At 47.5% G+C, this 70,029-nt stretch overlaps 5 protein-coding genes and 2 long non-coding RNA genes across 7 annotated transcripts; 1 reads left to right on the top strand and 6 right to left on the bottom strand.

Annotated features, from left to right (window-relative positions):
* Positions 1-6,607: 6,607 nt before the first annotated feature.
* Positions 6,608-20,250, bottom strand: LOC132251859 (olfactory receptor 11A1-like). Its single transcript, XM_059731777.1, has 2 exons — positions 19,439-20,250; positions 6,608-7,605 (listed from the first exon to the last, which is right to left on the bottom strand). Exons 1-2 carry the CDS (start codon positions 20,046-20,048, stop codon positions 6,608-6,610), a joined length of 1,608 nt encoding a protein of 535 aa, XP_059587760.1. The 5' UTR covers positions 20,049-20,250.
* A 4,684-nt stretch (positions 20,251-24,934) lies between these two features.
* Positions 24,935-28,403, bottom strand: LOC132251858 (uncharacterized). The gene is made up of 7 exons (XM_059731776.1): positions 28,311-28,403; positions 27,172-27,330; positions 26,795-26,950; positions 26,229-26,603; positions 25,895-25,997; positions 25,375-25,440; positions 24,935-25,169 (listed from the first exon to the last, which is right to left on the bottom strand). The coding sequence occupies exons 1-7, from the start codon at positions 28,401-28,403 to the stop codon at positions 24,988-24,990; spliced, it is 1,134 nt and encodes a 377-aa protein (XP_059587759.1). The 3' UTR covers positions 24,935-24,987.
* A 1,151-nt stretch (positions 28,404-29,554) lies between these two features.
* LOC132251857 (maestro heat-like repeat-containing protein family member 2B) lies at positions 29,555-31,465 on the bottom strand. Its single transcript, XM_059731775.1, has 5 exons — positions 31,369-31,465; positions 30,593-30,745; positions 30,177-30,331; positions 29,744-29,882; positions 29,555-29,608 (listed from the first exon to the last, which is right to left on the bottom strand). The coding sequence occupies exons 1-5, from the start codon at positions 31,462-31,464 to the stop codon at positions 29,555-29,557; spliced, it is 597 nt and encodes a 198-aa protein (XP_059587758.1). The 5' UTR covers position 31,465.
* Positions 31,466-33,401: 1,936 nt separating this feature from the next.
* LOC132251856 (maestro heat-like repeat-containing protein family member 2B) lies at positions 33,402-36,478 on the bottom strand. Its single transcript, XM_059731774.1, has 8 exons — positions 36,474-36,478; positions 36,116-36,212; positions 35,641-35,760; positions 35,297-35,419; positions 34,295-34,447; positions 33,926-33,952; positions 33,552-33,674; positions 33,402-33,455 (listed from the first exon to the last, which is right to left on the bottom strand). The coding sequence occupies exons 1-8, from the start codon at positions 36,476-36,478 to the stop codon at positions 33,402-33,404; spliced, it is 702 nt and encodes a 233-aa protein (XP_059587757.1).
* Positions 36,479-39,397: 2,919 nt separating this feature from the next.
* On the bottom strand, positions 39,398-41,037 carry LOC132251695 (uncharacterized). The gene is made up of 3 exons (XR_009463642.1): positions 40,902-41,037; positions 39,890-40,778; positions 39,398-39,469 (listed from the first exon to the last, which is right to left on the bottom strand). It is a non-coding gene; the product is annotated as an uncharacterized LOC132251695 (long non-coding RNA).
* A 7,024-nt stretch (positions 41,038-48,061) lies between these two features.
* On the top strand, positions 48,062-50,831 carry LOC132251694 (uncharacterized). The gene is made up of 2 exons (XR_009463641.1): positions 48,062-48,093; positions 49,853-50,831. It is a non-coding gene; the product is annotated as an uncharacterized LOC132251694 (long non-coding RNA).
* Positions 50,832-63,791: 12,960 nt separating this feature from the next.
* LOC132251693 (olfactory receptor 14A16-like) lies at positions 63,792-64,694 on the bottom strand (the record flags this gene model as incomplete). Its single annotated transcript, XM_059731640.1, has 1 exon — positions 63,792-64,694. A coding segment is annotated over exon 1 (903 nt), but the record flags the coding sequence as incomplete, so codon positions are not given.
* Positions 64,695-70,029: the final 5,335 nt, after the last annotated feature.

Genomic DNA, 70,029 nt, shown 5'->3' with positions numbered 1-70,029 from the left:
CCATTCCTATCATAGCTAATCATATGAACATATGTCTCCTAGTGTCCTGGAATCTTTCTTAATAAAAAAAAATGTGCACCATGAAGACGAATGAATAGATTCTGAGTCAGAATAAAACCCCACTCCTTGTCCATAGTTAGCTGGATGGCATGTTTTCTTCTGTTCTGAATGTCAGGATGCTCTGTTATTACACTAGAAAATACTGTCAATAACAAGTGTTGGGGAAACTTTTGTAAGGCTTTAAAAATCATGACTTCTACTGAATTAAAAGGGCATATTCTGTCACTAAGGAAATAACTTATTTTCTTCTCCAGAAACACACATTATTAAAAAAAAATGCAAGTGACTGAAATGCAAAATATGTACACGTGTTTCACTACTGACACTCACCCCAGATACTTAGGAACAGTGCTGAGGACAGAGTGTAGAGGATTCATTACATTGGTTCTGCACACTAGGGTAAAAACAGAGATCCAACTGGAAGCCTGAGCATCCTGAATTGCAAAATTACACAAAGCAGTACCAGCGGCTGCTGCTTCAGTGATGGATTGAGTGAGAATGGGGTCCACAGCTCAGGAGAGAGGTAATTGCCTGAAAAGAACAAAAACACAGGATACACTGATGGCATTGATCTGTAGGATGTTACCAAGTCCCCAAAAAAGTATATAAAGATTACTGGGCTACCAGAAAACACAGCTATTTGTTTGAACCAGCAAGTTTGCATTGCAAGCCACGACAGCCTTTTAGCATGCATGGATAATGATCTGGCCTGGGCAACTCCCAGAGCAATGGGAAGAGAATTGCGGTCATGGCTACACAGCCCGGCACTGTAGAGCACCTAGAGCTGAAAGAAAGAAAGAAGGGTAGTTGAATTAGATTTGTGGCCAAGGTGGAAGACAATCTTATAGGTCATTTTTGATTCTTTTTAAGTCAGGTTCCTAGATAATCCTGGAAATCTGAAGCTGAAATGCTTTTTCATGAGACAGATACTCTGTGCCCGTGGGAAAGAGAACAGGCTGACTTGGTGAGTGACCACTTATATCAAGAGGCAACACATATTTGCTAACGGTTGATTCTTTCTCCTCCTGGGTCAAAGTCTTTCCCACAAAACAGCTCTGAGTAACTAACTAACATGTGTCCTCAGTAGATGGGGTTTACTGAATGTTACAGCCTGAGGCATGGGTGGTAATAGCACTGGTGAAAGGGACCCGTGCACTAGGAATTGATCAGCAGTTTCTGTTATGGTAAAGACACCTAATCTAGAAATATTACCAGCTGTACCATAGTGTGTCACAAAAGTGCGTTAGTGGAGTTAATGCTACAGAAACCACCTGGGATGAGAATATTTCTTCAGGTATCCTGTGCATCTCTGCAAGGGAGAGCCTTTTAAATTTTGCCCCATATAAGAATGTGCCTGGTTTCCCCAGCATCCTTTTAGGAATCAGTAAGACACTCTATCTGGCTACCTGGCCTCTGTTTCCCTGCCAGAACAATGCCTACAACGTGTGAAATCCTGATCCTGTCCTGTGAAGTGTCTGTTGCCCAACCCTGCTTGGTGTCATCTGCAGATGTATTTAGTGCATATGGCTCAAGTAACCTGGAAAACTCTTAGCGAGTTCCTTGAAGTGGGATTCAAGAGAGACTAAGAATTTTACACGTATTAAAGCTCTAATCAAAGCTTATTGAAATGATCAGCAAAATCTCTATTGGCTCCAATATACGTTATATCAAGACCTGTGTCTTTGGTGTGAGAGTAAATACAAACGTGTGTGAGATAGAGGGAGGGAGGACATGTAGGCGTAGCATTCCTGCATTTTGCAGGAAGTTGGATCAAACAACTTTTGAGGTCCCTCCCAATCCTGTGAGCATATCACATGCCCATCTTGATTAAGTGGAAATTTTATGAAGGCCATTTTCTGTTAGAAACTGATGAAATGGAGAAGCTTTCATCCAGCTCTTTTCAAAGTTCAGCCTCTAAAAATCATTTGTACTATTATTGTCAATCCTGTACGTCTGACAGATCTCAGACTAAAGGGACTGAAGGTGCACTAAGGAGACATAATTCAATATTGGAAGCCACACCATGTCCAACAAGAGATCATTAGGATTATTCTAACGTTATCATGAGAGCTTGGTTGTTTTTTTTCTTAACTCACATTTTACTCTAACGTGAAATATTTATTCCTTGAAACACTTAAAATGCTATCATATAATTATATTTCTTTTTCTATCTGGGATTACATGTTTGACACACCTATATTCTTAAAAACTGTCATACCTTTGTAAGAGTTATTTATCCTGTATCACATTTTACATGATTAAAATGTTCTGAGTCTAAGAAACTGGTTTAAGAAAACAGAAATTGAAGGATGAATATTTTCATGCAGATAGAATACATCTGTGGGTTTTTTATGTGCTTGTCTATATAGATATTAAAATAATGTATTTCATTTAGTCATCTTCTCTGAATCCTGGGGTATGGGTTAAATTTGAAAAAAAAAATATTTGAGAAGATAAAGACGTTATATAATATGTCCAAATGTCCAAATGCCTATGATAAATTTTAATATTGATTATATTTTGGTATAAAAAAAGATAATCTAAAGATGCTGTAGCACAAAGAGCTATTCAGAATATTGTTTTTATGGAACAGGTTTGATTATAGGATTTCCATTCATGGGGGGTCAAATTAGTTGTATTTCTCTAGCTGTCTATCTGTTTACATACCTATCCAGTGACCCATCCTGAATCTGGTATTATATTATTTGAAGAAAAGAAGAGAAAAATGGTTCTTTACCTTACAGAAGTGAAGGAAAGCCTGGATTATCTGATGTGATCCCTTCCCTTTTCATTCTGGGAACCAAAGAATTGCTTCTATAGTCAATCTACTCTCCTGATGCATTTCAGATGCATTATTTCTCCCAGCTGAGAGACCTACATATTCTCAGAAAGAAGCTGTGGTTCTTCACCCATGCTGTTGTCCATCTGTATGTTAGAGGCATTACACCATGTCAGGCTCTCCCTGGAATCACTATTTATCCTGCCCTTGACAAAGTGATAATACTCCAGACACTTCTGCAGGTGGGAACGTCAAATAATTATTGTACAGGCTAAGCCACAATTCTTACGAAGTACACACCCTCAAAAAATAAGAAGAGAGGGAGGGTTGGCAGCTTGAAATAGCAGGGTGAAATGAATAACAAATAAAAGGAAAAAACCTCAAACAAACAAACCTCTATTCTCATTAAGACCAGCATAGTGTCACTGATTATGAAGTAATCATCACCTTCACAAGAGGTTTCCAGACCCAGTCGAACATCCCTTAAGGGAAGAAATCTCCCATGGGCTATTTTTACAGTTTCAGACGGACAGTGGGAGAACTAACAAAGGCAAGGAATGAATACATTTTAACATACAAACACACTTCATTTAATTAAATCTGAGACTAATTCACTGTTTTGGAAGGAACATCCCAAATGATCAAAGAATAATGCTGGGTATGGACAACTGTACACGTGAATCAATTAAATCCTCCTTTAAAATGAAGTGCTTTTGTACCATACAGTCTCATCCCAACTGAAGAGCTTTGTCTTGTGCTGGAGGTAATGCTACTGAGGTGTGCCACAGATAAGGGTCCAGAAAGTAGGTATCCAAGGCCTCTTGACCATTATCCTCCAGAGGCTCACAGGGACCACTGAGTGGCAACATCATAGCAGGGGTGTAGGTTGTAGCCGTGTTGGTCTAAGGACATAGGCAGACAAGGTTCCTTGGGTGAATCTGATATCTTTTATATCAGATTCACCCAAGGAACCTTGTCTGCGAACATTATAGCAGACGCTTAGAACAGGTTTTGGTCTGCTTGATTGTATTGAAGTCAGCAGATCCTAATGAGCTCCATCTCTGGGTGCTGAAAAGTCGGAGAGGAAGGATTTGAGAGTCCTTGGCAATCATATCTCCAAAGTCGTGGGAGGCAGACAAGGTTCCAGAGGTCTAGAAAAGGGCTGACATAGTGCCCTCTTTAGAAAAGGCAACAAGCCAGGCAAAGACTTCAAGGGCTCTCTACACACACAGGTTATTGCTAGTATGGATAACACAAGTGTAATGTCATGATGTAGGCCAGACGGCTAATTAATGGCCTGGATAAATGTCTGGCCTGTGCATATCATTTCCAGCATGAATGAGAGAGCGTTCCTGAGGTCTGCATGTTCCTACCTGCTACCCCCTGTACTGGCCCTACATTTTGTGCAATGTTTCTCAGGCTATAAATAAAAATGGTGGACCAATGGAGTCAGCACTGTGTAGGAAAGAAAAAATGGTTTGTTTAGGGCTATAAGGGTGTTGGTTCTTGTGAGAATATACAAAATTGCTAGGATCCCAAAGAAAATTGTTAACACAACAATATAAGAGGAACAGGTGGAAAAGGCCTTTTGTTTCCCAGTAGTGAAAGGGATTCTCAGTCTGGTGGTTATAATGCAGATATAGGACATGAGAATCAAAAGGAATGGGGGCAAAAGGAATATGCTGCCAAGACTGAAAACTGCAAGTTCAACTTCATAGGTGGCACGGCAGGAGAGTTTAATCACTGGAACAGAGTCACAAAAGAAACACTTGATATGATTGAGTCCACAGAAGGTTATTCATAACAAGAAGAGAGATGCAATAAAGCTAACTATAAATCCAGTGACTCATGAGCCAGCTCTTGGGTTGAAACAGAATCTGTCACTCATAAGGGGTACATAACGTATGGCTAAGTACCAATTATAAGCCATCAAAGATAAGAGACAACATGCTATAATTAACAACTTACCAAAGAAAAATAATTGGATGAAGCAGCTGGAGAAGAAATGGCTCTGTCTCCAGTGAGGAAGCTGGACACCATGGTGGGCTGGATGGTGCAGGTATAGCAGGTCTGCAAGCAGGACGATGCTCCTGCTCTGGGGCCTCAGTCTGTGTGTTTCTTCTCCCAGGAGCACTGGATGCAACTACTGCATCCAGTGATCCTTACTCCATCTCTATCTCTCTGTCAAATAGTTTGCTTGTTTTTTGTAAATATGAATTTCACTTACTGCACAGATGAAAATGTGTGAGTTTACTCTGTGCCTGGTGAATGAATTAACACTATTGCAATATAATGGCTGCCTGCTTGCCTTCCACCCCCCTTCTGGCTTCTGGACCTTCCCCCGGAGAAACCTTGGTGCTTTCTCTGAAAAGACTTTCTTTTTTGAACTTTACCCTTCTTCCTGCCCCCACAAGGGCTGCTTGGGCATTCACCTGGGGACTCTTTGCTGCACTCAAATCCCTCTTTTTGTATTCTTTCTTTCCTAGGATGACACTTCATCTCTGGGCATCATTGATTGGTTTGATTGTGGCCATTATACTGTCCACCTTCTGTCCTATCAGCATATTCCTTTTTCCACAAATCCATCACATGCATTTATCTTAATTTGGTTATATACAGAGACTCCTAACTGGTCTGTTCACAAAAACTGGAAATCCCAAGGGCTGTGCAGTTGCGCACTGTCCTGGTGCCAATGCTACAGAGTGCCTGATCTCTGTTATGGAACAGTGTTCATGTCTTCAGTTTCCCAGCCTGCTGGCTTCAGACACAGTTGGCCTCGAAGGAAACTTTGTCACAAGCAAGCTTTTAGAAATCAGCTAACCCTTACCATTTCCCTGGACCAGTTTGTAATGCAAAGTCTACTTTTCCTACAAGCCAATTTCCAAAAGCAAACCTCTAAATATCATATTCTAGCTATCATTCCCCCTTCTTCAGCATGTTGAAAAATTGCAGCCACGACATGTTCCCATCCTTATCAGGTCCCCTCCCCTGCTGCCATGTTCCAAAGTTCCACGAGGACAGATTGGGGCTGGGTCATACTCCCTCCATTATACCAGTTTTATTTATGAGACTCTCACCACAATAGATAAATGAGCTTCATAATTTCCCTGATTTGTTCAGCGGTATAATCCCCATGTTCACGCAGGGAAAACAAGGTACAGTCAGACAAAAAAATATATAAGACTAGTGTGTTATTCCTGGAAAGTGGTTACATGAGTTGTAATGTCCTAGCTGTCACTGTTTATTCCCAAGGCCTCCATTATGGTAGTTCTGTCTTTCGTTCACAAGGGCACAGTGCAAACTGGCACAGGTTCAGATCTGAATGATGTGAAACATATTTACAAATGAACTATTTGTCAGTGAGACAGAGATAGATCAAGGTTCTTGTCGACTATGTTCAAGTGAGTTTTGGACATTTTTCTGACAAACTAAACTATTTGAGGGTTAGGATACAATAATGTGAAGAATGGTTCAGAGGTCAGGTTTTTACTGTATCAGCCACTCCTTGATACCTGCCCGTGCACACGAGCACTGTGTGCAACTTAATGGGAGATTTACATCTCCGCCTAAGTGTAGGAAGCCTCCAGTTGAATTGATTTCATACGGCAAAATCCATTCCATATTCTTTTTGGGAACAATTTTAAAATGCATACCTTGGTGTCAGGACAGTACATTCATTTACACAGGGTATGAAATGTATTGAATCTCTCTAAAGTTTCTCTTTTTTCTCAAATTCCCTAAAATCCTTGTGCTAGAATCCAGACATTTTCAACAGCTTGGATTCCTGTTGTGTCCAATTTTGTTTAACCTGCTAATAGAGTTCAGGAATGGTTGCATTCTTTTCCAGTTCAGAAACATGCAGACAACTTTCCTTACAGCCTCCTTTACTTCCTTGTTTCTCAGGCTGTAAATGAGAGGGTTTACCAATGGCGTCAGCACAGTGTAGGAAAGAGAGAATATTTTGTTCAGTGCTGTTAGGGTGTTGGATGTTGGGGACATATAGACTATAGTTATGGACCCATAAAATATGGTCACCACAATAATATGAGAGGAACAGGTGGAGAAGGCCTTTTGTCTCCCAGTAGTGGAAGGGATTCTCATTATGGTCCTGATAATCCAAACATAGGACATGAGAGTCAAAAGGAATGGAGGTAAGAGGAATATACAGTCAAAACTGAAAGCTACAAGTTCAATCTCATAGGTGTCACTGCAGGAGAGTTTAATCACTTCAAGAAAATCACAAAAAAAATGTTCAATTTGATTGGGTCCACAGAAGGTTAATTGCAAGAGGAAGAGATACCCAATGGTGACAACTATAAATCCACTGATCCATGAGCCAGCTGCAAGGGTGAAACAAAATCGGTCAGTCATAAGGGCTGCATAATGCAATGGTTTACATATGGCTAAGTACCGATCATATGCCATCACGGATAACAGACACCATTCTGTAACTATCAAGATACCAAAGAAAAATAATTGGATGAAGCAGCCAGAGAATGAAATAGCTCTGTCTCCAGTGAGGAAGCTGGCCAGCATCCTGGGCAGGAGGGTGCAGGTATAGCAGGTCTCCAAGCAGGACAAGTTCCCCAGGAAGATGTACATGGGGGTGTGCAGATGCTGAACAGCTATGATGAGCACAATGATGAGGACATTCCCAGCCACAGTTGCAATGTAGAATATAAGAACAAGGATGAAGAGCAGTATTTGAAACTCTGGAAGAATTTCAAATCCCAGGAGGATAAATTCGGTGACAGAAGTTCGATTTCCTACCTCTGCACCTGCCATGGCATCAGGGAAATTCAGCTCTGCAAAATAATCTGAAACAAACAGACACTTTTGAATGCCATGAAATCAGTCCATCTCTTAAGTTTTCAAATGACTAATTTTGCTGGAAAATGACTTATTTAGGTAGGTGGTCCAATGTTCCAACTAAGAGGTGAATAGCACTGTCTATTCATTTTTAGGCCCCCTTCATCTAAGTTATTGCTTTACCTATGCCATTACAAGAAAAGAAAGGGCAAAGTTCTTTGATATTGTCACGTGATATAGGGGTTGAATCCTTTCTTACCTGTTGAGTTACTCCCTTGTGACATCAGAGTGAGACCCCAAATGGAATCACCAGCCCATTTTGTCAGTTGTTCTTGTTCTCCTGCCACGTCTTGTGGTTTTTACTGGGACAGAGTCCATGCTGTTTTTTTATGGGATCTTTTCCCTCTGATTTTTTCATGGGGCTTCAACCTCCTTTATACCCCACCCTCACCAGATCCCTGGCCCGAATGGGTATCATTGTTAGGAAGCCCTTTACGGATGATCTCTTCTTATCCATGCCTCTCACTGACATAGGAGAGTTGCTCCCATTTCAGTGGCTCTTCTTAAGCCACCTGAGATCTCGGCCCCACGTCCTCATGACTGTGCTCATCACAGTGTAGCCTTAACAACGTTCATTAAACGTTAACTGAAAAACTCAACAGAAAGTTCTACCATCTAACCTTCCCTGAGATGAGCTTCAAGTTAATGTATTCTTATCCCGTGCTGTGGTCTAGGGTTTTGCCTCTTAGGCGGAATCATTCCACTTAGCCGGTCTGCCTCCCCTCCGTGGTCAGCCACTGGACTGTTTCCAGGTCTCATGCCGTCCATCCTTGTGTTGCCTCCCAGCTCCTCAGTCCTGAGAGGTAACTCCAAGTTCTAATGTTGCCAATTCTGGTCTGGCTTTGAACTCTTCCACTGTTCTCCACTGGAAAGCTCTGTTATCTTTTGTGGTTCAATCTTTACTGAGGCGCACAGCGGGTTCAGCTTCTAGAACAAGTCACGCATGTCTTCCCAGCCCCACCTCTGCCCCTGCTCCTCTCTAGGGGGTCTGTTCACTGCCAGCTGTAGCTCTTCCCAGCTGTGTGCTGGCCCTGTCCTCTCACCCCTTTCTCCTGGGGGGTGTCTCCATCTCTACCCTCCTGTGAGCCACTCCGCTCCGCTTCCCAGCTTCCCAACTTCTCTCAAGGCTTCTCACTGCTTCTCCCTCTCTCCTCCTCCCCTGCGCTTCCTGTTGATTGTTCCCTGGCCCTGCCCCTCTTTCCCCCTGACCCAGAGGGTCCAGCAGCTACAGAACTGCTGTGCCGGGGCCTGTCATGCTGGTGCCTTTCCACCTGCCGGGGGAGGAGACAGAAGGGAAAACCTCCATTTGTTGTCTCTTCCCCTCTTACACATCCCCCACCTTAAGACACCATTAGGCACTCTTGGCTGATTGCCTGAGTCCATGGGGGCAGATGAGGGTGTGGTCAGGGAATACGCCAAACCAAGTGTGGGAATGTCCCTTGAATGGCAACAAGATAGTTAGTCACTATGTTAACCTTTCCTAGTCTGTATTCTATATGAAATTGAAAAGGTTGTAATGCCAAGGCCCAGTGGGTGAGGAGGGCATTATCTGTTTGGGAGGATTTGAGCCATTTTAAAGGGGAATGGTTGGTGATGACCATGAAAGCTTGACCTAGCAAATAGCCGTGGAAATACTGGATGCTAGGGCTGTGCGAAATGGAAGCATTTTGTTTCAACCAGCGTTTAGACATTTGAACAGAACAGTGTTTCATTTCAACTTTTGTTTCAAGTCAGAACAGCTGTTCTGTTTTTTTCCGTCGAAATGTTTTGCCGTTTCAACCGTGTTTTGAAGTTTTGCCCGTAAGATATAATAGGGAAGGTCAAAACAGGCTATACCTTTGTTATTTCCAGCCAGATTTGGATGAAACTTGCAGGACTGGTAGCCACTTCTGAGGGCATGACGTGTACTGTAACATAAATAATGAAGTCTCTATTTTAGTTAAGACAGCTGACAACACTGAAACACAAGGAAGCCTATGAATGTGATTAAATTGAGTTGTGCTCTAAAAGTTGGTTCTAAGAATGGCAGTCAAAGTTTTATATGGTTTTCAGTTTACAGTGTAAGGATCCAAATATTTATCTGGAGTTTCTGACATATAAAATGAAAATGTATCCATTTCTATCATTGCTGATCATTTGAACTTATTCTGGTCTCCTAGTGTCCAGGAATCTTTCTGATCCAAGAATCGGTACATCGTGAAGAGTATTGAATACATTCTGAGTCAGAATATAATCCCACTCTCTTCCCATAGGCAGATGGACAGCACTATTTTCTTCTGTTCTGAGTATTTGGATGCTCTGCTACTGCATTAGAAAAAAACATCCCATCACAGGTGATGGGCAAACATTTGTCAGGCTCCAAAAATCATGACTTTGGTGGAATTGAAAGGGCCTTTTCTGTAACAAAAGAAATAACCCTTTCCTCTCTATAAACATGTTATTTCAAAGAAATGTAAGTGGCTGAGATGCAAAATATGTACATGCACTTCTTTTCTGAAGTTCACTCCAGATATTTTGAATAATGCTGAGAATTGAATGTAAAACATTCATTACATTGATGCTTAACACTGGTGTGAAAGACAGAGATGCTACGGGACCCTTGAGTGTCCTGACTGGCAGAGGCACATGGGACAGCATCCGTGGCTTCTGCATTAATTGGGGGGGTGGGGGGGGGGGTTGACTGACGATGGGGTCATCTGTGACAGTACACCTCCTGGCTCCATCCCACAGGACAGAAGTAATTGTGCCAAAAGTACAAAGTCACATGATACACTGATGGCATTGACCTGTAGGGTCTTACCAAGTACGAAGCTAAAGTTTAAAAAAAAAAAAAAAAAAAGGGTTTCTGGGATATTTTGAAACACAACAATTTGGTTGGGCCACAAAGTTTTCAGTGCAACCCACAACAGCCCTCTTGCATGCATGGATAACAATCTGGCCAGGGTAATTCCAGGGCAATGAGAAAATAATTCTTGCCATGGGTATACAGCCCACCACTGTAGAGCACCCAAAGCTTAAGGAAAGAAAAAAGGGTTGGCAGATGACATTTGTAGCCAAAGGAGAAGGGCTGTTGTAATGATAATTTTGATTCTTTTTAAGTTGGGGCTTAATATAACAATAGAAATCTGAAGCAGAAATGGCCTTTCATGAGGCAGACCCTTTGGGTCCATGGCCAAAAAACAGGCAGACTCCACTGGTGAGCTGCATGTTACATCAAGAGGCTACAAAAATTTGCTAGTGATAATTTCTCTGCCTGGATTGAAGCCTTTCCCACAAAACAGCTCTGAAAACAACTCAGTAACTAACATGTGTGCTCAGTAGGTGGGGCTGACTGATGTGTACAGACTCAGACAATTTAATTGGAAATGCAATGAAAGAGGTCAGAGTCCTAGGAATTCATCACCAATTTATTTCACATAAAGACACCTAAGCTAGAAATATTACAGATAGAACCATAGTCTGTCAGAGAAGCTCATTAGTGGAGTTTATGCTCAAGGAACGACCTGTGATGTGAGGGTCCCTTTAGTTCTCCTGTGCAAGGAAGAGATGCTTCACAATTCTTGCCCCGTATAAAATGGTACCTGATTGCCCAGCATCCTCTTGAGAATCAGTAACAAACTTTTTACTTGGTCACCTGACCCTAGTTGCCCTGCCTGAACAATGCCTGCAACATGTGAAATCCTGATCCTTCCCTGCGAAGTGTCTGCTCCTCAGCCCTTTAGGATTATCCATTTAGGATTATCCTAATGCTTCCATGAGAGCCTGAGTTGCTCTGAGTTGCTGTTTTCCTAACTCAGATTATAACTTAATGTGTCAAATGTATTCCTTTATACACTAAAAATGTTATCATGTAATTATATTTCTTTTACTGCTTGGCATTACATATTTTTCTTTACATTCCATTATGCTTAATAAATGCTGCAGCTTTATAAGAAGTATTTAACCTTATATTTGATCTAATCAATATAAGACATTAAGATATAGGATTGAAGAAAATAGAATTTGAAGGATGAATACTTTCATATAATGTTTTTTATAAAATACCTTTGTTTTTCTGAATGTACTATATATATTAATATAAAAATATTCTGGGTCTGATTTAAAATATGCAGCATGAAGAGCTATTCAGAATATTTCTATATGGAACAGGCTTCAGCATAGCATTTCCATTCATGAATGGATAAATTAGTTCTATTTCTCTATCTACACTTCTATATACCTACCTCCTCACCAATCCATCCTAAATCTGATAGCATATTATTTGCGGACATACAGAGAGAAATGTTGCTTTACCTTACAAAGGTTGGGAAAAGCTTGAATCTGTTGTGGTCCCTTCCATTTTCATTCTGGAAACCAAAAAATTGCTTCTGCAGTCAATCTCCTATCCCAATGTATTTCAGATACATGTCTCCCAGTTGAGAGACCTACCTATTCTCAGAAAGATGTTGCCATTCTACACCCATTCAATTGTCCATTTGTACCTGATAAGCATTACAAATATCTGGCCCTCCTAGGAATTATTATTTATCCTGTCTTTGAGAAGGTGGTAATACTCCAGACTTTTGTGCTGATGGGCACGTCATATCGTTACTGTGCAGGTAAAGCCATAATAATCACAGAACAAAGTAAACAACTGCAAAAAAAAAGGGCGGGGGGAGGGGGAGAGAGAGATGGTAGTTTGAAATATTGGGATGAAATGAATGACAAAGAAAAGGAATGAGAAAAACCACGTACTCTCATTAGGGCTTCTATATTGTCACTGATTGTGATGCAATTATCAGCTCAACAATTACCAAAATTCCAGACCCAGTCTAACATCTCCTGAGGGCTGAAATCCCCCATGGGGTATGTTTACAGTCTCCAACTTGCTCACGAAGCAGAGAGGAAGAACTAAGACATGGAAGAATTGAATACCTTTTAACATTCATTTAGTTAAATCACAGACAAATGCACTGCTCTGGCAAAGAACATTCCAAATAATCAAACAATCAAGTTGGGTATGGACAACCGTTCATGTCAATTGTTGTACATCGAGCACTAATTTTAAGTGTTTTATTATGCCACAGGCCCTTCCCAATTGAAGCACTTTGTTTTGTTCTGGAGGGGATGCTACTTAGGTGTGCCACGGATAGGGAACTAGAGTGGAGGTAGCCCAGCATCAGTGCCTTCAGGGTATGTGACCCCACCTGGCTTCTCCTTAGTGATGCCTGCCCTGAAATGGCAGGACCACAGTTTTAAGCTAAGGAATAGCACATGCTGGCAGTAGGTCTTGGAGGCCTGAGGTGATGGGCAGTGGTACCAGAATTCAGTTACAATGGGGACACCTACATGGAGATCTGTCCCGAGCTAGTCCCGTCACTTTAGAACCATGCCCCCAACATAAGTTTGCTGATAACTTCCCAATAGACTTTCATCTGTCACCAAAGTATTAGGAAGTCCATAGCCAGATCAGCTGTGTGGGAGGTGAGCTGTGCCATGCAGAAGGTACTGGCACTGCATTTCCTCCAAAGGATCATACCTGGGATTGTTCAGATGAATTTACTGATCTGAAATGGAGCCACAACTGGCACCCACCCTCCCATCCTGTGCCCAGATAATTGTAGCTCAGAGTACATCAGTTTCAAGCATTCATTCTCCATCCTGCTTCAGGGCTTAGCAGATGCCTGGTGACAGTGTAATGAACCTGGCCTGAACACAGTGTAGTTTTCTGGGTGAATTAAGTTCTCTCATGAAGTTGGTGCTCTTGCTCATGTGGAAAGTGTTTGCCTCTCCTGGTACCAGCACAGAACTGGAAGTAGTGAATGTTTCCTCACATGCAACACATGCTTCTTGAATACCCAAAATATTCAAAATATTTGCTTCTTGAATACCCAAAATATCCTACTGTGGCTCATGAGGTTCTATTGTAGACACCTGGAGTAATTCACTTATAATCTCAATGCCACTCTGTGAGCAGAAATTGCATGTTGGGCATCGCAAGGTATAGTGGGGAGCACTGAAGGATACTCCTGGATGATCATGAGCACTTAAAACATATGTGAGACAAGGACAAAGAACTTCCTAGAAGATTGGGCTGTTAAGGCTCCCCACAGCCAGCCCAACCTAGACATCAAGGCTCTGGAGTATTGTGTTCTTGTGAGGAACAACAGGTATAGGCAGAAATGACAATTTTTGCCTGATCTGGCCACAGAAAGCTGTCCTATAGCTGTGACCAAACACAAGTGCATGGTTAAAAACAGCTTTAAAATGGCCAATCAGGTGAAAATCTGACTCCTCATTGCATGAGGTATCAGATAAAGACATTTCAAAATATCTCATGTTGCACCCCTCGCCATTATGTGCAGTGCTGGGCCTATGTGGAGCCGCATGCTGCTGGGCATCTGTGCCTGCACCAAGCATGCATGGCCTGAGCACTCTCACCTGCTCCTGAAGCACCATGGGGGGAGTGTAGTAGGGGTCTCCACCCACCCAATGACCCTCACACCCCACAAACACCACACACCCGCACACTGCCCCCACAACTACCCATATAGATTCATAGATGCTAGGGTCAGAAGAAAAATCAACAGAACATTGAGTCTGACCCCCTGCCCTCGGCAGGAAAGAGTGCTGGGGTCAGATGACCCCAGCCAGATGCCTGTCCAGCCTTCTCTTGAAGACCGCTGAGGCAGGAGAGAGTACCATCTCTCTTGGAAGCCCATTCCAAATGTTGGCCACCCTTACAGTGAAGAAGTTTTTACTGATGTCTAGCCTAAATCTGCTCTCTGTCAGTTTCTGACCATTGCTTCTTGTTATGCCAGGAGGCGCCCTGGTGAACAGAGAATCTTCAGTTCCTTGTTGTATCCCCATAATGAATTTGTAGGCAGCTACAAGATCACCTCTCAGCCTTCTCTTGTGGAGGCTGAAGCGGTCCAGGTCCCTTAGTCTCTCCTCATAGGGCTTGATTTGTAAACTCTTAACCATATGAGTGGCCCTGCTCTGGACCCTCCCAAGGGTATCCACATCCTTCTTAAAATATGGCACCCAGAACTGGAGGTAGTACTCCAACTATGGTTGGACCAATGCCGCATACAGGGGAAGTATCACCTCTTTGACTATTTGTCATGTATCTGCTGGTGCTTGATGAAGTGTGGTTAGCTTTGCTGATGATTTCATCACACTGATGACTCATGTTCATCTTGGAGTCCACTATGACTCTGAGATCACTCTTTTCTTCTGTGCTGCTGCGAGGGTCATTCCCCAGCCAGTAGGTGCGCTAGATATTTTTGCACCCTAGGTGCAGCACTCTGCATTTGTCCTCGTTGTACTTCATCCTATTGTGTACCGCCCACTTTTCTATCCTGTCCAGGTCTGCCTGCAATCATTCCCTATCCTTCGGAGTGTGCACTTCACCCCACAATTTAGTATCATCCACAGACTTGGACAGAGTACACTTCACGCCCACATCTAAGTCACTGATGAAGACATTGAAGAGTACAGGTCCAAGGACCAAGTTCTGTGGGACCCCACTGCCCACATCCTTCCTGGTCGATACTGACCCATCTACTACCACTCTCTGGGTGCGACCCCCAAGCCAATTTGCCCTCCACTGAAACATGTAGGCATCTAAGTTACATCCCCTTAATTTATTTATGAGAATGGGATGATATACTGTATCGAAGGCCTTCCTAAAAATCTAAGAAAATGAAATCCACCTTCACTCCTTCATCTAAGTGTTTTGTGACGTGGTCATAAAATGAAACCAGATTAGTCAGGCATGATCTGCTTATTACAAATCCATGCTGGTTTCCCTGCTGCATTATTTTTCTTGCTGGACTCACACAAATATGATTGTAATAATCTTTTCAAAGACTTTTCCAAGGATGGAGGTGAGACTGACTGGCCTATAATTACTCGGATCCTCCTTCCTCCCCTTCTTGAAAAAAGGAACCACATTGGACCTTTTCCAGTCCTCCAGGACCTGACCAGAGCACCATGAGCACTCAAACAGCCGTGCCACTGGTTCTTCTATGACACCAGCCAGTTCCTTCAGATGAAGCTCGTCCAGGCCTGCTGACTTAAACACATCCAGTCCATCCAAGTGACTCTGCACCAAGTCAGCGTCGACAGTTGGTAGACTGGTGTCCCTCTGATGCCCATCTAAGAACCCTTTAGGAGACTTATCTTGACTCCTGTTCAGGAACACTGAGGCAAAAAACTCATTGAAGAGCTCAGCCTTGTCCCCCCTGTCTGTCACTAATTGCTCCTGCTTGTCCAGTAGGGGTCTTATGCTGCCCTGCACCTTCCTTTTACTCCCTACATACCTACAAAAAGACTTTTTGTTGTCTTTAATTTGTGTTGCCAACCATAGCTCTGCAGTTGCTTTGGCCTTTCTAACTGCCTCCCTGCAAGTGTGGGCCAAGTAGGTATACTCCCCCTTCGTAGCTTCACCCTGATTTGACCACCTTTATGCCTCTTTTTTAACCCATAGGCTTCCCTGGATTTCTCTGTTTAGCCAAGGAAGTTTTTAGGCCCCTTTCCCCCTATTTCCTTGCACTGGGATCATCTCCTGTCTCGCCAATACTCCTATCCTGCAGTGCTTCATTGACTAAACTCCTAAGCACACTGAAGTTAGCCTTCCTAAAGTCAAGCACTTCCACCCTACTAGTTATCTTACCCACTCTATGCTGTATTGTGAATTCTATTGATTGGTGGTCACTGTCTCCAAGGTGACCACAAATCTGCAGCTCCCCTACCAGGTCATCCCCCATAGCCAGCATCAAGTCCAGTAGGGCATTCCCCCTAGGGGGACTGTATACCTCCTGCATTAGGTGAGAAGTAGTTGGCACTCATGTGTAGACTCACCTGATTGTTACATCACCATAGCACATCGGAGACCGATGAAGCACATTGCTACAGTGACATAGGGCAACATGTAGACATGCCTACAGAGAACTAGGAAGCACCAGAATATCACTCCAATGATTTTATGATAAATCCCAGTCCTTGTTTTCTAATCATGCCGTATTGGGACTCTTCCTGAAAGCTGGGACTTCTAAAGGTCTTTAAATTTGTTAAACATGAAAAGTTCAATAGAACTTGAGAGAAATATTCTTAAAGGTGGGTTAAGATCTAAGTACAAATTTATTAGTCAAGGCTACAAAAAGAAAGCAAATAACACAGAGGATAATCACCATGGCTGCTAATGACCTCTTCCCAATTTTTAATGGATAGTTAGGCAGTCCCATCATTACCACGTTTCTTATGGGGATCTCAACACAACATCAGATAATTCAGATTCCTAAATTCCCCTATTTGTTTAGCAGTTTAATTCCCATGTTCAAGCAGGGAAGACAGGGTTTAGCCACAACAAAATATAAGACTAATATGTTATTGAATGAACAGCAATTACATCATTTACAAGTTCCTGATTTTCACTGTTTATACCTAAATCCTCTGTTCTCATAATTCTGTCATTTGTTCACCAGAGCACCGTGTAAAGCAACACAGGTTCATCTGTGAAGGGAAACACATATTTACAATGAAAATATTTGTCAGTGAGATAGAGATGGAGTAATGTTTTTGTAGACTCTGTTCAAGTCTGTTCTGGACATTCACCTGGATGAACTAAACTGTTTGAGGGTTAGGATATAAGCATGCAAACAATGAGTCAAAGAGGTTAGGATTTTACAAAATCAGCCCCTCCTTGATAACTGCCCATGCACAGGCTCACTGGACATGTCTACATGGGATATTTACTCTGCAGTAGATGAAAATAGCCATGCAGTAAACATTTTAGGGTCTACATGTGCCCCTATTAGGCTGGAGTAAACTAATTTACTCCAGGGCAGGATGGTACCTGTAATTACAAGCACTCTATCCCAGTCCTGCCTGAACACAAAACTGTCCTTGCTTTCTAATCACAAGTTATTGGGACTCCCCCTGAAAGCTGGGACTTTTGAAGGCCCCTAAATTAGTTAGACATGAAAAGTCTGATAAGATTTGAGAACAGCACACCTAGGCCATGTCCACATGTGGTGTGGACATTTGTTTTTCCTGGGAACAACTAATGTGGGTGCACCTTGTGCCACTACTAGTTGTCTTTGGGGAATGCCCGTGCCATGCATGCTTTGGCAGACAGTAAGTTAACTTGGATAGGGTAGGGGAGGCTGGGGCTGGCACTGGGCTGGTCCCAGAAGCCTTACCTGAGGCCCTGGGGGCCTCTCAGGGCTGCAGCCATGGCAATTCTAGCATGTGAAGCATGGCTGGCAGCCACAGCGTGACTCTGGGAGGCCCACCTCTACTTTTGAGTGGTACATGCTGCTCCTATGCGTGCTGCTCAGCTTTTTTTTTCCATGAGTTTTTTGGCCCTTGGATATCCAGGGGTCCTCTGCTGCTGCCTTGCAGCATGGAGAACAACTACATGTACAACATGTGGTGCTGCAGATGTGTCTATGGCACCACATACCGCATGTCCGCACTTGTCTGGACACAGCCCTAGAGGTGAGTTAAGGTCTAACTACAAATTTATTAGTCAAGGCTACAAAAAGCAAGCAGATAACACAGAGGAGATTCACCATGCCTGCCAATGACTTCTTCCTAATGCCCAGTTAGGCATTTCCATCATTACCACTTTTCTTGTGAGGACTTCAATGCTACATAAGATAATTCAGCTTCCTACATTCCCTTTTTTGTTCAGCAGTATAATTCCCATGTTCGAGAAGGGAAGACACGGTTCAGCAAAAATGTATATAAGACTAGCATGTTATCCATGGAACAGCAGTGACATCAGTTAGCAGTTTCAGTTGTCACTGTTTATACCCAAAGTCTCCCTTCTGCTAATTCTGGCATTCATTCACCAGGGCATAGTGTGAATTGACACAGGTTCATCTGTGAAGTAAGTGAAATACATATTTACACTCAAAGGATTTGTCAGTGAGATTAGAGATGGAGTAAGGTACTTTAAACTCTGTTCAAGTGTGTTCCAAAATTGTCCTGGAAAAAATAAAAAAAAACTGTTTGAGGGTTAGCATACAAGCATATGAACAATAAGAAAAGGGGTTAGGTTTTTCAACCTCAGCCACTCCTCAATAACAGCGCATGCACATGCTCACTGTGTGCAACCTGGGCCTAAGTGTAGGAAGCTTTCAGTTGAAGAAAATGGGTGTATACTAGCTTGAAGCACAAGAGTACATTTGTCGAAACCCATTCAGTATTCTTAGTGGGAACAATTTTAAAATGAACACTGTGGTGTCAGGACAATCTGTTCATTAGAACAGGGTGTGAAATATATTGAATCGCTCTAAAGCTTCTCTTTCTTCTAGAATTCCCCAAAACACCTGGGCCAGGACCCATTCGTTTTCTACAGCTCAGATTTCTGTTATTTCCATTTTGCTTTAACCTGCTAATGAAGTCTGAGAATACTTAAACTTTTTTCAGCTCTATAAAGACAGACAACTTTTCTTACAGCCTCCTTGACTTCCTTGTTTCTCAGGCTGTAAATGAGAGGGTTGGCCAATGGAGTCAGCACAGTGTAGGAAAGAGAGAATATTTTGTTCAGTGCTCTAAGGGTGTTGATTTGTGGGAACATATAGACTATAGTTATGGACCCATAGTAAATTGTCACCACAATAATATGAGAGGAACAGGTGGAAAAGGCCTTTTGTCTCCCAGTAGTGGAAGAGATTCTCAGTATGGTGGTGATAATGCAGACATAGGACGTTGGTGGCAAAAGGAAAATAAAGCTAAGACTAAAAACTGTAAGATCAATCTCATAAGTGTCACTGCAGGAGAGTTTAATCAATGGAATGTAGTCACAAAAGAAATGGTCAACTTGATTGGGCCCACAGAAGGTTAATTGTAACAATAAGAGATTTATAATGGAGGCAACTATAAATCCACTGATCCATGAGCCAGCAGCAAGGCTGGAACAAAATCTCTCACTCATAAGGGCTGCATAATGCAGTGGTTTACATATGGCCAAGTACCGATCATAAGACATCACGGATAAGAGACAACACTCTGTAACTATCAAGATACCAAAGAAAAAAAATTGGATGAAGCATCCAGAGAATGAAATTGTTCTGTCTCCAGTGAGGAAGTTTGCCAGCATCTTGGGCAGGAGGGTGCAGGTATAGCAGGTCTCCAAGCAGGACAAGTTCGCCAGGAAGAAGTACATGGGGGTGTGCAGATGCTGACCAGCTATGATGAGCACAATGATGAGGACGTTCCCAGCCATGGTTGCAATGTAGAGTATGAAAAACAACAGGAAGAGAAGTATTTGTAACTCTGGAAGAATTTCAAATCCCAGGAGGATAAATTCAGTGACCAAAGTGTGGTTTCCTACTTCTGCATCTGCCATGGCATCGGAGATTTCATACAGCTCTTCAAAAAATGTGAGAAAACAGACACGTTTGAATTGCAAGGAATCAGTCAATCTCCTGAGTTTTCAAGATACTAATTTTCCCTGAAAATGATCCATCTAGGTTCGCGTTCCAGAGATCCATCCAGGAGGTGAATAGTCCGGCATATTCATTTCCAGAATGCTTTCATGGAAGCCATTGCCCCACCTGTGTCATTAAGAGAAAAATAAGGGAAAAATTCTTTGTAAGAACTGTTTTACAAAATCTGTAATACTGTAATAAAATGGTGGTAGGGAAAAAAGAGCAAATTTTGCATGTTCTATATTGAGCTACACACTCAAAATTACAAATGATATGTTTTAATTTTACACAGCTGATAATATTAACATGTCATTCACAATCTTCCTGTTGTTTCTGGAATCGTGCTGCTATTAGAAGTTGGCTCTAAGAAGGTTAATCAAAGGTTTATAGTGTTTTAGGCTTAAATTTAATGAATTCCAGATAAAAACTCTAGTCAGCCCCTACATTATAAATAAATATATATCAATTTCTATCATTGCTAGTTGTATAAATATGGTTTGGCATCTTAAAGCACTGGAATCTTTCTGATTCCAGAATCAGTACATCATGAAGAATAATGAAGAGATTCTGAGTCAGAATAAAACTCCGCGGTCTCCATAAGCTGATGGAAAGCAGCATTTTGTCCTGTTTTAATTGTTGGGCTGCTCTGTTACTTCATTGGAAAGTACTGCTAACCCTAAAGGTTTGAAAACATTCATGACATTCATCAAATCACAAATCATAGCATTGAATCAACTTGAAAGACCTGTCATTTGAGGAGTAAGTACCTTTTTTTCCTCCCTACAAACAGAGCTTGTTTCAGGAAAAATGCAAGTGAGTAAAATATGTCCATATGTGTTGCTACTGAAATTCACACTAGGTACTTTGAAACAATGCTGCGAACCAAGTGTAGAAAATTCATTACACTGTTTCTGCACTCTAGTCTAAAAGACCGAGATGCAACAGGATGCTTGAGTGTCCTGAATGATAGTGTCACACACAGCAGTGTCCCTGGCTGCTGTTCCAATGCCAAGGTTAACTGAAGGGGACCAACCAACCTATGCACTCCTGCCCTGGCTCCTGAAGTGGTATGGCAGACATGTCTTTGACCACTTCTGGATCCACCTACGAGGACAGTGGTATTTTCTTGGGCTGTGCGAAGCTTCGGTCCCTGACTCGATTCAGCAGAGATTCGACCTGATTTGGTGGCCAAATCTCCAAATCTGAGTGTCTAGAATGACTGAGACCCTGAATGCTTGGACTCTGTGACCTGGTCTTCTGATCCCCATATTTTCCCAATGTGATAACCAATTAGGAAAATGAGGTATACAGCATGATTGTAACATAAACACACCCAACTTTTAGCAAATTTCTTGTAGTGGGATTCAAAAAAGATTAAAAATGTTAAGACTGCATTATTCAATTTTAGCATCCACATCATCACCAAGAGAGAAGAATTAGGATTATTGTAACATTATCACAAGAGCTTCTTTCATTCGGAATTGATTTTTCTTAACTCACATCATTATCTAACATGTAAAGCCATTCCCTTTTGCTAGCATGTAGTTATGTATCATCTAATGTCTATAATTACATATGTATGTCTAGATTAATGCTGTTTTATAAATGTTATGTATTTAAAAGAATAATTTAAACTATATTTCACCTAAACGGAACTAAAATATTTTGATAATTAGAAACTGCTGATAAGAAGTGAGGCAGACAAAGTTCCTTGGGTGAATTTGATATCTTTTATTAGACCAACCCAAATGGTTGGAGAATAGTTATTAAGCAAGCTTTCGGGTTCAAAAACCCTTCGTCAGGCTAAGGACGCTGCAGCAGTTGCTCTTCCAGGAACTGCTGCAGCGTCCTTAGCCTGACGAAGGGTTTTTTAACCCAAAAGCTTGCTTAATAACTATTCTCCAACCATTTGGGTTGGTCTAATAAAAGATATCAAATTCACGCAAGGAACTTTGTCTGCCTATATCCTTAGACCAACATGGCTACAACCTAAACCCCTGATACGAAGTGAGACATTTAAGGACTTTTAATTTAAATACTGTCTGTAGATAAATATTTTCAAATCAACACAAAACACCATTGTTCCTTAAAGATATATATTTAGTCTATACATTTTAGTCTACACTAAAATAGCAGTTTACAGGTTTTTGTTCTGTTTTGTTCAGCTTCTCTGAATAATAGAATATGGATCAGTATTGAAAAAAAAATGTGTATATTCAAATAAGTTAATTAGTGTATATTAAAATGGCCAAATGCTGATATTCTAACATGTGAATACTGGTTGTGTTTTGGCACATTAAAGCACAACCTTATGCTTGTGTTGCATAAATAGCTCATCAGTATACTATATATATAAAACTTATTTCCATTTGTAAGTGGACAAAGCAGTTCCATCTCTTTATCTATCCATCTCTCTGTCCATCTATTTACCTACCTAGCCAACAATTCAACCCAAGGCAAAGATAAGAATATTTAAAGAAAAGAAAAAATGTTTCTTTACCTTACAAGGATGCAGAACAGCTTAAATCTCTGATGTGGTCCCTCCCATCATTATTCTGGAGACCAAAGTAGGGGTCTGAAATCAATCTTCTATCCTGGTGCATTTCACGTTCTATCCTGGAGCCCCTTTCTCTCCCAGCAGCCATTAGTGCCATACAGAGATCCTCATCACTTAGAAAAAGGAGGATTGTTATTGGCATTGTCGCAGGGCACCTCAGTGCCTGCTCCTAGGGAGTAGAGACTGCCAGGGAGAGCGAGAGAGCCCTGGTGAAGGCGCAGCATGCGGTGATGAGCGCAACCAGTGGGTTGCGGGCGGGGAACATAGACCCCGGGTTGTGTGCGGGGTACGTAGACCCCAGCCCCAGAGAGGGGCGGCTTTGAGGCACCCTAGCGCAGGCATGACGAACCCCAGAGAGGGGGCCATATTATTAGGAAGCCCAGTGCAGGCATGGTGAGCCTCTGAAGAAGGGCTCGGGGCAGAACAAATACCCACTTGGTCTCCAGGAGCTTGTAGGGAGCATGAATCATGGGGTGGTATCAGGGCCCTTTCCTATTTAGGGTGGCATTCCCCTTCCCTGCAGCCCCAAGGAGAAGGAGGGGAAGAAGGAAGATCTCTTCTTGTCTTGGGAGCCATCTCCGCAGGCATCTTTCTCTTCTTCTGCATGGAGCCTAGGCCCTGGGCAGATTCAGCATTCGCTTCAAAAGCAAGGAATGCTTCAAAGGGTGAGTGAGCAGACAGCAAGCCCTAAGAAGCCCTCCAGAAAGGGCCACAGTGCTCCAAAAAATGAGCCCGGCTCAAGAAACTGTTGTTAGCTTTTGATTGTTGAAGCACTTCCAGTCATATCTGCATGCTGCACAAGGCGCGCTGGGAGGTTGCTCAGGTCTCGGGCATCCCACAGCGCTCGGCTCTCCCCAACCTCCGCAGGGCAGTGGGGCAGGACAGGGGGAAGACTGGGGTGGGCAGCAAAGCAGGGCACTCCCGGATGCCTGGCAGTTTTGCAGCTGGAGAGCAGGAATAGCTATCTGCATCTCTGACTCGGGTCCCTGGCCCCCCAGGGTGGGGTGCTCAATAATCCCCACAGTTTTCTGACCTGACACTTCTGCTTCATCGCGCTTGGAAGGCAGCTCCTAAGTTCGACCGCGTTCTGCGTTATTCCACTTGGGAAACGTGCATGTTGAAACACCCTTAAATGTTGGTTTTCCTGCTACCTGACATCGCCTTCTCATTTGAAAATGCAATTTAGTTTCATTTTGAGTGGAAATTTAAGGCACAAATATTGAGTAGTTTTTGCAAACCTTTGTTCGTGCCATTGTAAAATCAGTTGTGCTTTGCACTGACAATTCATTTTTCTTCGTTTGAAATTTCTAGCGGAGGGCATGGACCTCTTCCTCAGATCTCTTGAGCACATTTCAACATGGTCCACGGTACAGCCCCAATAGCTCTCAGCCCCCAGCTTTGCCCATGGCAGGGGAGGGGGCTTTGGGAGTTTGGTGGCATGATGCTGTTGCCTTGTAGTTGTGCAACAAGGTTCATTGTGTAATTTTTGGAATATGTTAGCTAAGGAGTTACATATCAAGGGTGCACTACTGCCCACTGCAGCAGGTAAGGGGGGAAGAGGAAGGAGAATGGGGGTGCAGATCAAGGTCCCCATGCTGAGGGTGGGTGTGAAGCAGAGAAAGGGGTGGGCGCGGGGATGAATGGTGCGCCCGGGGCAGGTCGCGGGATGCTCAAAGCCCGAGAGGCTTGTCCAGGGGTGCAGGGGGCACACACCTCAGCACAGCCCCGGGGGGGCACGTGCCCCCAGATCTGTGCACGGGGCAGAGACAGGCTGCTGCTGCGGGCTGTACAGGACTTCAGTTAGATCAGTCTTGTCAGGCCTGATCTGTTAGCCCACATCACAAATAGGGTTAACTTTGTCTATAAATGGGCAACCTGATCCACCAAACTTCCTGAACTTCTGCAAAGTTCATACTTCGATCCCTAGTTAGGTCAATCAAGTTGAAGGTCCGCACCCGAGTGAACTAATTTAGATTGGGTGGCCATTCTTAACCCAATCTAACCTCCCTGAACATCTGTACCTAGCCTGTGTGCCTGGGAGAGCCCCAGCTCCTGGTTAACACGTGGTAGCACCTATGCCCTGACTTCAGCAGCAATGCCCACCTCACTGCCCACACAACCCCACAAAAGGCAGGACGCCCCAACCAAGCAGACACACGCTCCCCAAGCTACCAGGCTTCGCCCCCTCTCTCTCTCTGCCGTGTTCAGGACAGAAGCCACAACAGCCACAGGAACCAGGAACAGAATTTATTTACAGAAATCGTGCGTGTGCACACACATGCACGTGTAGCAGCTTGCTCTTAGTTTGTGCCGGGCCTCAGGCACCCAAAGCAAAACATAGAAAATATACGGGGCAGAGTACGCCCATGGTTTGAGTCTGGAGATTGTACCCTTCCCCAAGGGCTTTTCGAGATTGCCTCCAGGACCTGGGTGGCCGCAATTTGGACTGGTGGTGATGAGTCCTTTTCCAGAGACCTCAGAGCTGGAAGGAGAGAGGAGACGTTCATGAACAGACCACTCGTGCTAGCAGCGCCACAGGCGGGTCATCCCTGTGCATCGGGGCTCAGGAGTGATGTGGGGTGGGCAGTGCACAATACATGCAGACGTGCGGTCTCTCGGGGTCCTGCAGCCTCTCGGCTCCTTCTGGGCTCCAGAAGGGAAGGGCAGGGGCTGGATTTCTGACTTACAGCTCTGCAAGTGGGCGATGTTCAGCCACCTGGTAGTCCCTGGGCTGCTGTACTCCAGCATGATGCCTAAACACACAGCAGAGACAACAGATCAGCTTCCACCAGTTGGGGTGCAAGGAGAACTCAGCCCCGAGGCAGGTCGTTGGTTCCCCTGTGCCGTGTTTGCCATCGCAGGCAGTTACGACCAACACACTCCCTGCACGCTGCGGCCCAGTAGGTCCCTGCCCCATCCCATTTGCCTCCCCCATGAAGTGGTGCCGAGCAATCCTGAACCGTGCCGGGTGACCACGTCCCAGACATGTCTCCATCACTCAGGATGACTGAACCATGGCCCAGGGCTTCTCTGCCACCACCCAGCCCTGCTGTCTGGTTCAGTCCCCCTCCACACCAGCCTTGCAACACTGGGAGCATCATGCTTTCCCAGTGCTTTCTGGGGAGCCTGAGGCACGGGCTGATTCGCAGCTTGACCATTCCTCGTGGGGGTGGGGGAAATGCACAGGGACCAGGCATCCTCTCTCACCGGTAAAATTTATTGCTGCTGCCCGGATGTCTGGCCAGGAGCTGGTGTAGTACCTCCTGGTCCTGTAGCACAGACCCTCCAGGAGTGCCGGTTTTTCTTTGACCTGGAGGGACCAAGGACACGTAAGCTCCCGGTGGTGACAAGACCTCTCGCACCACATGCTGGTGCAGATCAGGAGGAAACAGGAGCACCAAGGAGCAATCTTGGCCTGTCCCATGCCCCGTGGTCCTGGACCTGGACCTTGCAGGCATTGGCACTGTGCCCCGGTTCCCCCCCTCCATCCTACAAAGAGCCCTGCCCTCCCTCACCTCCTGCTGCTCACAAACTCACTCACCAAGTGCCTGCAAAGGTCTCGCAGCAGGACGTTGACCCGCACCTCTCCTGACCCCTGCACATAAAAGTCCAGGACTCCCTGCACCCTCCTGAGCCCCAGGTAAGGGCAACAGAGGCCCACAGCTCTTCTGCACTCCTGAAAAACACGGTCACACCAGGTCTGGACTCCCTGCTGACTGCTGAGCAGAGCCCAAGGCTTGCCTCTTGACCCACGACTGTGCCCAGGCCAGGAACAGGAGGGGCTGGCCAGGAGGAGCCTGGCACTAGGCACAGAGGAGAGGCGGTGGGCAAAGGGAGGACTTCTCCTGCCTTTCAGGTGCCACCTGCAGCTGACCCCTGTCTCCCGCTCAGTAAACCATGCGGGGAGACTTCCTGCCTGCACAGGGGGTCAGATGTGCAACCTGCCCTGGACCTGGGAGGCAGCCCCAAGCTCAAGGAGGTGCCTGCATGGAGCTGCCCCAGTGGGAAGGGGATGGCCACCACAGGATGCAGGAATGGCAGAGCTGCCCTGGGGCTGGAAAGGGGAGACCTGGGGGGGCTGAGGACACCAGTGTCACCGGTCTTTACCTTGGCCACCTCCTTGTTGGGGTCCTGCAGGTGCAGCAGCAGCGCTGCCCAGCTCTGCCTCACCTGGGTTTTATACCAAGTGTGCCATCTTTTTCTTAGGCACCCTGCCAAGGTGGCGAACAGGGCAAATGAGGCTTTGCGCAGGGCATCATCCTTCTGTGGACAAGAAACCCCAGTGGGGTCACAACCAAACCTCTATCTCATGGGCTTGCTTTTCTTCCTGAGAACTCATTTCTTCCACAACAGTTAAAATCTTCCAGTTTGGACTGGAGCAAAGGGCAGCAAGTGCATCCCCTCCCCGACAGGGCCCACGACGAAGAGCAATCGAATGGGGATGGGGAATGGTGCTCACTCATGTGGTCGAAAAAGGCCCTGACGTGCGTCCCCACAGCCAAAATGACAGGCCCTGTACTGGTCCCTAACTGGCTGAGGACCTTGGCCAGAGAAATCATGCCCTCTGTCATTAGCTTATCTGAAGATGGCACGAAGGAGGCTTGGACCAGGGTGTCCAGGATGAGGGTCCAGTGGTGTTTCAGCTGGACAAACAGAAGACGTGACACACGGATCAGTGCCTACGCTCCTCACCTCTGGGGTCCCCGTTATTCCCAGAGCATTCAGGACTTCATCTGTCCAAGCAAGCCCCCGCAGCTACATTCCCGTATGCCTGTGAGATGCAAAGCACCCACTTCTGCACCAAAAGTACACTTGTCACCCCAACAGTCCCTAGAGACACCGTAGGGGCGAGAGAACAACACTGGATATATGTCAGGGGGTTGTGCACCCTTTCAGCCCTGCCTCATTGTCCGGTCTCTACGGTAAAGCTCCGGTCCAGAGAGGGCAGAGGGATTTCGACCTCACCTGCTCAGGGGGACCATGTGCCACGTTCCCCAAGGCCCTGGCTGCCATCTACCGAATGGCGTAATTGCCGTCCTTGGCTCGTTCTGCCAGCAGAAAAAGGGCTGGGTTCAGCAGCTCCTCATCCTGAATGGATGCTAAAAGAAACCAATGCATGCATTTGATCCAGCACAGTCATTGCCAAGAGCCCAGCCCTGCAGCAGAAAGGTATCCCGTGCCAGAGCAGAGTCCCACAAAACACCACGAGGAAGAGCCTCAGCCCGTGGTGCTCTCCTGTTGGACGTGGGCATGCTTGTCTGCTTAGATCCAGGGCAAGCATCAAGACAGGGGCCTAGTGTGAGTGGGAGAGGTGGTGCCAATGCGAGTAGATGGGGGCACTGCTTGGTTGAGAGCAGCGTCTTCCTGGGATGCTGGGTGCTTATAGAGGATGCACTAGTTAGGACCAAGCTCGGAGCTGCTGGCTAGAAAGAGGGCTCGGTAAGGAAATCCCTCTCCTTGTCATGTGGCAGAAGTGGTGAGGCGTGGGCAAGGGCACAAGAGAAACCTCTCAAGTTATTCCAGTGATCCTCCCTCCTAGGAAGGGGCTGGGGCACTGCCCAGGGAAAGAGCACAGCAACCAGCCACCTTTCCATCGAACTGCTCATTCTCTACGGGGCCTTACCTGGCTGAGGAAGGCTGTCCCTGTGAGCCTCAGCTTTGGTGACCCAGCCCGCACCCATTTGAGGATCTCCTTGATGAAATTTGGCGTTACCATGCCCGACAGCAGCAGAGCCCTGCAAGAGAAGAGCCCTGGCTGTGGGACCGGCTGGGCACTGCTAGTGCTCGGTTGCTTGGAGGCGGCAGCTCTCATCTCTTGGGGCACAAGCTCCCTGTCCCCAGCCCCATGCCACCCTGCAGCTTCAGCATGGAAAGTGCCCCCTCCGCCGCTCTTCCCTCTGCCTAGAGCGCAGATGCAAGGCAGCCTGCCTCTTACCTGGCCAGTTGGCACACCCCCTCGTGGTGTGTCTCTGGGCACTCGAGCAAGGGCCACGTTCCCTCCTTACACAGGGATGCGGCCACACTTTCCCCTATGCCCTTCGAAATGGCGCAGGCCAGGGCCTCCATGGAAAGCCTGGGGAAAGAGAAGGCCACGTGGACAGGCTGTAAGGAGGTGCTGCAGCCGAAGCAGGACCAAAACTCCCTGTCACTCGGGAGGTGCGTTACTCAGACACTTAGACACACCCAGCCAAGTGCGGTGTGATACCCATGTGCCTGGCCCCCCAAAGGGAGAAAAGGCCCTGTCTGCCCACAGCTGCAGCTGTAGGGATGACAAAGGTCTCCAAACTGGTTGCTACTTCTGCTCTCCAAGCCTTCCCGATGGCTAAGGCAAACAGCTCAGATCAAACCGATGCTGCCATTGTTTCTCATGCCTTTGTCCCCTGGCAGGGACAGGGCGGGCTGGGCTTTGCACACATCAATGCTGGAAGCCAGAAGGCAAGCATGGAGGCTCTCCCTAGCCCAGAGGAGGTCAGATGGGAGAATCAAACAACCGGAACATGTCAGACTCGGCCCTTGGCAGACAAGCCCCGTGTCTTTCAGCTGCCAGCACCAAGACAGCTCAGCACAGCCCTTGGCAAGGAGACATCACCCTGCAGGCAGCGGGCCTGAAGTGAGGCCAAACCTGTGACAGCAGTCTGAGCCTGCCCCTCACCTGCAAGGGTTGCCCACTACGTGGACTTGGCCCTCCGTTATGCTGCTCAGGCTCCCGCCGGGCACTGGCATTTTTTGCCCCACTGTGTGGCTTGTTTGCTCCACAAGAGCACGCAGCATGGCTGGGAGCATGTCCCTCAGCACTTGGCCACACTGCAGGGTGCTGATGATCTCCAAAGCAGCACAGGTTGCCTGAAGGGAGAGAGAGGACCAGAGTCAGCCCGGGGAAGACATCTGGAAATCCACAACTCCAAGTCCAAAGGTCTCTTCCTCACATCCAGGAGAGCGCAGGACAGCCCGGGGAGCACCTCCCTTAGCAATTGGCTCTCCTCCCAGTCACATCCCTTCCCAGTCAATCCCTTCCCAGTCACATCCGTGCACACCTGGGGCTGGGCTCTCACTTACTGCCAGTGGCTCAAATGCTGTGGTGAATGAGCTGCTCTCCGTCTCAGCCCGATGGTCCAGCTTGGCGAGGAGCAAATGCAGCACGTGGACGGAGAAATCATCGCCTCCACCCATCGCCCGCCACAATTCAGAGGTGTCACTGCAAGTTAATCCGAATTACATATGAGCTGTGGATACTCTGGTGATGTCATGAAGCAATAGGGCATTGGAGCAAAGGACAAAGGCGCTGCTGGGGTAGGACAGGGTTGGGTCGCAGTGATTCCTCTGCCAATGCCATTAGGCACAAGCCTGGCATTTCCTACACAAACCCACCAGGACATGGCTCTCCAGAAGTCATCCCAAGGGATCTGCACCTGGCTTGACCCCCTACGGGCTTTTCCAGGCTGTGGGATCTGCGTGTCCCTCGGTACAGGAGGTGGGGAGTGGCAAGTACCTGTCCATGGGCAGAGGTCTACAAAGCAGGCTGCTGGTGACGGTCTCTACGTGGAAGCCTGCTAGACTGGCCACAGCTTCCAGCAGGCAGCTCTTCATGCACCCTTCCTGCATAGCGGGCATGTGCATCATTATGGTGCCCAGGATGTCCGGCACCTGCAGGGAAAAGAAGAAGAACAAGGTCCCTTGCTCACTCACCAGCACAAGACAAACCAATCCCTCCCATGCTTGGAAAGCATCAACAAGCTCCACCAACTTCACACCCCTGATCTGCACATCTCCATCTCAGGCTAGCAAGGGAAATGGCCCTTGCTTCATGCCCAGGGATCAGCGGTAAGATCGCTGTCCACATCGCATGAAAGCAGCATTTGAAAAGCATGAAGCAAATGCAGAAATCCTCCTCAGCTTCAACTTTACCTCCTCCAGCAGGGCCTCTCCATGCTCCTTGATGATTCTGAGGAGCCAATGTCCTCCTGCTGTGGCACATGTGGGGCTGGCTCTCAGCATGCCATTCAGCACGGTCTCCATAAACTCATGGGTCTGGCTTGATGGAAAATATTTTCCAAGGACCTGGAGACAAATTGAAAGAAGGGAAACTGCGCTGAAGTTCTTCTCCAGGTGAGACAACTGGAGAAGACCTAAGAGCTGCTGCTGAACGACGGTTCATGAGCAGGTGCTGCAGGAGGGATCTAGCTCATCACTGGGAATGGCAGCTACCCCAGAGCTCAAGGCTGATGTTAAAGAGTCGTGCTGTGCAGAAGCCTCTGCCCTATGGTGGCGTGGTGTACGTGCAAGAGGCAAACTCTGTGCTTGAATGTTGCTTCCGTCCTCAATGGAGAGAGCCTCATTTGACAACACCAAATGATCCCAGCCAAGCTGCGCCCCAGGATATGTCGAAGCAGGCACAGAAGGTGACCGAGTCCTGGTTATAGCTCTCATTTGGGTGCTGTACTGACACAGGTTTCTTCTTGTGTGCAAGGACAGAAGTATCTATAAAACTTTCTAATCTAGCTCTGACTTCTTTCTACCATGCACATGGGGAAACAGCAGCAGGCAGTGGATGAACAATAATTGCCCCCAATGCCTTGCCCATGCACTCCACAGAAAGAGGTAAACCATGTGTGAGCAAAGAAGTGGACAGTGAAGGACGCCCAGTCCCCAAAGTCCCCACACCAGCCTCTTGAGACACTCACCTTGGCCATGCGGGAGGATGCTGCAAGCACAACCTCAGGGGTGGAGGCTTTCAGCTCCTCCCTGATACCCCTCAGCTCCTCCTCCACTGCATCCATGCCCATGGACTGTTCTGGAATAAAAATAAGGAGGAAAGAGGGCCGTAATGACATCTGATACAGTACCTTGGCTCCATGGAGGACCCACGTGCAATGTCATGGGCAGTGCGGTCCAAGGGTGACGTCTGAGGTCTGAGCGGCTTCAGGGTGTTGGAGGTGCGGTGGGATCAGAGCTGCTACAAGCCTCTCCCCACGCAACTCTTCTCTCCCAGGAGGTCATCCCAGGGCCAGTCATGGGTCTTTTGAGATATCTTTAGACTAGCAGGGAGTGGACAGAGGAGAGGAGCAGCATTTCCAGACGGAGAAAAGGGGCAGAGTTACTTGCACCTACTCCGAGTGCCCTCACCTTGTATGGGGAGGAGGCAGGCAATGCAGTCAGCAGCCCACAGCCGGGATGTGGCCAGAGAGGCGCAGGTGTAGGGCGCCAGCAGCCCCAGCAGGAACCCGGTTTTCCCGAAGGGCTCTTGCAGCTGAGAAAGGAGGAGAAAGACCTGAATGAAATGTGCCTGGGTCTGCCTGGAGTGACATTCAAGTTTCTGGTCCTGGGAAGGTGAGAACAGGAATGCATCCCTGTCTGCTAGGCAAGATGTCTGGGTCTCGGGGGTAGGCTGCCACAACGACACCAAGGCAAGAGAGAGTTAGCCCATACTTACTCTGTAGTAGACGGCCTCTCGGCAGGCGGCAAGCAGCTGGGCGCTGACCTGCAAGGCCCTGTCCCTCTCCCACTCCTTGTCAACTGAAAGCCATGGCTCAAGAAGCTGTTGGGAGAGCAGGCTACTGTCAGAGGCACCTCCAAAACAGCTCAGATGAACCATTTCAACTGCAGACATCACCATCGCCCCTGACATCCCTCCAAGCAACCTGATCCTTTCACCCTCTGGACACATCCCAGGGGGACCGTCATTGCCCTGAAGCCGCAGGACCTGTGCAGTGACCCTGGCACAACAGGGGGAAGCTATGAGGCATGTCAATGGGATGCCAGCCCATACCCGCAAGGACACCTCTCATTTGCTGTGCTGAAGGAAACCTTCCTCCTTGTCTCTTGGGCCCATCCCTGCCTTCCCCAGAAAGGAGAGCTCTGCCTGCTCCTGCTAGCTACTCACGTGGAACATCTCCATGACCCAGCTCTCAGTGGGGTCTTCTTCAAGGAGGCCCCTCATGAGCTCGCCCGAGGCCTGCATGGACAACTCGTGCAAGGACTGCAAGCGGGAGACAGAAGAGGGAAGCTGGAGCGTGTTCACAAACCCCAGACCCATTTGGGGAGGTTGGGGGTGACTGCCAGGCCCAGGGCCGGCTGGGGATCATGGTGGTGGTCCCAGCAGGTGATGCCACAAATCTGCTCTTTAGGTGTACCTGTATTTGCAACGAGTCCTGAGCTGTCTTCCCATCCTGTCTCAGGTGCTGCACAGCTGGGAGAGGTACCAGGTACCTGAAGCAGGTTTCAAGCAGGCTTCTGTTTGCATCCCGATTCAGGGAGGGTTTCACCTTGCTGGCGGAAGAAAGAGAGGAAGAAAAGCCCTCCGTCACACTGGAAAGTGGGTCTAGTGCTCAGATACAATCTGAACCTGGAACCCGAAATCCAGACACCCCTGGGCATGGCAGCTGAGAAGCTCTTGCACTGCCCACCACTCCTACTTGTCCCACCACCACCTCCAGGTCTTTCCATCCAACTCCCCAAGCGGACCAAACACATTGCAACCCCCCTGAACCCCGCTGCAGGCAGGGCAGCCTGTGTCTGGAGCCCTGCATGTGTCTCTCAGCTCCACATCTGGCAGGAAGAGCACCCCAGGGTGAAGCAAGGAGCTCATCTCTGAGCAGGGCATCCCAGCGCCGAGAGCCAGGGCACGAATCGCCTACCTCAGGTGCTTAATGGCAAGCATGGCCGTGAGGCGAACAGGAGAGGCCAGGGAATCCATCGGTTCCTCTTTTATGAAGTCCTAAAAGGGATTAGCAGAGATGTGACTCAGGGGAAGACGGATGTGGAAAGCAGTCTGCCCCCACAAAAGAGCCACTCCCAGGAAAACCAGTCCCGCTAGGTTCCCCCCAGGTCCTTTGCAGTTTGGGCCCCCGGCCTCCTCCCCACTCACCGGCATGTACCCCAGCAGCTCCTCTTTGTACGTGAACTGGAAGCTCTGGGAGCCGTCAGCGTCCTGGATGGCAAGGCTGATCTCAGTGACTGACTGGATGAGGGTCAACTTTAAGTCCAGGTCCTGAATTTCATGGAAGAACGACAAAGAGATGGGGATGAGGAGCAGAGAAGAACCGAGGTCCAGAAGGCAGCCTCCTTTGCACCCCTGAGAGATGTCTACAAGCCCCAGAAAGCCCCAGATCCACCCCTGTCTCAGACAAGGTGCATGGCAGTGTAGGGGCTCCCGTCTGGGGTAGGTGATCGTGCCTCAGTGACGCAGGGAGTTAGGGGCTGGGAAGTGCATGAGCAGAGGTGGGCTCGTTGAACATTTACCTTATTGAGGATGGTGATGCCAAGCACCTGGGAAATGAAATGCAAAATGACCATCAGCGCCTGGGACGGCCCCAGAGCTCAGCACACTGCTGGGTCCAAACAGCGGCCGGGCTGGGGAGCGCAGAGCAGCGCAGGGGCATGAATGCACAACCCCTGCCAGAGCAGGTTGAGAGGAGCATCTAGCCCAGCACTCTCCATACATGGGTCCCTCCCACTGCCCATCGCCCCAGGAGCATGAACGCGGATGCTCCTCACAGACAGGAGTCCAGGGTCATCAGAGCATCCGAGCCGTCCAGGCACCCAGGTATAGAGCAGACATCAGTCCCACGGCAGGCCTGTTCCCACCACGCTGCACTCCCAGGCTCCTACCTGGCAGCTGCTCATGTAGTGCTGCAGGACCCTCCTGGTGATGTCACGCTCCACGCGGGGGAGCAGCTGTGTTTGGGGGGCATGCACAGCTATTTGGCTGTAGGCCAGGATCAAGGCCCTGTGGGTCCTGCCTCTTCTCCCCTGGTGAAAGTCCTGCAGGGGTAACACGACACTCACACCATGCCCTCTGCCCCCAAGCAGGAATCCCTGCTGACCAAGGAGCTGCCCCAGCAGCGATACCAGCTCTCCCTGCCAGCGCCACAAGACCCACAGCTCTCACAGCACCATCCCCAGCGCTTTGTTTCAGATGCCCCCAGGCCTCATCATGTCTGTCCTGCACCTGGGCGGCTTGGCAGAGAGAGCTGCCGTGCCACACTGAGCCACGGAGGTGCTGACAGGGCCAGGCAAGAGTTGGTGACCTCCAGGAACTGGGGCAGCAGGCCTGGCGGTGGGGCAGCGGGTGGGAGTGCAGTCCTGGGTCCCAGCCCCTGCTCCAGGGCCGCCTCGGGCATTTGGCCATAACGAGTCCCTGCACACAATGCATTGGGAGGGCCGGTGTGGAGGAGGTGGCCCTGCCTGCTGTGCTCGGTGCAGAAGCTGAGCCCCATTTTCCAGCAAGCACGTAGGTGCCTTTCGACCCCCCAGCACCTGCCCAGGGAGCTGGGTGTGCACGCGGGCTATGCACTTGGAGCTGGTACTTTCAGGCTGGGCAGTAGGACTCGTGTCTCCTCTCCCACAGCTAACGGAAAGAGGTGAAAACTACAGAGTCTCTTTCTCTGGGTGAACAAGAGATGTAGCTGCCTCCAGGCCCAAAAGGGGCTCTTTGAATGCTGACGCATTAACCTGAGGCATAAAAAGTGTGACTAGTGCAAACTGCGCTCCCCGCCGTCTCAGCAGACCTCTGATGTGGAGCACATCTCCTGGGAGAGGGTGCCACTGCCAAGCTGCTCTTCTCCAGGGTTTGTAGGGGAGGAAGCCGGAGAAAGCCCCCAGCTCCATTACCTGCAGGAGGCTGATGATCCCAGACACCTGCACTTTACTCATGGCAGCACCAAAGTCCTCCAGGGTGCTCAGGGTGAGGTCCAGGTGGCCCTTGGCTGAGAAAGCCAGGATGCTCACGACTTGCTGAAACCCAAGAAATGCTTTGGTGAGTGGGTCTGACCCAACCCGAGCATCCTCCCCATGTCCCATTAATGCTACAATGCGCACCCGACCTGGAGCAAGCGAGGGGGCTGTGCGAGGGGAAGGCCAAGGGAAAGCCGTGTAGCAAACCGGCAAGAGAGAGGTGAGGACACGAGGGGAGTCAGGGAAGACCTGGCCGTGTCTGGACAGAACAGGGCCCTCACCTCTCTCTCTGAAGCGTCCATGTAATCTGTGTCCTTCAGAAATTTCTGGAGCTGGGATTTCACGTAGACAACATCCTGGCAAGAGGCCAGCGTGGTACCAAGTGCCTTATATAGGAAAGTCTGAAAGAAGGAGACCAACATCACCAAAGAGCTGGGAACACAGCAGCCTGCTACTTGGGACAAGAGCAGCCCAGAAACACCCCGTCCCCAGGAAGGACCAAGAGAGCCCAGCCCCAGCACCCACGCACCCAGCAACTGCCCCACACTGTGCAGGGAACTGGCAACTAACGGCAGGGGCAGCCCCTCCGAGCAGCTCCCTTTGGGGCAGTCAAGTGGGTAGAGGACCAAGGACCATGCCTTGGATCAAAAAAATAGATTGGAAAAGCACAAACTCTGGAGAGAAAGTCTCTGCAGCCTTCCTGCCCCAGCACCGTGAAACAGATGCAGCAAGCCAGGTTTTGCCAAGGGCACGCACCTTCTTCGGGGAGGAGCAGGCGTAGCTGGCTGTCTGCACCTGCAGCTCCAGGATCAGCTGTCTGCTCCAGGCATTGTCGTCAATGGTCTGCAGTGTCCTGTTCAGGAACTGAGGGCCCGAGTGAAGGGAAGCAAAGGGATGGGTGCATGGGCTGAGTCGTCGTCCTCCTCCTCTGCTGTGCCCTTTCTAACACCCAAGAGGCCCTGAGCAAGGCCTCGTCCCCTTCCACTTCTTGAGCTCAAAGACACTATGGAAAGGCTGGACGATCCCAAATGACAACTCTGGATGTCAAGCCAGACTCAAGGAGACTGGCAAACCTTCCAAGTTGGACTCCTCCTGCCTTATTAACACTCAGCACCTCATTTCCCTGAGGTTTGAGGGAACCCCTCCCTTCCCAGACAGCCCTTCGCGGTTTGCCTGGCTGCCGTAACAGCTCTGCGAGCCGTCCTGTACCTTCAGCAGCAGGTGCTCCCACCACACGTTGTCCTGGCAGGTCTGAGCAGTTCCTGAAAGTGGGAGGCAAACAAGAAGGATGTCACTGCTGTCGGCACTGAAGAAGAGTCCCAGGTGCCTCCCTGGGCATCCCTTCTGTGGAAGCTCCTGCATCCGCACCCTGGCACCTCCTGGGTCCCAAAGTCACGGGCCTTGCCCTGCATGCTCACTGGGTCCAGCACACATCATGCTGACAGGCCTGGGAGTTGTGCACAGCCAGTCCCTGCAGAAGTGGCCGTAAGAGGCATGGAGGGTGCTCAGCACCTGGCGGACATGATCAGCACAGCTCGGCACAGGGCTGGGATTTGCAGAAGGGCAAAGCGCACAGAGTTTGCACTGGGGGAGCCCTTCAAGGGCAAAACCTCCCCTGAGTCCCATCAGCCTCAGTGCTGTCTGGCCCCTGGGTTCGTCCCCTGCGACAAAGAGCAGAAGCTTTCAAGCATGTGGCGCTGCGGCAGGGGAATGACACCACGGGGCGCTCCCCCTGGGTCGTTACCTTCCATAGTCATGAGCAGGATGGGGATCTTGATCCTCCACTGCTCCCCAACAGCAGGGTGGATCATGCGGTGCAGAGCCCACAGTCCCCGCAGCGCACGATGCGCACGGGTCCTGTCGCCCAGGGCCGAGGCGACAACCTGACAGCGAGAGAGAAGCAGGGGCTCAGCTCTGGAGCGGGGCTGCACGCCTTTCCTTAGCAGGGAAACCGGCCTCCAGCACACATGGCCAGAGCCTTCAGCCATCAGACACAGGCCACGTGCTGTGCTTAGCCCCTCCACAGGCTGCAAGGTGGGGGCCGAGCCTGGCTGTGCTCCGCGAAGGGCAGGGAGCTCTGCCAGCAAAGGGCAGCTCCGCGTGCGGGAAGAAGCAGAGTGTGCTCCTCCAGCCAAGGCCACGGGCACGTGTCTCCCACCCCACTGCCCTTCCCCACTCCTCTGGCAGGGCCCTTTCCAGGGTACTCACCAGGAGTCGTGCCAGCAGCCCCTGGGCACTGGGAAGTTTGGCTGGAGAGAGAAAGAGGGCATGGCCATGCGTGACTGCTTTGCAACTACAATGCAAATGCTGCTACAAGCCCATCCATCTCCAATGCGCCCGCCCACGTATGCCCTGGGTCCTGGGCATATCTGGCACTTCCATGGCACTGCCCGTGTCTGGATTGCAAGCAACTTGCCCAGGGAGCTTGCCCCCTGCCCCTCTGTGAGGCAGGTGCTGCTCAGGCACCCCTGGATGAGTGGGGAAGCTGAGGCAGAAAGGCCCTGGCATTCCCCTATGGCACAGCATACATCTGGGGTAGCCCTGGGTTTGGGGGACCCACACCTCCCGGGTTGTAATGACCCAACTGAGAGCCCCGACGTTGGGCCTTGCATTATGGACACAAGAGGTCAAGAGGCCCTTGGAGCTGGTTGAATGCACAGGGATCCGGATTGCAAACCTCCTTTGCTGGGGGGTGTGCCAGGCGCCGCTTCTCCCTCCCACTGCTGCTGCTCAGCCAGGTCCCCAAGGCATCGGCACAGCGGGCTCAGAGTGCAGCTGTACTGAGCCGGCACGGTGTACTCCAGCAGCCGGGGCCATAAGACCTGGAGAGAAGAGTCAGACAGCTCCGACTCAGCTCCCACTTCTCCTGCACCCGGGAGATGCCTTGATAATGCAAGGGCACCAACTGGTCACCTACTTGGCTCATGCCACGCACTGAGACATCCACATTTTCCAGCAGCTCTACACAGGTGGCTCGGATGCTGTGTTCCTCCTCAGCATTCGCACTGCAAAGGTTTGTGGACGACTGCACAAGACACAGAGAGAAAGCTCAGGAGTAGTGCAGAGACACTAGCAGGGCACTCAGTTTCCATCTCTTCTGCAGCCAGCGTGGGTTACGTCTTGACAGCTGCCACGTTCGTACTTCCCTCGTCCGCCCAAGAAAACCCTTCACATCCAGCGCAGCGCACACCAATGTGCAGGCATCACCCCTCCGCTCTGTCTGCCTCAGGGGCCAGCCAGCTCGATCCTCTGTGTCCCCTCAATGTGAGTGTCACTGGCCAAGCCACGTCCTGGGCACCGAGACACGTCCTCGGGGTCTATTTTTACTCGAGAGCATTTCTGTTCTCAACTGACTCTGCCTGGCTGCCCTGGGGCGCCCCGTGCTCCTGCTCCAGCCAGTGCCAGGCTTCCCCCTGCTCGGACATCAGCACCAAGCGCCCACCCTCCATTTCTCTTACCATTTGGCTGCTAGATGAGCTGGCCTGCTTGAAAATATAGGCCACCAGCTCCCAGGCCCACTCCTCCAGGCCGTGCACAGTGAGCACCGTCCTGCTGAAATGGAGCACAGCCTTCTTCACCTGGGAGGGAGGAAAGGACAGGTGGGAATGAGGACAGCCCTTGTGCCCAAAGGGTGGAGCGGCCGGCCATGGCATGAGCCACCCTCAGCCCTTGCACAGGGTGGCAGGGAGGAAGGAGGGTCCTCAGACCTCCAGTTTGACTTCAAGGTTGATAAAGAAGAGCCCACTCACACGGGCAAGACAGCAATGTGTCCTTGACATGCAACAGCCCCATGATGGCTGCTCAGGGAAAGCAGATGCCCTCCCACCCACCAGCAATGGGAGGGATAACACTTCCCTGGCCCCCGGCTCTCCCCAGCTATGGATGCAGAGGGGCAAACTCCCTGCAATGTTTGCCCTGGAGATGCTGGGAGGGAGGAAAGGTTTTCCCTACACGAGATGCAAGGATCTGGGGTGGGAATATTGTGCCAGGCCCACGTGCCATCCCCGGCACAGCCACTGCTCACACACCACCTCACCTCAATGCTCTCATTGCCGAGCGTGCCCCTCATGGCCTGCACCATGTCACATTTTTTCTCCCGCATCTCCGGCACTGGAAGGAGAAGGAGGGCATGGTGTGGGCTTGCTTTGGGCACCCACCTCCACAGTGGGATGCTCCCTGGTTTCAGAAGACCTGCTTGTGGCGACCCGCACAGCCCCCTGTCTCTACTCTGCAACAGGCTCTTGGGCCAGAACAAGGTTTCATTCAGCCTCTTGACTTGGGAGTGTGGTCAGGAAAGGTGCCCGAGCAGGATTTGGCCCCAGCACTCCTGCATCATCCGGCAGGACGCAGGGTGCTCCCGGCCCTCTGGGACCGAGCCACAGAGGACAGAGGTCTGGCTCTAGCTCTCCGCAGCCAGGGCTCTTGCGCGCAGCCGGAGCGGGACAGGTTATTAGTCCTGGCCAGTCCTAACGCAGGGCCTGACGGGTCAGCCGAGAAGGCGGCCAACACGTTTGCTCTGCTCATACTTACGGTCAGCAGCAAGGATGCCACTGAAGATGGAGAGGGACGCCACACGGCTTGCCTCCTTGTCGGCCTGGAGCCAGGAGCCCACAAAAGAAATAAATTGGTCTGGGGAGAGAGAGGCTGTGGGGAGAAGAGCACAACCCTGGTGAGCTCAGCGCTCCTCGTTCCCGTTCCCCCTCAGGGTTTGGTCCGGTGCAGGGAGGTGCGAAGGAAACCCCCGTGGCACCTGGACTCTCTCGTCCTTACCGAGCAGACCGAGACAGTACAACACCTTGGCATGGTTCTCTGGTCTCGGCAGCTGCGCGTAATCACACACCTGTGGGAGGAAGGGAAGGGAAGGGAAGGGATGCTCCACAGTCCCATCTGCATGGGGATGAAAGTGTGGCGTGGATCCGCAAGTCCCACTTTCCATGACTTGAACCAGAGTTTTCCTGAGCCCCAGGAGACATCACTGCCACCACAGCAAGAGCCAACAACACAAAGGTCAAGACCATAAACCAGAGGGGATCCTGGCTTCCAAGTCCCTTCAGCAGCACGGCTGCTCTTGGCTGGACTCGTGCCAAGGCGGGGATCGTTCTGGGTCCGACTCGCGAGGAAAAGGGATTTGCATGCACCTGCTCCAGGGATTTGAACTGGACTGAGGGGAGACTAGGAGGCCACAGCCTGTTTTCTTCTTCTTGGGCAAGCAGAGAGCTCACCAGCAGAGTGGGGCTTTGCATGGCCATCAGCTGGCCCTATCGGGTTCACGGGACTTGGACCTGCTGGGCCCAGGATGAGCGGTACAGGACCGGCCGTCCCTTACCTGGTCGTGCAGGGCGAGGCAGACGATCCCGAGTGTCCCGTCAGGGAGAGGCACCTGAAAATCATAGGCCACCTCCAAGACCCGGCTCAGACTCTGCAGCAGAAGGTGACCGTCAGAGGGAGGGTCAGCGAGGGCAACCAAGGACCTCTCCTCACCCCCACCCATACCCACGCAGACCGGCACGGGCCAGGGCTGCTTTCCCAAGCACTGTCTCACCACGGTGACATGAAGGTTGTCGACCCCTGCCCCGTACTGCTGCAGGAGACAGGGCAGGCTCTCAAAAACAGTATCACGATGCCCCTCGTGATGGAGGAAGAGACCCATGGCGGGTCCCAGCGCCTGGACCGCAGCCTGCTGCAGCTGCAGAGAGGGAAGGCAGGACTGAGTCCCTCGCACAGACTTGCTGGGAGGTTGCTCTGAACCAGGCTAGTTTGCAGAGGAAGCAAACTCCTCCTGGACACCACAAGAGACACACCTGGAAGGCCCTGCCCCTACCCCAGTGTTCACTGCCACCCATTAGCACACACAACTGCATGCCGCCTGCGGGCAGAGCATTTCTCACGCACGTGATATCACTCCGGACACGGGGTGTCCCTGCCACGACTGCACAGACATGCATGCATAGTGACACGTGACGGATGTGCTGCAGGTTTAGAAAGACAGCAGCCCTCACCTCTGTGTCCTCGCTGCTCAGCCAGCTGCTCCTCATGAGACTGAAAAAAGGGAGCACGTGGAAACAGTAGTCGGCCGCCCGATTGATGGGGAATGGGACCTCGTCCCTGACCTGGAACTTCATGTTGGCAGCGTGAGCAAAGCCTTGCACCACTGCGGAGGGGAGGAAAGACAGGGTGTTTGCAGCGGAGGTCCCCTGGCCAGTGTGGCACGCTCCGGCGGGGTCCAGGCTCGGGGTTCGGCCCTGGGTGCCCACCGGGGCACCTGCAGGAGGGACTGGTGCTCACCTGCACACAGTGCCCGCTTCATCTGGCTGGTGTCCACCAGCTGCAGCACGTAACGCAGTTTGCTGAGCGTCAGCACCAGAAAGGGATCAGACTTCAGGGCTGCAGAAGGGATGGGAGGACACACTGTGCTGTTGTAGACATTCCTGTCCACCTTCATCCCTCACACTCAGCACCAGGACTGGGCTGGGCTGGGCTGCCTGCTGTGGCCTCCCCAGCCCGGTCATGCTGGGTGAGCAACACACTGGGGCTTTGTGGATGTCCAGGAAATCCCCCAGCGACCTCCCCTACGTAGGGTAATTCTGTGTCTGCTGCCCCGGCCATGCCCAGATGCAGGAGAGGAGCAGGGGTGCAGGGGCATGTTGCGGAATGGCACCTGGTCTCCACTCCTTCCCATCCCAAATGCTTTTCCATCTGTGATGGGAGTTAGTGTCGTCCCCTTAGAACCAGGAGGCAGACTCCTTGGGCCCCAAATCCAGGTCAGCTGTGGTGGCCCCATTGGACAGAGGTGGTATTCATGCCCTCCCTCCACAAACCCTGAGCAGAGCCACAATTGAGGGAGCAATGCTGTACCATAGGCTGAGACCAGGTCGCCCAGCGTGATCAGGAAGGACAGGGGTGGGAGCTCCATGATGTCCACGTGGCTCTGCAGCTCATGCATCACCTCGTTGTAAAAGGTGCCGGCCAGCGCCACGAGGATTTTTCCTGCTGCCAACTGCACTTCCTCAGTTTCTTGCTAGAATAAAAACAGAAAACTGGAGCAGGCGCCCGGCACACACTTGATACCGCCGTAAGTCAGGCTGGGGATCAAGGTCCCTCCTCCGAAAGGGAGGCAGAGTGGTGCATTAGCCTCAGCATCTCCACTGTCTTAAGTCCATGCCATCCTTGGGTAGCCCTTGGCTCCAAGCAAACTGCCTCCCCCACCACCTACCAGCCACACACTGGCAAAGCTGCTCCTGAATTCACCAAATCCCCCTAATAATTCCCTGCATGAGAGCCCTCACCCATGAACGCCAATGGAAACACTTGGGTCAACAATATTTCGGCTCTAGTTGTCTGCTCAAGTGCAGAATTCACCTGGGCTGCAGTGCGCAGCTCTAGCATGGACCAGGAAACGTCTTGGGCAATGCATGCTGGTGCTGCCCCCAGTAAAGCACCTCTGCGCTCTGGGCTGTCCCAGCACCGGAGCTGCCCCAGGTTTCAGAGGAGCTCAGCACTGGGCTGGATCCTGTCCGTGCTCTCCAGAAACATCTGGAGGAGATTGGTCTTGAGCGAGGCTGCAGCCCCTAACCAGGGTCCGTGCAGGAGATGCACCGCCGGCTCAGGCTGCACCGGACCAAACAAACTGGGCACAGACTAAGGCTTTGCGTGGAGCAACTGGACCGAGCTCACTCACCTGGGTCTCCCTTAAGTCTTTGGATGTCAAGTGAATGATCCTCCCGACAAGGCTCCTATCCAGGCCCTTGATGTCCCCCTGCAAGACTTGCTCCAGGCTGGAGTAAACGGTTACTCTTGTCTCCTGGGAACACAACAAGAGAGAGAACCACGAATGGGGTAGGCTTTGCTTTGGGACCAGCGCCTGACCATCCAGGACTATCGTGTTGAACATCAGCCACCCAGGATCACAGCAGCTTTGACGGGGAACTTGCTCCCTGGACAGGAACACAACCCCGGCCCTGGCATGCAGATGTTGACAGCTGGCACTAGCAAGGGAGGTGTGTCAGGCACTGGGAGGGCAGGATGCACCAGGGTGGCAGGAGACACAGAAATACAGTCAGAAAAGCAGCCAGATGCATCACAGGCACTGTCCCCCGCATGCACTGGGGAGGTGTCCCTGACTGACACACGTTTCCTTCAGCCAGGGGGACACTTGGGGAGTGATAAGGGGCTGCCGGGTGACCCCAAGCAGCAAATTTAGCATTGGGTTGCCAAGCAAAATGCTGCCTTAAACCACTGTGTGATTAAGTGTGTTGCTGAATGCAGAAAGGAGCGGAAATACTTGTGTGTCAGGTTCCCCTGACACAGTGGGGTCATCCGTGGATGAGAGCACATGAGGTGGGGCAGGGGTGCTGCCAGGGTCTAGACAGAGACTCAGCACCCTTGGCTGGATGCCCAGCTCTTTTCCTGACTTGCTGTGGGCCATGGGCACCCCACTTCACCTCCTAGGACACAACGCTGAGGCTTTCCAGGCTCACGAGGTTGCTGGGAAACTATAGTTTATGTCAGCTCAATGCTGCACGATACTTGGAGGAAGACGCTCAAGAGGCTCACGGCATTATGTGCAGGGTGAGGGCTTGTCTGAATGTGGCTTATACCACACCCACCATGCACTGGGAGCGGGGAGATGATGCCCGTGTGAGCGTGCCCTGATGTCATAGTGACATCACAATAGACCGAGGGCATGTTGTATTGGGACCTTGTTTTGGGGGAGAAGGAATGGGAAAGACACAGCGGATGGGCAAGGACCAGCCCTACCTCCTCCCGCTGGAGTCTCTCCAGCACAAGGCTCACAGCAATAGCCAGCTCCACGTCCGATGCCTGGCCGGACCCTCTCCCTGCAGAGGCATCACCGATGGAAAGAGCTGAGATGGAGGGAAAGGACTCTGCTGATCTCCATGTGAGATGTCACCTTGGTCTCTCTCTTCACCCCCCGCTAGCAGCTCTGCTGGAGCCGAACCCTGTGGCCTGGCTCCAAAGCAAAGGTTTCCTAGCACAGCCTCCACAGGACAGCTCTCCAGGCCGCCCTCCTGGGGCACTTTCCTTACAGCAACTTAGTTCTGCCAAAAAGCCCTTCGTTGTCAGTGGATGGAGATGATGCTCTGGCGTTGGCCAGCTTCAAAGCTTTACAAGCTATAATCATCAGTCCCGTGTGCGATGGCCACGGCTGGACCAGCCACAGGGACCTGGTCAGGGAGAGGAAGATGCATCTTCCCCTTGCTCCTCTTCCAACTCTGTTACGCTGGAAGATTTGCTTACAAAATGACCCAGGCACTTGAAAGGAGAAATTACTGTGACATTTGTTTTCAGGAAAATAAGGGCCGTCATGTAGACAGTGACAAGTCTTTTCCCCTTGGCAATTAGTTGGAGAATTGGGAGCGCAGACCATGATTGCTTAGGGCCAAAGTTTTCAAAAGTTAAGGTGCCTCTACACATTCTGGGGGTGCGGAGGGGCTGTTTAAGTTAGAGTGGTTCCTCAACAGCCACTCGAATGAAAACGGCTCATCCTCACATGTATTAAGTCTTCAACATTTTAAAATGGCCACGAGATCCCTTGCAATCAAGCTTATTCAATACGCTTTAGTGAAAGGACCTGATGTAGCTGATCAGGCTATCTGAGGCACGGAGAACAGCCCGGGCATCTTACCGCTGCCGTGTAGGGTCAGGTCCATGTCTTCCATTATTCAGAAATGGCTTCAACAAGCTTTCTGTCTCTCGCTCGCTGAGCAACTCCTATCGCGAAGGCGTCCGGAGCCACTCAAGCGCCAGGTCCAGGACGCAGGGAAGAGGTGAGCCAACAGCCTTTGTGATGTAAGCACCACCATGACAACGAGGTGACCGCATCTGACCTCATAGAGGGCTGCTGACCAATGAGGGGCTGCGTAACGTGTCAGCTCTCACGTGGCTGCACAAGGCTCCACATCCAAGTATCCCCCGAGGAGGCTCAGTTTATTTAATGTAGGAGATCCCCGGCCCTGAGATCACCTGGGAGTTCTTCTGTCGTCTCAAGCAGCGCGGTACCGTCCAACACTGAGTTAGTATTTCGATCTGCCCATGGTTGGATTTGTAAGAGATAAAAACAGGGCAGGACTGGGAGAAGCTTCCTCTGAGCTGCTACTTGCTTGGCCTCCTTTGGTTTGTCATCTTGTTGTCCAAAAGGGCTTGTTGAAGCCCTCAGATGCTACAGGACTGGGTTGCAACCGTCTTGTCCAGACTGAGGTTTGGTGCAGTTCATGTTGAAGTTACATGTACTCATCATGGCCAAGGCTCACAGTGCGTCTGAATGATTAAGTGTCCTTCTTTAGCGTGACTGGGGGACATGATTTAGGGGGAAAGACTGAGGGAAATGGGCTTATTTAGTCTGGAGAAGAGGAGACTGAGGGGGATTTGATAGCAGTCTTCAGCTACCTGATTTGGGGCTTGATAGAAGAGGGAGCTGGACTGCTCTCAGCGGTGGCAGGTGACAGCACAAGGAGCAACGGGCTCAACATGCAGCAATGGAGGTTTAGATTAGATATTAAGAAGACTTTTCTCACCAGGAGGGTAGTAAAACACGGGAACAGGTTACCCAGAGATACGGTGGCAGCTTCATCCTTCATGCTGCCCTCCCTCCTGGGGAAGTCTCCCCTGCACTCTTTCTTCCCTCCCCTCTCCTGCCTCAGCACCCATCCCAAACATGCACGTGCTCTTGTAAGCAGACACTTTCTGCAACTTTCGGCAAACTTTCCCGCTCCGCCGTTGCAGGGATCCTGAGCCCTGCTGCAAATCTGCACCAGGTACGCCTAGATTATTGCTGCCCAGAGCAGGGAGGGGTTGGACTCCATGAACCTCAGGGTCCCTTCCAGACCTAATGTCTACAATTTCTATGACCAGGGGTTGTCCAACCCCTTTTGAACACCTCTAGTGATGGAGAGTCCACAACTCCCCTAGGCAGCCTATCCCACTGCCTCCCTGTCCTAGCCATGAGGAAAATTTTCATGATATGCAATCACAACCTACTTGGCTGAAACATGAAGGCATTGGTCCATGTCCTACTCTCCACAGCAAGAGAGAAAAGGTGTTTGCCCTCTCCTTCATAACAGCCTTCATTTCTTTGAAGACTGTGTTCATGTTCCCCTTTGAAGTGCCTTTTCTGCCAGCTGAACATGCCTGTTTCCTTCAGCCTCTCCTTGCATGACTTGCCTTGCAAGCCCTTTCCTCGTGTCTGTCACCCAAGTACATTGAATCCCTCAGGAAGTAAAGGCTCATTTCCACTGGCCCTGCTGCTAGAGTGACCAAAACCCATTTCCAACATCACAAGTGGAAAATACATTTTTCTCACTGGTCATCTTTTCACTCAAATCCTGATATGAGGCTATGATAGGAGCTAATAAGGGTATGCATTTATTAAGAACTCTGAGATCCAGCACGAATCTCCAAGAATTTCTTAATAATTCCCTGTTTTTTCCCCAAATCCATTATGATCTTCCCACCACTCCTGCTCCATGGACTATCTCTCCATCCTCCCAACCTCGACCACCCAGAGCTGAGCAGGGAGTGAGAGGCACAGCTGTGTATAGCTCCATGCTCCCTCCGGGTCCTGGTTTCTGAATCACTTTGGCTCTGTTCCTGAACGCTGACTTTCTAGCTGTCCCCTTGGATGTAATAACCCAGTCGCTGACTCCTGAACCCTAACCCTGCCTGTGTTTTGGGCTCTGCCTCTGGATTTGATGAACTGGTCTCTGACTCCTGGCCCCTGGTGCAGCCTATGGTTTGACTCCTGCCCTCCTGTTGTAGCCTAACCGCCAGGCAAGGCCCCCTGCCACCCAGTCCCTGACATTAGGTCCCAGTCTGGAGCAAGGTGGTCATAAAGCTGGGGTATTTATGGGGATGGAGGTTTGGCGTGAAGCCTGCTAAGCGGGGTTGCCTCCTGATCTCCCAGTGGCAGTAGGTAACACCGGAGTCATCCTTCCTCAGAGTCTTCAGGGAAGGTGAAACCTATAATCGTACAAAGCCAACCATTTCCATCCCTGGAGCAGGGAAAATGAATAAAACAAGTTATTATGTACAACGGGCCCTTTCCCTCCCTCTGCCCCTCCTCCTCTCCTCCCTTCCCTGGTTAGAGCAACACACACACAGTCCCAGACAGTTTGCACTTGCAGCTGTTCATCGCACAAAGCAGGGGGTTGTGGTGCTGTGGGTGCTCAAGTGCATGGTAGACAGCCCCAAGGTTACAAGTCGGAGGCCACAGCAAAAGTGCTCGTGGTGCGGCCCCGCCAGATTCCAAGAAACGTGTGAATTCTGCTAAATACCTCGTCACCACGACATGTAAAAGGAAAGGAAATGCAAACAGCAGCAAGAAGGCTCCTCTCCACAACTATCCTGTATAATGGTTAAGTGGATTTTGAACTGAGATGGGGCAGCGGTGCTCGAGCCAAGGTGCAGTTTTGTGGTGGGGCATAGTGCGCTGGCTTATTTCTAATACAAGCAATGCAAATCTGCCCTCTCCTGACACATCTAGTGTATTGACAATCACTTTGTCGCAGGGCACCTCAGTGCCTGCTCCTAGGGAGTAGAAACTGCCAGGGAGAGAGAGAGAGCCCTGGCAGGACATAAGGAGCACAGCTGCGGGGTGCCGGGGCAGCTAAGGAGAGCCAGCTGTTTGTAGGAGGCAGGGCCTGGCCCTTATAAAGCTCAGGGCTGAGGCCAGGCTGGCAGTCCCCTGCCAGCAGTTGGAGTGGCAGGAGCTCTTGGAGGTAGGAGGCAGGAGGCAAGCAATGCCAGAACTGCCCTAGCTGAGGGAAGGAGGGCAGCTCTGAGAGGATTGCGCACTATGGTTTAGCCAGGTGGCTTGGAGTTACGTTGTTACAGCCAGAGAGCGTTATGTTTGAGTTATAGCCAGGAGGCTCGAGTTTGTGTTCAGGCTTTGATATTACACCGGTGGTTTGGGTGAGGCTATAAGGGTTGGAGGAGGGCTCGTAGGGACCCCAGAGTGGGGGGGGCCCAGCGTCTGAGTGAGGGCACAGTACTTTAAGGGGAACCCCAGTGGTGTGGGAACCCCGGCGCCAGTGAAGGCGCAGCTTGCGGCGTGGAGCGCAACCAGTGGGTTGCGGGCGGGGAACATAGACCCCGGGTTGTGTGCGGGGTATGCAGACACCAGCCCCAGAGAGGGGCAGCTTTGAGGTGCCCCAGTACGGGCATGATGAGCCCCAGAGAGGGGGCGATATTATTAGGAAGCCCAATAGGGGCACAGCAAGCCCCAGAGAGGGGGTGATATTATTAGGAAGCCCAGTGCGGGCGCGGTGAGCCTCTGAAACAGGGCTAGTGCTGTGGAAAACCCCGGAGCAGGGTAGAGTGCTGCGGTTGCCCCGGCAAGAGGGGGTAGTGGCGCGGTGAGCCCTGGGAGAAGGGGGCAGCAGCGCGCTGGGCCCAGGAGTCAGGGGGCATTGCCGAGAAGTCCCCAGAGTGGGCGCAGAGACTCCAGACAGGGGCAGTATTTTAGAAGCCCAAGTCCGGGCGACATTGGGGGGAAAGCCCCCGGAGGGGGCACTATTGCAAAAGCCCCAGAAAGGGGATGACACTACTTAGAAGGCCCCAGAGAGGGGCAACGTCACAGGGAGGCCGCGACTGGGCTCGGAGAGCCCAAGAGAGGGCAGTACAGCAGGGGAGGCCCCAGAGAGCGGGCGGGAGTATGTAGAGGAGGCCCGAGAGACGGGCAGTATATATATAGAGAGACATACTGGCGTCTGTCCCATCTGCGAGGCTTGGGGCGTGGTATTAGGGGTTGGTAGGAGCCACGCGAAGCCCATAAGGCTAGGGTGCCCCAAGGCACCCATGGGTGCAGGATAAGACCCACGAGGGGTCCAGGAGTTTACGTGCCCAAGGAGACGCAAGGCAGCCTCCCAACTATACATAAACATCAAAGACGTGGCGGGCGAGAATTTGAGGGTGCCCTTGGGCCGACTTGGCACGGGGAGGGGGTCGTAAGGAGATCACGGCCCTCCAATAGGACCCCGCCGTGACAGGTTCCTACCCTGGAGCGGCAGGAACAGTGGTTTAAACTAAGGAAAAGCAACTGGTGAACATGGATAGTGCTGGAGGCCTGGGGTGAGTTGTGGGACTTGGGGCCTCAAGCAGAGTGGAGTATATGCAATATTAATTTCCTAGGTCTAATTAGACAGCAAGAGATGAAAGAGGAATTGGTTCTTTGTGTCCTGGTGAAAGCAAGGTTTTTCCTGGTGACTGAAATGAGTAGAAGCTATTAGTTTCCTAGAAATAAGGTCAGCAAAAAGCAGCTGCTACAGGGAAGCTCCAAAATTATGCATATGACTTGATCTGCCCAGGACTTCATGGTTGCATTTACTCTTCTGTGACCATGGGGTGAAATCAGATGAAGGCACGGTTGTGCTTCCAGAGTGCTGTACTTGTCTGCCCTGGGGTCTGCCAACAGAAAAGAGGGGTGTGCTATTAAAGAGAAGCTGTGAGTGACACAGTCTCACTTTTTTTGGCTAATAGGACTTCGTGTCATAGGCTGTGTCCAAGAGAGACTGAGTCTGTAGCCTGATGGTTTGAGAACTCCCGTCAGCCTTAATAGAGGATAAAGAATTGATTTGGCAACTTTGGCAGAACCACATCTGGATTAGTAAACAGCTGTAAACACTGTAACTAACACCATACAAGAGAAAAAAAATTGGATGAAGCAGTCAGAGAACGAGATGGTTCTGTCTCCAGTGAGGAAGCTGGCCAGCATCCTGGGCAGGAGGGTGCAGGTGTAGCAGGTGTCCAAGCAGGACAAGTTTCCCAAGAAGAAGTACATGGGGGTGTGCAGATGCTGAACAGCTATAATGAGTACAGTGATGAGGACATTCCCAGCCACGGTTGCAATGTAGAGTAGGAGAAACATCAGGAAGAGAAGTATTTGTAACTCTGGAAGAATTTCAAAGCCCAGGAGGATAAATTCAGTGATGGACGTTTGATTTCCTACTTCTGCATCTGCCATGGCAGCAGAGAAATTCCATACAGCTCTGCAAAATAATCCAAAGGAAATAAACACCTTTGAATGCTATTGAATCAGTCCATATCCTGACTTTTCAAGAGACTAATCTTGCTTGAACGTGACGGATCCAGGGAGGTGTTCCAAAGCTCCACTCTGGAGGTGAATACTGCTGCATATTCATTTCTACAACACCTTCATGTAAGCCAGTGCCTCACGTGTACCATTATGAGATAAGAAAGGGCAATATTTGGTAGATATGCAAGAACTGTTTTACAAAGATGTCTAATCACTGCACCATGTAGCCTTCACCCTCACGTCCTAACTTCATAGGGCAGAACAAAGATTCTTCTAATCTGAGAAACTTCAGGTTACAAAATCTGCAATGCAAAAAGAAAATGGACAAATATTGCATGTTCTATATTTGGCTGCTTTGTAACATGAATTATGAATTCCATCTTTTAATTAAGACAGCTGACATCATAAATCCTACTCATACTACTCTTCCTTGTGTTTCAAATATACCTGTGCTCCAAAACCTGGTTCTAGGAATAGCAGTCAAAGCTTTATAGGTTTTACAGTTAATATTTCTCAAATTCCAGATAAATATTCTGTTCTGTCCTTGCATTATAAAATGGAAGAATAGGTACATTCATGAAGAATAATGAAAATCTATTTTCAGTCAGAAAATCCCCCACTGCCTTTCCATAGGCAGATGGATGGCATGATTTTCTTCTGTCCTGATTGTTAAGATGCTCTGTTACTGCATTAGAAAATAGTGCCACTTGCAAGTGTTGGGAAGACATTTGTCAGGCTTCAAAAGCATGACTTTGGTTTGACTGAGAACGTGTTGCATGTGACAACAGAAATTACTTCTTTTCCTCTCCACAAACACATGATATTAAAAAATGTAAGTGATTGAGATGCCATATATGTACATGTGTGTCACTGCTGAAATTCACCCTAGATACTTAGGAACAAGTCTAAGAATGGAGTGTAGAGCACTGATTGCATTGCTTCTTCACACTAGTGTAAACAGCAGAGATGGCAGTGGCATCCTGAATGGCTGTGACACACGGGGCACTATCAGCGGCTGTTGCTTCAATGGTAAAGTGGATTGAGAATGGGTTTTCAGTTCTGTTTTCACCCCTTATGAGAGAGAAAGTTGCCCAAAAAGAACAAAAACATATGATACACTGATGGCATTCCCCAGTAGGCTGTTACCAAGTGCCAAGCTAAAGTGATGAAAGGTTACTGGGCTACCTTGAAATACCACTGTTTAGTTGAACCAAAATGTTTATAGTAAAACCATGACAGCCCTTTAGCATGCACAGGTAATTATATGGTTGGGGCAATTGCCAGAGTAATGAGAAAATAATTCTTGTCATGGGTACACAATCCACAACTGTACAGCACCCAAAGCTGAAGGAAAGGAAGAAGGGATGGTGAATGAGACTTGTAGCTAAAGGAGACAATGGTATTAAAATTAATTTTGATTCTTTTAATTTGGGATTAAACATAACCCTAAAAATATGAAGCAGAAATGTTCTCTCACGAGACAGAGCCTCTGGGCCCCTGGAAAATTAACCAGTGGGGACTTAACTCTTATCTCAAGAGGCTCTGAACATATCCTCATAGTTGTAGATAGTTTCTCCTCCTGGGTTGAAGCCTTTCCCAAAAAATATCTCAGAAAGCAACTCAGTAACTAATAATTGTACTTGGTAGATGGGAATTCTGAAGTTTACAGACTCGGACAGAGGTGGCCATTTCACTGGAGATGGGGTGAAGGTGGTCTGTAAACTAGGAATTAACTAGCAATTATTGTAACATAAAGACACCTAACCTAGACATATTACCAACAGGAACATAGTTTATCACAGAAGCACATTACTGGAGTTAATGCACTAGGAACCACCTGGGATGGGAGTGTTCCCTCAGGTTTCTTGTGCATGTGTGCAAGGCAGAGCCACTTAACCAGTTTGCCCCAGATAAGATACTTTGCCTGGTTGCACAGCATCCTTTTGGGAATCAGTAACGAGATCTTTACCTGCCACCTGACCCTAGTTTCCCTGCCTGAACAATGCCTGCAACATGTGGAATCCTGATCCTGTCCTGTGAAGTGTCTGCTGCCCGACCCTGCTTGGTGTCATCTGCAGATTTTCGTGTGTATGGCTGAAGTGACAGGGAAAACTCTTAGGAAGTTTCTTATAGTTGCATTAAAAAAGACTAAAAATGTACAAATATTAAAGCTCTAATCAAAGCCCATTCAGATGCTCAGACTTCTGTCCAATGACTGCAATGTATTTTATATCACAACATATATATTAAACGGGAGAGAATACAAATATGTGTGTGAGAGAGAGGGAGGGAGGACTTTAGGAGTAGCATTCCTGCATTTCTGCAGGCAGTTGGATCAAACAACTTTTGAGGTACCTTCCAATCCTATGATTCTATCACGTGCCCGTTTCAATTAAGTAGGAATTTTATGAAGGCTGTTTTCTGTTTGAAAAGAGCTGGACAAAAGGTTTGCTGTGTGGTGCTCAGTTTCAAAGTTCAGTCTCTAAAAATCATTTGCGCTATTATTGCCAATCCTGTAAGTCTGACAGACCTACAACTTAGGCAACTGAAGATGTTCTATGGAGATTTAATTCAATATTTGAATCCACTTCCTGCCCAAAAGGAGATCATTAGAATCAATTCAACATTAATTCAGAATAAAACAAGTTTTCATGATATTTTTTTCTTAGATCTGATATTACCATAATGTGTAAAATTTATTCTTTTATTTCTTTAAATACTTAAAATGCTATTACCCTTTGTTTTTCTAATTTCTACCTATTTATATTTTCACTGACATCCTGTCACACTTTTAGCTTCTCTCATTCCTGTTTGCCTGACCTCCAACTCTTTCTTTTATAACAGACAGCCTCTTTTCTACCTTGTTTTCTATCATTTAATGTCTCCCTTTCACCATTTTTCCCACCTGCCTTTCCCTCCCCCTGCTTTACCTTCTGTCTTTCTAATTTCTACCTACTGTATTTACATTCGCACTGACATCCTGCCACACTTTTAGCTTCTCTCTGTCCTTGGAGTCTTAGACCGGCAGAGACTGAAGAAGGGTGACTGTGCCTGAAACCTTGCCAAGAACTTTTTTTCCAACTACTCAGTTGGTCTAACAAAAGATATCGCATCTACCCAAAGAACCTTGCCTGCCATGACATAATCGTATTTCTTTCATTGCCTAGAATTACCTATCTATCTTGACATTTTTGTGTACTTAATAAATGTCACACTTTTATAAGTATTATTTAACCTTATATTTCATATTAACCTGGCTAAAATGTTTGCAGCTAAGAAACAGACTTTCAGAAAGTAGAAACTGAAGGATGAGTACGTCCATGTAGACAGAAAATGTCTGTGTTTTTTGTATGTACAACTCTATATTAATATTGAAATATTCAGGTTATTTAATTTATTCATCTTCTCTGAGTTTTGGAATAAGGGCCAGATTGGAAAAAAAATCTTTATCTGTTCAAATAAATAATGTGTATAAACATGCCTGAATACCTATGTTATATTTCAATATTGAATATATTTTGGTATATCAAAACATAATACAATGCAGCTCTAGCACAAAGAGCTACTCAGAATATTTTCAAATCAACCGAAAATGCTCTTGTTTTTATTAAGGTACTAGTCTATACTATTATGCCAATTTTCAGGCTTTTTATTCTGTTTTTCTCAACTTCTCTGAATAATGGAATATAGATCAGTATTGAAAAGAAAATATTTGTGTGTTCAAATAAATTAATCAGTGTATATTAAAATGGCCAAATGTTGGTGCTCTAAAATATTAATATTGATTTTTTTGGCATATTGAAGCACAACCTCATGCTTCTGTTGCAGAAATAGCTCATCAGTATACTAATTATATGGAACTTATTTGATTATTGTATTTACATTCATGGGTGATCAAACTACTACTTTGTATCTATGCATCTCTCTGACCTTCTCTCTACCTACCTGGCCAACAATTCACCCTAAAGCAGAGGTAATATTACTTAAAGAAATTACAAGAAACAAGTTGCTTTACCTTACAAGGATGAAGGAAAGTTTGAATCTCTGATGTGGTCTCTTCCATCGTCATGATGGGTGATGACCAAAGTAGGACTTCTGAAATCAGTCTTCTATCCTAATGCATTTCAGATGCATCATTTCTCCCAGGTAAGAGACATACATATTCTGAGAAAGATGCTGTGGTTCTTCTCCCATGCTTTTGTTCATCTGTGTGATAGAGACTTTACATAATGTCAGTCTCTCCCTGGAATTAGTATTTATCCTTTGTCTGAGAAGGTGATAATACTCCAGACATTTCTGCTGATGGGCATGTCACATTATTACTGTGCAGGCAAAGCACGATATGAATAGAAACAAGTAAGCAAGTTAAAAAAAAAGCCTCCTGAAATATCAGCAGGAAAGATATAAAAAGTGGAACAAAAACACAAAAACAAACCCCTCTACTCTCATTGGGACTGGTACAATATCACTAATGATGAAAGAGGATGCTGGGCAATAGGGCACAGTCTCATAATGGGCAAAATTTGTTAAGTGGCTTTCCCTTGTACAGATACACAAGAAAGCTCTTGTGACTGAGCTGGGAAGAATACCCATAATTCTGTGGTCCCCTACTTCTGTCTTAACTTGAAACAGTTATCACTTTGTAATCATGAGGTGTTGGGATTCTTCCTGAAAGCTGGGACTTTAGAAGGACTCAGTTTAGGCAGACCTAAAATGTTCAATAGGATTTGAGAACAAAACTTCATACAGTTTGGTTAAAATCCCACTATAAGTTTATTAGGCAAGGATACCAAATGTAAGGAAATATCACAGAGGAGATTCACCATACCTGCCAACAACCTCTTACCTATTTATAATGGATTGTTAGGCATACCACTTTTCTTATGAGGATCTCATTGCAACATGAGATAAGTCAGCTGCCTAATTTTTCTTGTTTATTCAGCAGTATAATTCCCATGTTCAGGCAGGGAAGACAAGGTTCAGCAAGACAAAATTATATAAGACTAGTAAGTGAGTCATGGAACAGAAGTTACATGAGTTACAAGTTCCTGATTGTCACCGTTTCTACCCAGAGCCTCCGTTTCAATAATTCTGTCATTGATTCACCAGGGCATAGTGTAAACTGACACAGGCTCAGAGGAGAATGACATGAAACACAGATTTACAATGAAGTACAGTATTTGTCAGTAAGATACTTCATCAATAAGAGATGGTGTAGGGTTTTGTAGACTCTGTTCAAATGAGTTCTGGACTTTTTTCTGGACAAACAAAAGTGTGTGAGGGTTAGGATACAAACTTGTGAAGAATGTGTCAAAAAGGTGAGCGAAGGAAACCTCCGGTTGAAGAAATCAGGTGTATACTGGCTTAAAGCACAGACAGTTCATATGGGAAATTTCATTCAGAATTCTTCTCTGGAACAAATTTGAAATGAACACTGTTGTTTCAGAGTCCATTCAGTAGTACAGGGTGCAAAATGCATTTAATCAGGCTAAAGGTTTTCCTTCTTCTAGATTTCCCCACAACACATGGGCAAGAAGGCATTCACTTTCCATCGTTCTGACTCTTGCTATTTCCATGTTGCTTGAACCTGCTGAGAGAGTTCAGGAATGGTTGCATTCTTTTTCAGTTCATAAACACACAGACAGCTTTCTTCATTGCCTCTTTTACTTCCCTGTTTCGCAGGCTGTAAATGAGAGGGTTGGCCAATGGAGTCAACACAGTGTAGGAAAGAGACAATATTTTGTTCAGGGCTCTAAGGGTGCTAGTTTTCTGGAACGTGTAGACTATAGTTAGAGACCCATAGAAAATTGTCACCATAGAAATATGAGAGGAACAAGTGGAAAAAGCCTTTTGTCTTCCGGTAGTGGAATGGATTCTCAGTATGGTGGTGACAATGCAGATGTAGGACATGAGAGTCAAAACGAATGGGGGTAAAAGGAACGTACAGTCAAGAATGAAAACTATAAAGTCCAGCTCATAGGTGTCACTGCAGGAGAGTTTAATCAGTGATAAGTAATCACAAAAGAAATGGTCGACTTGATTGGGTCCACAGAAGGTTAATCGTAATGAAGAGAGATATACAACTGAGGAAACTATAAATCCACCCATCCATGAGCCAGCTGCAAGGTTGAAACAAAGTCTGTCACTCATTAGGGCTGCATAATGCAGAGGTTTGCATACAGCTAAGTACCGATCATAAGACATCACGGATAAGAGACAACACTCTGTAGCTAACAACATAGCAAAGACAAGTAACTGAAGAAAGCATCCAGAGAATGAAATGGTTGTGTCTCCAGTGAGGAAGTTGAGCAGCATCCTGGGCAGGAGGGTGCAGGTAGAGCAGGTCTCCAAGAAAGACAAGTTCCCCAGGAAGAAATACATTGGGGTGTGCAGGTGATGAACAGCTACAATGAGGGCAATGATGAGGATGTTTCCAGCCATGGTTGCAACATAGAGTATGAGAAACAGAAGGAAGAGAGGTATCTGCAACTCTGGCAGAATTTCAAATCCCAAGAGGATAAATTCGGTGACGGAAGTTTGATTTCTTACTTTTGTATCTGCCATGGCATCTTAGAAATTTCATACAACTCTGCAAAATAATTTTAAGAATATATCTTAAAATATTAGAATATATCTTACAATATATCTTAAAACTCTGAATGCCAAGGAATCAGTCCATCTCCTGGATTTTCAAGAGACTAATCTTGCCTGAAAATGATCCATCTACATAGGGGGTTCCAGAGTTCATGCTAGGAGGTAAATAGCCCAGCATCTCCGTTTCTTGATTGCCTTCATGGAAGCCATTGTCCCACCTGTATCATTAAAAGAAAAGTAGGGGCAAAAAATATCTTTCATAGATGTGTAACAACTGTTTTACAGCATGTAAAAATAATGCATCATGCACCCCTCCCAAGTGCCTAGGGTCAAACCATGGGTCTATTGTTTTGGGATTCTTCAGGTTACAATCTTTGGTACAGTTGGTGACAGGAGAAAACAGGCAAATATAGCATGGTTTATATTAGATTACACTCTAACTCAAAGGTATGAAGTATATGTTTTAAAATTACACAGTTTATCATACCAGTCCCATTCACAGTGTGTTTGTTGTTTCTAGAATCGTGCTCCCGTAGAGGTTGGCTCTAAGAAAGGATTATACTGTTTTAGGCTAAATGTCACAAACTCCAGATAAAAATTCTAATAATGTCTTATATTATAAAGTAAAAACATTATCTGTTTTTTTCATTGCTAATTAAATGCATATAGTTTGCAATCTTAGAGCACTGGAATCTTTCTGACTTCAGAATTTGTACATCAGGGAGACTAATAAATAGATTCTTAATTACAATAAATCCCCACTCTCTCTCCATAAAAAGGTGAAAGGCAGAATTTTGTTCTGTCCTGGTTGTTAGGAAGCTTTGTTACCGAATTTGGAAGTACTGCCAACCCCAAGGCTTCGGAAAGCTTTTGTCAGGTTCCACAAATCATGACGTTGGTTCAACTGGATGTCATGTAATTTGGCAAGAAAAGTAACTTTTTTTCCCTCCCTACAAGCAGAGCTTGTTTTAGAAAAAATGAAAGTGACTGAAATGCAAAATATGGACATGTGTATCTCTACCAAAATTCACACTTGGTCCTTTGGGACTATGCTGAGAACAGTGTAGAAAATTAAGTATATTGGATCTGCACTCCAGTGTAAGAGGCAGAGCATCCTGAAGGACAGCAGCACATAGGGCAGGATCAGTGGCTGCTGTCTCAATGGCATTGGTCAACTGAAAGGGTCCACCCAACTTATATACTCCTCCAGTTGCTCATACAGCGCTGTGATGGACACCTCTTTGATGACCTCTTGATCCACCTGCCAGGGGAGTAATATTTTCCCCAAAAGTACAAAAAAATGATACACTGATGGCAATGACCTCTAGGCTGTTACTAAGGATCGATCTAAAGTAACGAAAGGGTACTGCACTACCATGAAACACAACTATTTGGATGGGCCAAAAATTTTGCAGTGCCACCCACAATAGCCATTTAGCATGCATGGGTAATGATCTGTATGGGGCAGTTCCCAAGGCAATGAAACAGGGATTCTTGTCATGGGTACACAGGTGTCCTCGGGAGATTACAGATGGTTATAAACTGAGACAGAGGTGGTAATGTCTCTGGAGATGTGGTGATGGCATTCTGAGTTACTAGGAATAGATCAGATATGCCACAGTGCTTATCACCTCTGGGTTGTGGGCCAAATGGAAAGGAAGAACAGGGAAATTAATGGTCTTTTAGTCTCCATTCTTTCCCAGTCTTATAGCCAATTAGGGAAATGAGGCGTGCAACAGTATTGTGACATAAATACAACTAATTTTTAACAAGTTTCTTGCAGTGGGATTAAAAAAGACTATAAGAGTAAAAATGTATTAAGGCTACATTATTCAATTTAAGAATCAACATCATCACCAAGAGGACATATTTAGGAATATTCTAACATTATCACGACAGCATGTTTTATTCTGACTTGCTTTTTTCTTAAGTCACATAATCATGTAATGTGTAAAATCCATTCCATTAAACACACAAAATGCTGCCATATAATTTTGTGTCTTCTACTGTCTATAATTCCATATCTATTTGTACATTGCTGTTGACATGACAAGTGTCATATATTTATAAGAATTATTTCAACTATATTTTACCTAAGCCACACTAAAATATTATGAAACTTATAAACAGGCTATAAGAAATGGGAAATTAAATGACTTTTAATTTAAATCCTCTCTGTAGAAAAATATTTGCAAATCAACCCAAAATGCTATTGTTTTTATTAAAGTACTAGTCTATACAATTATGCCAATTTTCAGGCTTTTTATTCTGTTTTTCTCAATTTCTCTGACTAATGGAATATAGATCAGTATTGAAAAGAAAATATTTGTGTGTTCAAATAAATTAATCATCATATATTAAAATGGCCAAATGTTGGTGTTTTAAAATATGAATATTGATTTTTTTGCATATTGAAGCACAACCTCGTGCTTCTGTTGCAGAAATAGCTCATCAGTATACTAATTATATGGAACTTATTTGATTATTGAATTTACATTCATGGGTGATCAAACTACTTCTTTGTATCTATCCATCTCTCTGGCCTTCTCTCTACCTACCTGGCCAACAATTCACCCTAAAGCAGAGGTAATATTATTTAAAGAAATTGCAAGAAACAAGTTGTTTTACCTTAGAAGGATGAAGATGTGGTCTCTTCCATCATCATTCTGGATGATGACCAAAGTAGGGCTTCTGAAATCAGTCTTCTATCCTAATGCATTTCAGATGCATCATTTCTCCCAGGTAAGAGACCTACATATTCTGAGAAAGATGCTGTGGTTCTTCTCCCATGCCTTTGTTCATCTGTGTGATAGAGACTTTACATAATGTCAGTCTCTCCCTGGAATTAGTATTTATCCTTTGTCTGAGAAGGTGATAATACTCCAGACAGTTCTGCTGATGCGCATATCACATTATTACTGTGCAGGCAAAGCACGATATGAATAGAAACAAATAAGCAACTTAAAAAAAAAAAGCCTCTTGAAATATCAGCAGGAAAGATATAAAAAGTGGAACAAAAACAAAAAACAAACCCCTCTACTCTCATTAGGACTGGCACAATATCACTAATGATGAAATAATTTATCCCGACAACAATGTAACCGAATTTCAGGCAGAATTCAACAGTTCTGCAGTGCTGAAATCTCTCTCTGACTATATTAAGAAAATAAGATTTCACCTCAAGCAGAGGGGAAGAATGAATAGTGGTAAGGAAGGAATGCATTTTTACATACAAAAATGTTTCATAAAGGTAAATCTGAGACAACTTCTCTGCTTTGGCAAAGAATGTCCAAAATGATCATAGAATAATGTTGATCATGGGCAAGTGTACACATGAAGCACAAGTTCCTGAAATAATTTGAAATGTTGTATAGGACACAGGCCCTTCCCAACTGAAGCACTTCTTACTGTGTAAGAGGAGAACCTACTGAGGTGCTCTACAGTTAGGATACCAGAGAGCAGGTGTCCCAGTATGCTTCTAGGCCTCTAGATGGCTATTCTCTAGATGCTTCCAGGAAGAGATGAGTGGCAACATCAGGGCCTTCTGAGTATTTGACCCCACCAGGCTTTGGCTTAGTGGTTCTGACCCTGGAATGACATGAACAGGGGTTTAAGCTAAGGTAAAGCAACTGGTGGCCATGAATAGTGCTGGATAGTGCTGAGTTGTGGCATTCGGGGCCGCAAGCAGAGTGGAGTAGGAGAAATATTCATTTCCTAGGTCCTATTAGACATCTAGTGTTGAAAGAGGAGTTGGTTCTTCTTTGTGTCCTGGTGGACGCAAGTTTTCTCTTGAAGGCAGACATTACAATAAGCCATCAGTCTCATAAGAACGAGATCAGCAAAAGCAGCTGCCACAGGGAAATGCCAAGATGTTGTCTATGATGATCTACCAGATCTATGAGGTTCTCTGTATTCTAGGGTGACCATGGAGTATAATTGGATGAATACATGGTTGTGTTTCCACAGTTCTGTAATTGTCTTCCCTGCGGTCTGCCAGCAGAAAAGCGGGGTGTGCTATTAAGGTGAAGCTGTGAATGGGACAATCCCACTTTTTTTTTGCCAATAGAATTTGTAGCCTGGGCCATGCACGAGAGACACTGAGTCTCTGTGAGTGAGACAATCTCACTTTTTCTTTCTTTCTTTCTTTCTTTCTTTCCTCTTTTTTTTGCCAATAGGACTTTGTAGCATGGGCTGTGCTCAAGAGAGAATGAGTCTATCGCCTGTTGGTCTGGGTACTCTCATCAGCTTTAGAAGAATACAGCATAAGCATTTGGTTTTACCAGCCTGGGCAGAATCACATCTGGATACATTAGCAGCTGTAAACACTTTTGTAATTAAATACTGGCACCCCTTCCCAGTTGCCATATTCCTAAGTCCCATAGGGCTGGATTGAGGCTTCTCCATGCCCCTTCCCCTGTCTCACACCCCTTCGCCACCCCAGGCAAACCAAGGCTGGCTCATGCCCCCTAACCATGGCTACATGGCTGGATTGGCCATGCCCCCTCCCCACCACATGGCAAAGTTGGGGGCAAGCTGTTTTCCCTTCTCCACCATGTGGCTGGAGTGGGGCAAGACTACCACCCCTTCTCCTATAGGGCCCAATTAGTACTGGGCTCCTCCCTAATGCCTCAGGCCCTGCAGTTATCTACATGCACAGGGCTGTGCATCTAAGAAGAAGATTGCCTGGGCTAAAAGTGCCCTAAATGCCCTGTATGTGTCCCAGAAATGAACGCACAGAGGACTAGGAAATACCATAAAGTCACCCTACTTGCAATGATATAAATACCAGAGAAAGCTTATACCTGAGTTTGGAAGAATACCCAAGTTTATGACCCAGATACCTTGTTCCAGGCAGATGCAAATCCTCCGACTGGCCACAACCTTTGCATTTGATAATAGGGAAATGGTACTGATACACAGTGATAGCAGAGAATATAAAATGTATGTTTTTCATACAACAGCAGTTACATCTGTTACAAATTACTGATTTTCATTCTTTGCGCTCAAAACCTCTGCTCTATTAATTCCGTCATTGATTCACATGAGCACAGTGTGAAGCGACACAGGTTCATCTCTGAAGAAATGAAATGCATATTTAAAAAAAAACAAAACCATTTGACAGTGACACAGAGATGGAGTCAGGTTCTAATTAAGACTTTTGAAGTCATTTCCAGACATTATTCTGGAAAACCTGTACTGTTTGAAGGTTAGAATACAAGAGTGTGAGCAATGAGTAAAAGGGGTTTGGTTTTTACCACACCATAACTGCACATGCACGTTCTCACTGTGTGCAGCTAGAAGGAAGACTTCTATCTAAGCCTAAGTGTAGAAAGCCTCTCATTGAAGAAAATGGATGTATAGTGGTTTGAAGAACATAGAGTTCATGTGGCAAAATCCATTTAGTATTCTTATTGGGAACAATTTTTAAATGAACACTGTGGTGTCAGTACAAGCCATTCATAAGAGTTAGGTGTGGAATATATTGAATCACATTAACAGTTGTCTTTCTTTTACAGTTCACCAAAACTGCTGGAGCTACTGGTCATTCATGCTGCTTTCACCACAGGCTCAGGCACCGGTGAAATATTGACAGCTGTTCCTGGCCAGTGACTGTGATCTTTCTCTGAGTTCCCTTCCAATCACAGTGTTGTGGGGGAGAGATGTAGAAACAACATATAAAGCTGTGTCTGAAGTGATCTGTGCCTTTTGTGAACTGTCTCTCTCTTGGAGCATCAGTGTCTGAAAGGCTCTGGCTTGCTAGCTAGTCTCTCTTCTTGTAAGTTATATCCAATCCTTTCCTACTTACCCTTGCCCATCATCCCTATTGTTATCCCTATCCATTTCTTTCAACTTATTCTTCCCCAAAATTCCCCCAAATTACTTGTTCTTGTTAGTCTCTTGATTCTTTCCCCCCACAAAAAGAAATTAGCGTTTTCCCTGACAGTGTGTCATCACTGTGCAGGAAAGCACACCAAATATTACCTGGTTTTTAAACCCAAACACTTGCTATGAATATTTTTTCCAACTATTTAAGTTGATCTAATAAAAGGTATCAGATTCATGCAAAGTACCTTGTCTGCCTGTGTCCTTAGACCAACACAGCTACAACCTACACGCTTGTTTTACATCTAATACTCCTGTTGTTACAGCCCAAAATTGCATTAATGTTTCTGTAGTTGCATTAAATTGCTGGTTCATATTGAGACTGTGACCCACCTTTACAACCATGATACCACCCAGGCATTTATAACACAAGCTGTATTTGTGCTTTTGATTCTTCTCCCCTATGTGCAGCAATTTGCATTCATTTCCTTGGCTTTCGTCTTATTGTTTCAAGCCCAGCTCCCCAATCTATCTGCATCCATCTGAACTGCATTCCTATCCCCTAAAGTACTTGCACTTCATTCCAGTTTCACATCATTTGGATATTTGCCTGTATATTCTTTCATTCGAAAAATTGATTACACCAATTAGTAAATAAAACTCTTTAATTCTTCATTATCTTGCAATTGATGGAATATATTTTAGATGGTGCAAAGACACTAAAATTGATGCATGAAACATTACTTTCCCACTTCAAGTGTCAACACAAAATCATAAAAGCCAAGTCTTTGACATTACAAAGTTACAGAATTAACCCACCACCTTCATTTTTAATATGGAGGATTCACAATCCTATGAAAAAAAACTAATGTCATGTGTAAATTAGAAAACAAAAATATGAGAGAAGGAAAGTCATGAAAGAAAGATGGACATATTGTTCCTGGAGCGGATCAGCCTGTGGAGCAGTTTCCTCTGGGCAGCTTGGATCTCCCTGTTCCTCATGCTGTAGATGACCGGATTCATCAATGGAGGCACCACTGAATACAGAACAGCTGCCAGGAGATCCAGAGGGGATGGGGAGTCAGAGACGGGCTTCGTGTAGGCAATGATGGCAGTGGAAAGAAACAGGGAGACCACGATAAGGTGGGGAATGCAGGTGGAGAAGGCTTTCTGCCGGCCCTGCTCCGAGGGGATGCTCCACACCGTGGTGAAGATCTGAACATACGACACAATGACGAAAGCAAAACAGCCTAAAGCTAGAAACACACTGAAGACAAGAGCGGCCAGCTCCCTGCGGTATGTGTTGGAGCAGGAGAGCTTGAGCAGCTGGGGTATTTCACAGAAGAACTGGTTGATGATATTTGAGTGGCAGAAGGGGAGACTAAAGGTGTTCCCGGTGTGCAGTGCAGAGTTGATGGCACCAGCAGCCCAAGCACCGGCAGCCATCTGGATGCAAGCTCTCCTCTTCATTACTACCTCATAATGCAGTGGCTTGCAGATGGCAACGTACCGGTCATATGCCAAAATGGTGAGGAATGAAAAATCAGCTGTACAAAACAGCAAGAAAAGAAAGACTTGGGCCACATATGCAGCATAGGAAATTGTCCTGGTGTTTAAGAGAGAATTGGCCATGGACTTGGGGACAATGACAGAGATGGATCCAAGGTCAAGGATGGACAAATTTGCCAAAAAGTAGTACATGGGGCTGTGGAGGTGGTGGTCCATAGTTACAACAGTGATGACAAGGAGGTTCCCCACCAGAGCTGCCAGGTACGCTGCCAGAAAGATGACAAAGTGTAAGATCTGCAGCTGCCGAGTGTCAGAGAAGCCCAGGAGGAGGAACTCGGTTACAGTGGTCCAGTTGGACATCTTCCTTCCCAGGGCACTGTGCAAGTCCTGGCTATAATGGAAGAAGGGCAGTGGTAAGGAGGAAAGTAATAAACTCAGTGGCTTTGTTATTCCCATCAATAATGTGTCTAAATTTCATACTAAGAATGAAAATATTCCATATTTTGCCTCATGGAAAATTTGATTTTAATAAATTATTTTTCCCTGGCAAGACCCTACATAAAATAAAATATATTGATATTCCATTTAGAAAGTGAAGAAAATGTTAGCCCAGCCACAACTCCGGATTTTAATTTTTTTATTTTTATTTATTTAAATCCAAAAGTCTATAATTTATCCATCTCACCTAGAAAATCTATGCTGAAAACAAATACATACAAAATAAAAGATATATAAAATTTGACTTCCTTAGAGGTCCTATTCCCACCCCACCCTCCACCCCACTCCCAATAAGCTGTATAACTTTATCTGAATTAACAGCAAAAACATTGAATATGTCTTCATTCACTCTTGTAGCTTTGAATCTATTATACATAAAATGCAGTATGATTTCCATAGCCAGGTTTTCCAACTTTAATGTTTTTAACTGTCCTCTGCATCTTACTAAGACAGGACACTTCACTGATGTAGAAAACTTACTGAAATTGTTTCTGTGGAAATGTCCTGATCTTCTGCCACATTCAGGCTTCCCCTGCCGAGATCCTTTGCTCTTGTCCAGTTGATCTCTCAGCTCTCCTCTGCACCAACCGCTAGTCTGGGTCCCCAGAAGCTAACTCAGAGGTCTTTCTCTGCTCCCTCTGTCACTGAACGACTGGAGTGAATCCAACCAGGTTTATGCGTGCGCAGCTGACCTCAACCCTGCCTTCTAGAAAACGGGTGAAGCAATACAGCAATTTTGCAGTTGTTTTCTTCCAAAGGCTCCTGGGACTCGTTCCCTGGAGTCCTGCACAGCTCAGAAGGAAAAGCCCAGATGTAAACAGTCCGAACTGTACAGATGTTAGCAGAACAGCACAGCTGTGCTTTGCTTTAATCTCCCTCACAACACAAGTCATGGGATCTCTGAGAAGGCCCTTAGCTTCTCTATCTGGCTCTGCTGTCCCAGTTAGCTACACTGGGCACCTTAGGATGCAGGGAGGCACCAAGTTGTAATTCAGTTAGTTCCTACGTAGTGTTGCATGAGAACATAACATGAGAATAAAAGTCAGGTTTGTAAGGTGCAAAAAATGTTTTTTTCAATATAATGAATATATTCCATAACTCAGACAAACAAGCTCCATTGCAAGGCATCACATTAACAACACATGCTACCCACAAGAGGTCACTGGGGGTGCGTATAGCGTGTGGCATTGGCAATGCGTAGGGGGTGTACGTGGGAGCATGTGCACCCCCTGAGATTGGTGGTCCCCCCCCCAGAAAGAAGCACCTCCTGTGCCTGTGGGCAGTTGCCACTTCCCAGTACCTGCTTCCCCACTGCCCTGACTGCCAACACTGCTGACAGTATCTGCGGACAGTCGCTGATTGCCTCTGGCCACTGCCAACGTGGCTGGTGGTGTCAGCGGGTGGTCGATGACCACCAGTCACCACTTGCCACTCCCTCCGCCCCCACCGCTGACACTACCACAGCTACCTGCAGGAGCTCCCCATTCGCTGCCACCACCACCACCTGCAGGCAGTTGCTGTTCCCCCCCAGCTTCCAGGGGACACGTGGCATTCATGGCATGTCACCTTTGCACCAGGCTAGGTGTGTCTATACAAGATGCTAGGTTGCTGTAACGATGAGCTACGGCTATGTCATTCATCCCTGTGGCAACGTAGCATTGGTGGGCACAAACCATGATGCCACCACTACTGTACAGTAGCAATGACCTCCTGAGCATTACTTCATTGCTACTGTGCAGTAGGGTTTGAACTGTCCCATGCACCTTCGGCACGGCACAGTCCTGGCGGGTACTGCGCATTCATTTAGTTCTTGTTAAAGCAAGTACTAAATGACTTCACAGTAAAAACTGCTCAGTGGGGCAGACGTGTAGTTGACTGCACACACTGGATCCTGCATGCAGGGTGGGTCAATGTGCCCAATCGAGGCAAACCCCCAGTCTAGTACACAGGGCTCGCCTGGCACAGGTGCCACATGAAGCATACATCCCCGTGCAGCCTCATGCCATGTACAGCCCATGCCAGGCAGGCTCCACAAGGAGCATCAAGGGATCAGAGACTCATTCATGGACCTGATTTCTCCTGAACTGAACCTGCCAGATGCCAGAGCCTGATATGACAACATGTGTCTCGTTCCTTCAGCATCCATGCTAACTTAGTGGACTGGCAGCTCCCACTTAGGAAAGTGGTTGGTTGGAGTCCAGCAGCTAGAAGATTTATGGTGTTAGGCATTTGCTGTCTTCATGGATGTTCCCATGGCCAAAAACAATGATCCCATCACGGGAGAAATTTAAAAATATCAACCTTTCCCTATCCCCAAATTGGGATTTATTTTTATTTTTTTCATGACCCAAACAGTCCCAAAATATTTCATTTTGGCCTTATCAGTTTTGTTTGGAGTTCATCACATTAGTTGACAATCTAGGGCCATGAAGCCATTGTATCCACCCTGTAGAGGAAGGTCTTTTGGTAACAGGGGCCTTCTCTGACTCTGCGCGGTGCTGTACTGCAGCTGGGCAGCAAAAAGGAGCAGCACTGACGAAAAGTGGTAGTAGTCACCTGGTTTTGGTATCAGCCTAGTTTTCACATCAGCTGGGCCATTCTGGCTTAAAAGTGGAAAAAGTTGGTGATCTCCTGCCTTATCATATTGATGTGTCCATTACATAGAGTTACACTGATATCCCATGAGCCCTTCTTGCAACCTTCAAGAAAAAAAATGGCTTTGTCTTCTCAATGTGGAAGCCATCACTTTCTGATGGCATCCCTGATTGGGAATCTCCTTGATATTACAATTATAATTCTTGACCACCACCCTCACAGCCCCATGCACTTCTTCCTGATAAATTTTCTAACCCAGACCTCAGAATTATCTCTGTCACCATCTCAGTATCCTTAGCTAATTCTCTGCTGAACACCAGATCCATGGTCTATGCTGGATGTGTTGTCCAAGTCCTTTTCTTTTTGTTCTTCTTTGAAGCTGACTTCCCTTTCCTCCCCATCATGGCATATAATCGGTACACTGTCATCTGCAAAACACTGCACTATGAGACAATCATGAACAGGAGAGCTTGCAGATAAATGGCAGCCAGTGCATGGATCTGTGGTTTTCTATATGCTACCTTTCACACTAGTAACACCTGTAGTGTATCTTTCCAGGAAGCTAATATCATCAACCAGTTCTTCTGTGAAATCCCTCAGCTAATCAAGCACACTTGCTCTGACTTTTTCCTTACACAACTTGAAATAATTGTTGGTGTTTGCATAACTTTAGACCCATTTTGTTTTCCTAATTGTATCATACATTCAGATCTTCAACACTGTGCCCATCTGAGCAAGGACAGGACAAAGACTTCTCATCTTCCTTCTTCACCTTATTCTCTCCTTGCTTATTAGCATGGGTACCTGTCCCTATATGAAACCTAGCTCCAGCTCCCCATCAGCTCTTGACCTCATAGAAGCCATTCTCTATTCTGTGCTGGATCCAATAATCAATCCAGTTATGTACAGCTTTGGCCTCCAACCTTTTTAGGTCAGAGATCACTTTTGGACTTGAAGAATAGAAGATCCCCCGCCCCACCCCTGGCCAGCATGCAAGTCTATGGGGAGGGGAGGGTTGGGAAGGTTGTGCAGGGGGAGTGCAGATTGAGGCCCCAGCCCTAGCCCTATCCCCACTCCATCCCTCACTGCATCCCAAGAGTCACCTTGTCTGGAATGACTCTACACCAAGTTCAGCCTGCCACAATAAGCTGATTTATACAGTCCCCACCACTGGCTGCACGGTGGTCTCTGTGCCACGATAGGCCAATCCCATCTTCCTGTTACCTTCACTTGGTGTCATTGATCTTTGTCATTTGGGTACAAGAACTTTAAACTCTTTGAACAAGGAATGCTTCTCACTATTTATTTGCTCATCAAACTTTGTTGGGTCCCCTGACCCTAATCTGAGAGGCACTCGGATATTTAAAATGCATTTTGGGGGGTATCAGCAGTGGGGTTTACCGATTTATCCCTACGCCACGTGGTTTTTCTGGAAACCAGCAAAATCTGGATGCAATGAATAGGTGGGATTGGCATTCTGGTGTTGCCGGGCGATACTGATGCTCTGTTGCGGGGCTTAGAATTTAAGCCTGGAAAGAGATTTCTTATAAAAATGTCTTGGCTTGAAGACGTAATGTTTCGCAATATGTACATTTCTTCAAAAGCGTACGTTTATGTAGAAGAATTAAAATTAAAATATATTCATGGGAGGATTGTTTGGTTTAAATCTGCAGTCTCCAGGAGCTTGCTGTCCAGCGCTGGTTAGTTCCTATGCAGTTTTGCATTGTTCACCAGAGCGCCCCAAGGGATGACGAGGGCAAGTGGTTATAAACTACTGCGAGACCATTTCAGGCTGGACATAAGGAAGAATTTCTTTACTGTCGGAGCCCCCAATGCCTGGAGTAGCCTGCCATCGGAGGTGGTTCAAGCACCTACATTGAACACCTTCAAGAGAAATTTGGGTGCTTATCTTGCTGGGGTCCTTTGACCCAAGCTGACTTCCTGCCTCTAAGGAGGGGGCTGGACTCGATGATCTTCCGAGGTCCCTTCCTGCCCAAATGTCTATGAATCTATGAAATATGACTGCCACATAGACCACTTTCCCCTGACTCATATACACACAGGGTCCCAGCTTCCCTTAAATCCAGGGATCTCACACACAGATGGCCCCCTCTGCCAGATCAAGCCCACGGGGTGGCCTAGTGGAGACACTGCTTGCAGCATTTGTACAGCTCTATCCCTGCATGCAACACAAACCAGCCCTAGCATCATGCACAGCATAAGATGCTTGGGGCCAGCCTGGAAGCCATGCTATGGACAGGATGCAGTGCCAGTCTGGGGTTCATACCGCATGTAGGATTTGCACCAGCCTGGGCGCATCTATACAAGATGCTGCATCACCGTAGTGATGAGCTATGATGATGTAGTTTATCGCTGTCAGAATGTAGTGTTGGCGGGCACTAGCCGTGTCACCACCACTGCTACCTAATAACAGGTAGCAATGAGCTACTGTGCATTCATAGATCCATAGATTCATAGATGTTAGAGTCAGAAGGGACCTCAATAGATCATCGAGTCCGACCCCCTGCATAGACAGGAAAGAGTGCTGGGTCTAGATGACCCCAGCTAGATGGTTATCTAACCTCCTCTTGAAGACCCCCAG

Source organism: Alligator mississippiensis, chromosome 7 (assembly GCF_030867095.1).
Source record: "Alligator mississippiensis isolate rAllMis1 chromosome 7, rAllMis1, whole genome shotgun sequence".
Taxonomy (NCBI): domain Eukaryota; kingdom Metazoa; phylum Chordata; order Crocodylia; family Alligatoridae; genus Alligator; species Alligator mississippiensis.
This window is presented reverse-complemented; position numbering and strand designations above follow the sequence as displayed.

Bases quoted from the DNA above. Each gene is read 5' to 3' on its own strand.
- LOC132251858 (XM_059731776.1), bottom strand. From the start codon at position 28,403: ATGGTAACGCCAAATTTCATCAAGGAGATCCTCAAATGGGTGCGGGCT. The intron at 26,604-26,794 runs GTAAAGACCGGT...CCCCCTGTGCAG, and splicing joins CCAACAAGGAGGTGGCCAAG to GCAGGAAGTCTCCCCGCATG. The intron at 25,998-26,228 runs GTGAGTGAGTTT...TGGTCCCTCCAG, and splicing joins GAGACCTTTGCAGGCACTTG to GTCAAAGAAAAACCGGCACT.
- LOC132251859 (XM_059731777.1), bottom strand. From the start codon at position 20,048: ATGGCAGATGCAGAAGTAGGAAACCACACTTTGGTCACTGAATTTATC. The intron at 7,606-19,438 runs GTCTTAGCTTTA...GTGCAGAGGTAG, and splicing joins GATTGATCTTACAGTTTTTA to GAAATCGAACTTCTGTCACC.
- LOC132251856 (XM_059731774.1), bottom strand. The intron at 33,675-33,925 runs GTAAATGTTCAA...CATGAAATTCAG, and splicing joins GCATCACCATCCTCAATAAG to GACCTGGACTTAAAGTTGAC. The intron at 33,456-33,551 runs GTGAGTGGGGAG...TTGTGGGGGCAG, and splicing joins AGCTGCTGGGGTACATGCCG to ACTGCTTTCCACATCCGTCT.
- LOC132251857 (XM_059731775.1), bottom strand. From the start codon at position 31,464: ATGGATGCAGTGGAGGAGGAGCTGAGGGGTATCAGGGAGGAGCTGAAA. The intron at 30,332-30,592 runs GTAAAGTTGAAG...TTTTCCCTGCAG, and splicing joins GAGAGGCCCTGCTGGAGGAG to GTGCCGGACATCCTGGGCAC. The intron at 29,883-30,176 runs GTACTTGCCACT...ATTAACTTGCAG, and splicing joins AGACCTCTGCCCATGGACAG to TGACACCTCTGAATTGTGGC.